At 35.6% G+C, this 72,089-nt stretch overlaps 4 protein-coding genes across 4 annotated transcripts; 1 reads left to right on the top strand and 3 right to left on the bottom strand.

Annotated features, from left to right (window-relative positions):
- Positions 1-14,337: 14,337 nt before the first annotated feature.
- On the bottom strand, positions 14,338-16,326 carry LOC116146117 (F-box protein SKIP23-like). Its single transcript, XM_031431532.1, has 2 exons — positions 15,057-16,326; positions 14,338-14,592 (listed from the first exon to the last, which is right to left on the bottom strand). The coding sequence occupies exons 1-2, from the start codon at positions 16,295-16,297 to the stop codon at positions 14,586-14,588; spliced, it is 1,248 nt and encodes a 415-aa protein (XP_031287392.1). The 5' UTR covers positions 16,298-16,326; the 3' UTR covers positions 14,338-14,585.
- Positions 16,327-25,848: 9,522 nt separating this feature from the next.
- LOC116146092 (F-box protein SKIP23-like) lies at positions 25,849-27,000 on the bottom strand. The gene has a single exon (XM_031431505.1). It carries the CDS (start codon positions 26,998-27,000, stop codon positions 25,849-25,851), a length of 1,152 nt encoding a protein of 383 aa, XP_031287365.1.
- Positions 27,001-34,452: 7,452 nt separating this feature from the next.
- On the bottom strand, positions 34,453-37,716 carry LOC116146076 (F-box protein SKIP23-like). Its single transcript, XM_031431488.1, has 2 exons — positions 36,828-37,716; positions 34,453-34,653 (listed from the first exon to the last, which is right to left on the bottom strand). Exon 1 carries the CDS (start codon positions 37,464-37,466, stop codon positions 36,831-36,833), a length of 636 nt encoding a protein of 211 aa, XP_031287348.1. The 5' UTR covers positions 37,467-37,716; the 3' UTR covers positions 34,453-34,653; positions 36,828-36,830.
- A 12,451-nt stretch (positions 37,717-50,167) lies between these two features.
- LOC116146091 (F-box protein SKIP23-like) lies at positions 50,168-51,322 on the top strand. The gene has a single exon (XM_031431504.1). The coding sequence runs from the start codon at positions 50,168-50,170 to the stop codon at positions 51,320-51,322; it is 1,155 nt and encodes a 384-aa protein (XP_031287364.1).
- Positions 51,323-72,089: the final 20,767 nt, after the last annotated feature.

Here is a 72,089-nt window from a genome sequence, read left to right as displayed (position 1 = left end):
ATGTAACAAGGGGCAAAATCTGGAGGTTTATTTGAAAGAAATGCTGATGTGGTAGGGGTTAGCGGGATTACCTGTAATCTAGGGGCAGAAGCATAAATTTAGAAAGACTAAAAATATAAATATGAAGAAGAAGAAAGATGAGAGAAGAAACCCGAAAGAAGAAAGGAAAAAGGAGAAGAGAAGGAGAAACGGGTTTCAGCCGAGAAGAAGAGTGAAAGAGTGAAGAAAATAAAAAAAAAAAAAAAAAAAACAAAATGGAAGAGAGAGAGAGAAATAGGCGCCGACTAAGCGAAGAAGAAAGGAGATCACTCAATTTTTGTAAGATTGGTGAAAAGGAAGGAGGAAATCCGTGAGGAAGTGCTGGGCTTTTGGGTGGAGCACCGAAATTGTGGAGTGGAATAGTATTGCATAAAAATTCATGTGAAATGGTTTGATTATGAATTGTGCTTGGGTAAATGGTTTGATTACGAATTGTGCTTGGTTGACTTATTGATGATATTTTAGTTTATGAGGATTTATCTATTTTTTACATAATTATTTAACATGCAATGAGTGATATGAAGGCTTTGATTTTCGGCCAAATAAGGGTGATATATATTGGGTAATTTGTAGAGTGTATTGATGTATGTGTAGAATCCTTTTGCTTGAATAGGGAAACCAAATTGTGAGTGGTGAAATTGATTTTCTTCAGTTGTAGTGTCGGCAGTCATGTGGTTTTTCTTTTAATTTTGGTTAATACTTCATTTTCATGCATGTTATATGATGATTATATGTGCTATGCATGGGTTTTGTGAAATAATTTGTTGGTGAGATGGTAAGGCGAAAAGCTTTGTGTTGACTCTAAAATAATAAGTTTCATCTCCTTTGCATGGTACAATTATATAAAAAGAAAATGGCTTTATATTTATATGAAATGTGGGTTGCTAGATTTGGGAACAATTCATTATGGGGTGTTGTTGAGCTCGGCCAATGGAAGATAAAGGAGGGAGAAGATTAAAAATGGGTCCAGACTTTGGTAATGGGAAGTGGTAGTTGGGTGATATATTGGATTGGTCACAACTTTGTTCGTTTGGATGTTAACTGATGCATGCATGTGAAGATATATGTTATGAGAAAGAGCATAAGTTTTATAAGATTACAATGCTTACCATTTACATTGCATAAAATATTTTGATTTTAAGGATATTCTTTATAAAGAGAAAAGCATAAGTTTTATGAGAAAAATGATTAAGATTAGTATAGAGATAAAAGTAATTTTTAATCTGGGTTAAATGTCAGTTTTAAAACACGTTTGGAAATTTTCAGTTTCACCCTGGATGTAATTTTTGAATATTTTGTCATATATGCATGATTTATAAGCACATATGTGGTATGTTCTTGACTTATACATGTTACTTGAGATTATGCATGAGATTGTTATGGTGCTAAAACCACCTACAAAGTACCCATCCCCCAGAGATACAGATTTTTGCTCTGTCCGCGCGATGATAGATCTTGCGGTATGACAGTTTATGGCTCTACCTGGGCGTTGAGTGGTCCGCCAGGTATGACAGATTTTATTGGCTCTGCCTGGGCGGTGAGTGGTCCGCCAGGTATGACAGATTTTATTGGCTCTGCCTGGGCGTTGAGTGGTCCGGCAGGTATGACAGATTTTATTGGCTCTGCCTGGGCGTTGAGTGGTCCGCCAGGTATGACAGATTTTATTGGCTCTGCTGGGCGTTGAGTGGTCCGCCAGGTATGACAGATTTTATTGGCTCTGCCTGGGCGTGAGTGGTCGCAGGTATGACAGATTTATTGGCTCTGCCTGGGCGTTGAGTGGTCACGAAGTATGACAGATTTTATTGGCTCTGCCTGGGCGTTGAGTGGTCCGCCAGGGATGACAGATTTTATGGCTCTGCCTGGGCGTTGAGTGGTCCGCAGGTATGACAGATTTATTGGCTCGCTGGGCGTTGAGTGGTCCGCCAGGTATGACAGTTTCAGTAGCTCTGCCGCGCGATGATAGATCTTGCAGAGTATGACAGGTACATCCCTTGCTTGCTTGCGTGCGGGAAGCCCACCAGGTAAGACAGATTTCCCCGAGGGTATTAGTTGCGGTGAGAGTTTTTGTTTATTACATCATAATCAGTTTTAGAATGTTCAAAATCACATTCAGCTTTTAGTATCAACTATGAGTGATAGTCTCAATATGGGTTTTCAGAATATTTATTAAGAGAGCTTGAGTATTAGCAAACAGTTTCGAAATAAGATATCAACTTATAATTTTCAGTATCAGTAAAAGCTACAGTATCCAATTTAAAGTTCAGTTATCAGCATAAAGTTTACAGTATTCCCAAAACAGTTATCAGTGCATAGTTTCAGAAAAATCAGTTTTCAATTTTATATCATCACAGCAGTTATAAATTTAGTACCAGATTTTGTTTTGTGAACCATGAGTGTTCATTGAATGATGGTTTGGATGTTTGCAGCATGATTAGTAGAGTTATTATTTTCATGATCATATGCATTCTTGAGGGATGACATAGATGGTTGCAGCATGCCTTGCAGGAAATATTGTTCCCGGAAGCATAAGCACTTATAGTTATAATTTAAGTTTCCAGAAAAAGATTTTAAGCATTCAATGATGAGCTATAATTCAGAATTTGTTTTCAGCTTGAATGATGAGATTACAGTACTTAGAACAATTTTAGAAAAAGAGTTATACATGCTACAGGAATGATTTAGTTACTTCCATAACACGTTCATAGAATCATGTTGTTTTCTGGATTTCATAAGAAAACTAGCATGCCATGACTATTGTTGAAGAATGTTTTGCAAACTCTCACCAATCCCCCACTCACTGAGTATTTCAGCTCACCCCTTTTTAGACCTTTTCCCCAGGTTCACAGGAGAGAGTGTGCTGAGGAGTGATTCCTTCGAGGTTGGGCCTTATGTCATCGACTCATCAGTGTGTTAAAAATATCATGCTGTTATCGCTACCGAATATGTTTTATCCTTATGTTTATCCCCTGTGTTGATTATAAAAGATATGAATATCTGATACCATCCGTTTTGGATTTTATGAACGTACAAGTTAGCTTTCAGATTTTCAAATGTATACACAATATATATCTTATGTGTTTATGCTTTCAAATGAATCCAAGTGAATGTTTTTATGAAAAACGTATTTAGAATACAGTGTTTTAGATTCCCACACGGTACGTCTCGGCCGCCCGAGTCTCATAGGTGCGCCTGGCGTTAGGGGTAAGGAGGGTTGAGGCGGGTCGTGTCATTAAAACCCACATTACTATGAATTGGTAAACAAAATATAGCGTTTTGTACCTTGAGACTGAAAACAAATCCAAAGTTATCTATGAAGACTGAAGATGTTTCTATAATCTTTGCGATTCTTTAAGCTTTCATTGCTTGTGGATAAGTAAATTCATAAAATGGAATTACTTTTGAGAAAACCAATGAAAAACTATCCAAGTAAGACAACTTCAGATTCTTAAGCAAACACACATTTGCTTTTGCGGTCACTTTTAGAGATACACAGATAGAGAACACAATAAGCGCTAATTTTTTGAGATACAAAGATAGAGAACACAATAAGGCATGAAATGGCCTTGTGGCCGGACGACAAAACTTTAGTCGTCTTGAGTGAGTTACCCACAAGTCTTTGTGTTCGAGTCCACAAAGTAACCATCTATCACACATGTGACTTACTTGACTAATTGGACTAATTGGGGTTATAAGATGTTTAATGGATTCCAGGATAACAATCCATTTACTGAACCCTATACTACTATTTTGAGGTAACACTTTGTAGTTGATCAAATAATCCATGGAGATTTTGTTCCTAAAATTTGTAAAAGAGTATGTAATGAAAGTGCTGAGATGACTTTCTAATTGCAAAATTTGAACAACTCAGTAGTAGAGAAAACACTTGCACACAGAAAAAACTAGCCGATCGAGCTCCAATTAAGGGTACTCAACCAAGTTGGTGGAGGCCAAAACATCCGGAAACGTCAGGAAAAGCAAAACCTTCACCCAAGTAAACCAGCTTAGCATTCATCCAGGATGATTTTCACTACTGCACAGATCACATCGTCACTGAAATAAATACAATTACCCTTACATCCAGAGAACTCTCCAGCAGGAACAGAGAACGAACAATTCTCACCTACAAACAACACTATCTTCCAATCCCTTCTTCACCCGAACCCACTCATGTTTCCTTCATCAAGCTTGAAAACGTTGAAATAACCCGCTCAACTTCGTAACCATGATTATTTTGGTATGTTCGGTATTTATAAATCAAAAACAAATCCTGAAATGACTTTAACAAGTACCGAAGCCCAAATTCCAATTTGTAACTCTGGTGGACCTGCAACTTCAATAGTATTGTTCAAAGACGTAGAATCTACACTTATAACAGCCCGTGGAGACCAAAACATAGAATTTATTATTATGATAAATAATCAGCAATACTTTGATAAGTAATGTTACATAAGTCCATTTCTTATACATTTCTCACATAACGAGCTTCCAAAGCATACAACACCAAAATCGCGAACTCTTCATCGGTCTCATCATAGCACGTCGAAAACAACCAATTTTCTGAAAAACGTCCTTCGACTATCGTCTGAAAAGAGAAGCTACGCTTACGAGGAGAAAATAATTCAAGTTGGTAGGCTTTAGCAATTTCCTTGACCCGATAAGCAAGCAAGTTCAAAGAATTGGTGAACTTGTCAGACAAGTCTTAAAAGGAGATTGCATAGCGGATCCTGAACCTGGAGTTTGCCACAAGTCAGTGTCTGCAACCTCAATAACCATGTTTTTGTGGTTGGATCAGAATTGGAGATTTGAGAAAGGGGCTGGATTGCATAAACAATAGACTCAGTGAGTACACATCGGCCACGGGAGCGTGGAAGTGGGTTAGTAGGTAAAGAGATTTTGAGATCAGAGCTTGGAGATAAGGGTTTTGTTGGAGGGATAGACGACCGAAATGACTTACAAACAGCGCGGAAACGATGGTAGTCATTTGGCGAGTGGAGATGTGTTGCAATCAAAGCCAGTAAGTGTCCTGGAAGTCTGCACCAATCGATTATAATTGTGTCCATGATTTAAAAGAAAGAAGAAGACGACTTGGGGAAAGAGTTGAAGTTAGAGACTTGTGTTGGCAATGGCGAAGTTGATAGAATACAGATTACAGAAAATAAATAGGGGTTTTAGAATCAAAAGTGTTTGGGATCAAAATGGCATCAAACAAGACATCAATTCCTCATTTCAAACGACTTGTTTATGGGTACAATTAATAGTCAAAAAGATGAATAATGATAATATTTTTTTTTCACAAGTTTAATTATGTGTGAAGAAGTAAAAGATTACTTTAAAGACGAGTTAATAATTCCATCTAAGATAATTTTTCTAGAGAAATACGATCAGAACGATTTGAATATCATTTCTAACAACTACTTCTCACATAATTCTATATATTTCTATAATATGGAAATTATAATTTTATTTATTTCATTTTAAACATAATTTGATATATATAAGGATCCAGTTTTTAGCTTAACTCGGGGATGACCCAACTCATAGAGTAAGTAGTTCCCAATGTACTCTAAGCGTGGGCTCAATTAGGATTGGGCCAAGACTCTAGGTCATCACATATTAATTTCCATATATATAGAGTTGGACTTCATCTTTTCTTGCGCTAGCTTTTTGGAGTGGGTTTTACCACACTCATTTATCATATTTTGAGAGATCACCTGTCAAATTGGTAGGCCATTATATATATAGTAAAATCTCTCTATAGTGATACTCTATATATGAATAAACTCTACACAGTCATAAAAAATTTTATGTCCAATTTAGGATAGTTATAAATAAGAATGAACTTTACATTGTACTAAGTTATAATTTTTCTAATTCTCATCTTAAGGAAAGTTGTCTTTACATAGTAATAATTATCTGTATATTGCAAAAAAATATATGATATGTTACATTAAAGGTTTAAGATGAAATAAAATATTTATCTAAAGTTATTTGGGATAATAATTTATGCTTTGGAGTTATTATTATATCTTTTAAATTGCGGGTGAGGGTGTTTGGTTCCGGATACCTTGCATTTTTTGAAGGAAAAGGAACTGGAACTGGGACCAAAACCGACAATTCCTTAAAATTTGGAACCGGAACTAGAACCGACGGTTCCGGTTCCGGTTCCTAAGTACCCAGAACCAGAACTTGTTACAATGGTTTCGGATACCCTATAAAATTATTTTTACCCCACAAAAGTTTATAAAATGACAAAAAATCCTTAAAAACTACAAATACACCCCCCCTAACACTTGTTAACAAAAAATAAAATTACAAAAACCTAATTTCATTAATTTTACTTTTCCATTTGGCACCACTACGTTTGCTTTCCTGGCCTTTTTACTATGTAAATATTTTCTACTTTTTAAACCATTACCACCAAATACAATCACTTTTCTATCTAACAATGAACAATATCAATGACATAAAAATTGGTGCAAACTATCCTTTTTAATTAATAAGTGGTGGACCATTGGGGCCCTAATATAGTAATGTCTTAACTTTGTGGCTTTGTGCCCCAAGCCCCCAAAAGGCCAACACAACCAAGAATCTCTCAACTATATTTGTCTCTTACGCAACCACCAAGTCAAATTTAGTTGCAAGTCTCATTTTGTGGGTCCAATTGTGTTATTCTCTTCTTTATCTGTTTTGTTTTTCGAATTTAATTTGATAATAAAGATCTGTCAACACTTAACAGGATGGGGAAGTAAGTCAACATAGTGGGAAGTAGTAAGCACATGGGTCTTGCATTTCACAACTTTCAAACGTAAGAATGATGCCTATAAAGTGTTTGTGAAAAAATTCACTTCACATCGTCAACACAACAAGGTCTTAGAAGAACAGAGTTTAAGTGGGTCTTAGAAAGAAAAACGAAAACACGATACCTGGAGCTGAAGGAATCCCACTTGAGCTGAGGGAGAAGTAACAATCCTTAACCAAACAGGGCTCTCTTGTTATCTAACAATGAACAATATCAATGACATACAAATTGGTGCAAGCTATCCTTTTTAATTAATAAGTGGTGGACCATTGGGGCCCTAATGCAGTAATGCCTTAACTTTGTGGCTTTGTGCCCCAAGCCCCCAACAGGCCAACACAACCAAGAATCTCTCAACTATATTTGTCACTTATGCAACCACCAAGTCAAATTTAGTTGCAAGTCTCATTTTGTGGGTCCAATTGTGTTATTCTCTTCTCTATCTGTTTTGCTTTTCGAATTTAATTTGATAATAAAGATCTGTCAACACTTAACAGGATGGGGAAGTAAGTCAACATAGTGGGAAGCAGTAAGCACATGGGTCTTGCATTTCACAACTTTTAAACACAAGAATGATGCTTATAAAGTGTTTGTGAAAAAACTCACTTCACATCATCAACACAACAAGGTCTTAGAAGAACAGAGTTCAAGTAGGTCTTAGAAAGAGAAACGAAAACAAGATACCTGGAGCTAAAGAAATCCCATTTGAGCTGAGGGAGAAATAACAATCCTTAACCAAATAGGGCTCTCTTGTTATCTAACAATGAACAATATCAATGACATAAAAATTGGTGCAAGCTATCCTTTTTAATTAATAAGTGGTGGACCATTGGGGCCCTAATGCAGTAATGCCTTAACTTTGTGGCTTTGTGCCCTAAGGCCCCAACAGGCCAACACAACCAAAAATCTCTCAACTATATTTGTCTCTTACGTAACCACCAAGTCAAATTTAGTTGCAAGTCTCATTTTGTGGGTCTAATTGTGTTATTCTCTTCTCTATCTGTTTTGTTTTTCGAATTTAATTTTATAATAAAGATCTGTCAATACTTAACAAGATAGGGAAGTAAGTCAACATACTAGGAAGCAGTAAGCACATGGGTCTTGCATTTCACAACTTTTAAACACAAGAATGATGCCTATAAATTATTTGTGAAAAAATTCACTTCACATCGTCAACACAACAAGGTCTTAGAAGAACAGAGTTCAAGTGGGTCTTAGAAAGAGAAACGAAAACAAGATACATAGAGCTGAAGGAATCCCACTTGAGCTGAAGGAGAAGTAACAATCATTAACCAAACAGGGCTCTCTTGTTATCTAACAATGAACAATATCAATGACATAAAAATTAGTGCAAGCTATCCTTTTTAATTTATATGTGGTAGACCATTGGGGCCCTAATGCAGTAATGCCTTAACTTTGTAGCTTTGTGCCCCAAGCCCCCAACAAGCCAACACAACCAAGCATCTCTCAACTATATTTGTCTCTTATGCAACCACCAAGTCAAATTTAGTTGCAAGTCTCATTTTGTGGGTCCAATTGTGTTATTCTCTTCTCTAGCTGTTTTGTTTTTCGAATTTAATTTTATAATAAAGATCTATCAACACTTAACAGGATGGGGAAGTAAGTCAACATAGTGGGAAGCAGTAAGCACCTGGGTCTTACATTTCACAACTTTTAAACATAAGAATGATGCCAATAAAGTGTTTGTGAAAAAACTCACTTCACATCGTCAACACAACAAGGTCTTAAAAGAACAAAGTTTAAGTGGGTCTTAGAAAGAGAAACGAAAACAAGATACCTGGAGCTGAAGAAATCCCACTTGAGCTGAGGTAGAAGTAACAATCCTTAACCAAATAGGGCTCTCTTGTTGTTGTGATGAAAAACCAAAGCAAAGTGTGAATGGATTTTTTTCAATTTGGTGTTTAGGGTTAAAGAGTCGAATTGGGAATTTTAGTTTGCATTAATTTAAAATTTAAGTGTAAAATATCATAAAAGCCCAAAATTTATATATAATTTAATTTAAGTCCCCGTTCCCGGGTACCCATCGGTTCCTACCTGGTGGAACCAGAATCGGAACCACACAACGTTGGTTCTAGTTTTTCAGAACCAGAACCTACCCTGTCACAACCGGTTTCGGGTAGGAATCGGAATTGGAACCAAACCCTGGGTACCCATCGGTTTAGGTTCCGGTTGGATCTTTTGTACACCCCTACTTGCGGGTACATTACTCATAGCATAAATATTTTCTTGTTAAAACCAAAACATTTTTAGCTTTTCAAGCATGTTTAGAGCTTTTTGACATGAAACTTTTTGTATTTCCGTACTATCATCCTCGTAATTATTTCCTTTCTCTTCTTGTTTAATTGTAGAAATGATTTCTTCTTTTGTTAAAGCATACATGACTTGTTACTCATTTGGATGATTAAGAAAGACATTAATATTTATTCAATTAGTATAGTGAAATTATCGAATCTGATCACTCAATTCTACAATAACTCTTTGATTTTCCTCATCCACTTAATTTGTAACTTACAATTCATTGACATCAGGGGTCTTAATTTTGTAATACTTAAAACAATTAGTAATTGTTTGTGGCTTCACACCAGTTGTCATACAGCAACTACATTTACAACTCCATCAATGATAATTATCTTTGTTGGTTTTAAAAGACGATATTCTATCTTTTCAAAAGTAGACAATTGAAGCGCTGAATTGAAACCCTAATATTATTAAAACATGAATTGAAATCCTAATATTACACTACTAAAACATGAATTATGAACTAATAAATTTTTTTAATTACACATTTATTAAGTTATAATTTCCTTATAATAATAAAATTAGTTAGTTTCACTATTATAATTATAGAGAGGTTTTACTATATATATGAACTTCCTCTTTCATTGCACTAGCTTTTTGGAGTTGGTTTTACGACACCCGACCACCCGTTTATCATATTTTGAGAGATCGTCTATATCTAGAGAGTTTTGAATATATTAAGAAAATTTTGTCCAGTAGAACTACTAATTAATTAATTATGTTCTAGAAGCACAAAATTAAAATACATGACCAACAAAATTTTCACATTTCTCTTAGATTTGAAAACACAAAAACGTTTCACGATGAGAATTTTTTTCTCGTGGAAGCATTTCCTTTAAAATTATTATTTTATATGAAAGTAATTCATATTTTATTATACTTTATTGGACCAAATTATATTAATATATTATATTATATATGTATATCTTTAAGGTTTTAGTCATGTCACATGTGATGTTACGTGAAAATCATTCATGAAAATTACAAACTAAAATAATTTAATAAAGAAAATTCCTTTGACCACAAAAAAAAAAAAAAAAAAAAAAAAAAAAAAAAAAAATTTACGACACTTTAACCCTGAACTAAAAGTAAGAGAATATCATAATTTATTCATATAAGTATAAGAAAATGGTCCAAACAGTCCAAAATAATTCTTTAGCTTTCTTTTATTATCTTACACTTTCTCATTCTTTATTTAATTTTTCTCGTAATAAAGATTGACTCACAACTTAATTTTACAAGTTTTTTCTTACAACCTCAACGTGACAGCATTATATAGGTACGTTCGTAATTGGGTAGACATGATCCATTGTTGAGCAAGTGGGACCCTTTATGAGCTGACAAATTATAAGCTACCGTATCAGATTATGAGAGAAAATTTATAAGATTGAGTTATAAGTATAATATTATCATTTTTCTAGCAATCAAACACTTCACAAATTTTCCTCACACATGTTGGAGACTCATATATGGGCCAAGAGAGGTTTTCAGGCTCACTGTCGATTACAAAGAACCCAAATCTATATGGGCTTCTTTAAATGGAAAAGTCAAGCAAAAGATTGTAATAAATAGGTATAGAGAGTTAATGATTTTTTATTTATAATATTAAATAAATACAAGAATATCATTATTGACATTGATAAAAAAAGAAAAAAGGTGACATTGATAAAAAAAGAAAAAAAGGTATTAAAGGAAATAAATAATAAACAACACATTATCATGAATGTAAATCTTTAAAAAGTCAAGAGAACTGAAATCAGGAGATGATCCTAATTCGAAATGAAATAGATAGTGAAAAAGATAAGTTCTAGGACCCTTAAAATAAAAAATGAGAAAGAGAAGCTAGAAATGATAATAAAAGAAAAGTTTAGGGAAGAAAAAAAGAAAAGAAAATTCCAAGGATGAGATGGGAAAGCTTCATAGTTGATAGCATACATGCACCAATGGTGGTTACACTGGTTAGAGAAAGGAGGGGCCATCACCCGTATCTAGATTTATTGTACGAGAAGGAGGGCCACTTCCTGAAAGCTCAATAGCACTTCCTATATTTTTCAGCAATTGTGTTTGGGGTGGGGGCAGCATTTGCTTCAAAATTCAGTCATTTCCAAGTGTCAACCTGGGGTCACTTACCAAGTTTTAAGCAAACCACTTACATGTACTTCACCGCCCAAATATAAAAGAAGAAATGACGCAAGGACTAACATAGATGGATAGACATTAGAAACCAACCTTAGGTGGTTGGATGAGACGATAGAAATTCTTGGGTATATTACTCAAGAGATCTTAAGTTTAATTATCCTCCGTTGCTAATAAAGGTAGCTACTAAAGGGTTTATCCAGTCTTTAATTTCAAGGTTTTCAGAAATTAATTGATGTACGTATAAGCTGGCTCGAACACCCCCTGGTCACAAAAAAAAATTATATAAATAAAATAAAAGATACAAAATACATTCTAGTGTTGTGGGTCGAATTCACGAACATGTTTGAATTCACAAATAATAACTTTCGAATCTAAAAGAAAGCTTTCTGAATTCACAAGAAAACCCTCAAGAAAACAAATCAAATCCATAACAAAAACGGCTTCTGTAACTGTAATCCACAAGAAAACAAGTCAAATTTATGACAGCAACCTAAAGCTTGTTTCTAAATAACTATACTCCTTATTCAACTTAGACAAACAATGGGAAAGCTAATGAACTTGTAAAAGTTGTCCTACATCATCAAGTATGTAAATACCCTTTTGTTCTTTTAAAAGTAGATGAACATTAGAAGGACTAAATTGTTAGAAATAAAATGTCATGTGAAAACTAGACCCACAAAAATGTTATTGATTTGCAGGAGTAGACAATCAAGCCCTATGGCCCCCACTGCTTTCAGAATTCAGACTGCACTAGACAGATTTCATCAGCTGCAGGAGATGAGAACAAGAGCTTTGGCCCCCACACGGGAACTGAAGAAAATTCAGCCATGGAAGAAGGAGCGCAAACAACGGTTTCAGTCCCCCACATTGAGTAGAGAAAATTCAACAATGGAAGAGAAGTGCAAACAACAGCTTCCAATGTTATATATGTATATACATAGTTTATATCTTATCTTTATATCTCAATCCACGTCACAGTTGATTTTATAAATTTATTTATTTATGTATCATTTTACAATTAAAGATAGATTTAATTACATATATCTCTAATGAGGTTTCAACATTTCACAGCGTAGAAAATATTATTAAGTTAACACAGACACTCCACTCTTTTAAGGTTATTAATTAACACCTCCTTCAACAAAAAAAATTGACAACTTGCCCCCTATAAGTGAACGAAATAGAGACAGCAGCGAGAACAAAATAACAAAAAAATAAATCACAGACAATAAACAAAGAAAAAATAACATGTATGATTTACCCTAGTTCACCTAATATGAGCTACATCCAGCCGATTCAATATTATTATAATATTACCCAATATGAGCTTCTCTCGTTCACAATGAATAAATTGTCCTATGATTGTTAATTATCACACTCATAATAAGAGAAAAATATGTTTATATACTAAGTTTAAAGTGGCAAAACCTAGTTTTACAAGGATTCTTATTTCTAAGTCCAAACTCAATAAGAAATTAATGACTTAAAGAAATTCTATAAGGGTTATACATGGAAAATGTCCATCAATGTTAAAGTAGTCGACAACTCTAACAATAAGTAACCACTTATACCTCCTACCATCAAGTTTTTATGTTAAATTAATTGAGAGAAAGGCACAAACTTGAAAATAAAAATTCTATTTTATCTTTCCCTCAATTAAATTTAACAAAAAAAAAGGGACAACAAAGGGTGTAAGAGCTAATTATGGGAAAACTATCGGTTTTTAATGTTAGAAGGGGTGTAATTTAAATAACCCTAACATAGTCCTAACGGAGGTTAAAGAAATGGAGTGTTTGCGTTAACTTGATAATCTTTTTTGTCCATCAATTAAAGGTATGAAACCTGAGGAGAAGTCTATTAACTCTTAAAAATATGTTACCAAATTAATTTTTGTGTAGGTTGGGTTACAAATCGCTCAATTTTATATATGTAATATTGTTAAAAGAAAATTGAGCGTTGGAAGAGCTTTGAGTTGAACCGCGCAAGTTTGTTTGAGACAGGACTAAACGAACATAGTGCAGAAACAAAAGCTTTGGGCCCCCGGGCTTCGGATAGCACTAAGAAAATTTGAGTGGGAGCAGTGCCATTTCCATTCTCCGAATACGCCAAAGCTAATTTAATAGTGTCACCACATTTTGGGTACAGCCGACGCCAATGTTCCCAATTGAAACGATGATTAGTGACTTTAGTCAATATATCTATAAATGCCAATATGATGGAAGATCTGATGGACGATCACTTGCCAACAGATACTATCAAAGTTTTAATGCTGATAATGATAGACAGAAATTAGGTGAAGAAGTAGTGTAAACTTATGATTCCTCTTAAGTATAGTGCAATTATAGTGCAATTATTCATCACCTAGTGTCGGTTTAACCCTGAGACAATTAAGGTAGTTGTCAACTTCAAGTTCTCTCTCACGACTATTGACGACTGACCTCCATAGATAGAATTTCCGACGAGTCGGGTGGTCTCAGAACAAGACTCTCTAACCGATCTACACTTCCAAATAACAAAATGTATCTTCTGGTTGTAGAAGGGAAAAACGATTACCGTTTAAATGTATCATTTTTTTTCCGGTTATACTCGTACAACTAGATAGATCATTGCAATAGCTTCACATTCATATTCACAATGTAATTGGAAATTCCCGATACCGACAATAGGCTGCTGACACATGATCGATAACTCCACTCCCTTCTTATAAGCTTCTAAAGCTCGGTAAATGAACCTTCATGAATCTAAAAACATTTTACGTGAAGGGATTGTGAACTGCAAACGTTAGAAAAAATTGCATGACTACATACTGGGATACATTTGTGACTTACGTGGTCCATTGGGCTTACAGAGTGTTCAATAGATCCCATAAATTAGTCAAACTACACACAAACTGACTGGATATCCCGGTCACCAAAAAAAAAAAAAAAAAATATATATATATATATATTGGGGTACATTAAAAATAACATCAATCAGAAACCATCAACAAGATTAAAAGGTGTAGCAAAGAGAATTAGGAAGTAAACTTAGCATTATTACATTAACAAAACTTCTCAATCATCCATATTCAGTACACGCTTAATAGTTTAAACCAACACCTCAACCATCTATAGTTGAAACACTACTCATAATACTCCTATGACACACTTAAACTGGTACATATACACAAATACTAAGAACAAGGCTTCTGCAGCAACTTAGAGTAGTTAGAACTATAAACTACAAACTTTACGATGTTGGAGACTTGACCCGCCTGCGAATTGCCCTGAAGCAGCTATAGATTCTGTTTTGATCATCCGCTGAAAGAGGAAAAGAAAGTGGAAATAAATAGGTTAGTTGCAATCAACCGCATATGTTAAAGTTCTCCTGCAATCAGTTAAATAGCCTCAATATACAGAAAAATGGAAAAACTGAAGCAGTGATCATATAACCAGAAACTGAAAGAAAAGTTTGCTACAGCAATAAAATCTAGTATCAAGTTTCTGTACTAGCAACCTTTAGTTCACAATGCAAGTTACTCATAAGACAATATGCTGAATAATTTTTGCCAGTATACAAAACACAGAGTGTTTAAAAAGAACACAGCTTGGAGATTCATTATGGTATGGTATTTCAGAGCTATCAACACAGAGAAAAATAATCAAATTCATGTACTAGGGGACTTAAATATTCTTTCATTTTCCGGATATATTAAAAAAGAGAACATTTTTAGTAAATAAGGGGCATAAGAATAAAGATATAGAAAGTGCTGAGAAGCATTTACATTTGGTCACGAGGAACTGACATAGAATGGTGCTCCAACCATGGAGGAGGAGAAAAGATCTCCGGAAATCCTTCAACAACAGCACCTTCAGTCAAGTCATAAACGCTAATTTTCTTGCTGGGTTGAACATTTTTAGTAATAACAAAGCTTGAGCATTTAAAATGATGGAAATAAATACAATTCCCTCGACAACCATGGAACTCCTTGGCAGAAACAGAGTAGGAACAATCATCACCCAGAAACAGGATTCGATCTTCCAAACCACTCTCCATTCGAATCCAACTTAGCCTTCTCATATCCAGCCTGTAAACCTTGAAAGACAACCCGTCATAAGTACCAAGCTCGAACCAGCTTTGGTATTTCACAACTAAAAGCAAGTCATTCAGCGATCCGACCAAGTGTAAAATCCCTTTATTACCAAATTGGGCTGGCTGAGTAATTTTATAGAAGGTCAACGTCTCTGCATCTATTCTTGTGACGATGCCCGACATGGTCAAAGCATAGAAAGTTTGATTGTGGTAAAGAATATCCACAAACACATCATGACGTTCAAACTTATCAGGATCCCTTTCGATAATAATCCAGTCCTTGTCAACGTTTCTCCAAAGAGCAAGTTTATAATTAAACAGCGCCAGAATGGTGAATTTATCATCATCCTGGCTATAACAAGTAGTCACAGCCACCTTCTTAAAAGATATAGGTTCCGTATTGCTAACAGGAAGGATTTTACCTTCAATTCCAGAAAAGTGCTGGAGTCTGTACTTTTTATCAACTTCCACTACTCGAAGATCAAGCAAATTCAGAGCGTTGGGTAAGTTGTCGGCGAACGGTGGAGGAAGAAACCTAGAGAGCGGGTGCTCCACTTGGACTCTGTCAGTATGGGACTCTTGAACTTTAACCATCCAGGTCCGAGTGGTTTCGTCAGCATTGTGAGGCTCAATGGCATAAATTTTGGACTCGACGAGTACATAGAACTCATCAGGGAAACTTGTTGATGGATATTCAACAGGAAAGGGATATGGAAGATCCAATCGTGGGTTTGGGGGTCTTGGAGGATTCGGAATTGAGAATTTAAAATGGTGACAGACGGCGCGAACCTGACGGGTATAGTGCACTGAATACAATTTTTTAGAGATCAAGGGAAGTACATCTTTGGGGAGACTCCCCCAGTCGCGTGCTGGAACGCTACCCGTTGAAGAAGAAGAAGAGGGGATAGAGGAGGAAAGTTCGATTCTGCTCATGGCTCTAGCTCTATCAAATGAAACCGAGGGCCTACTCTCCGAACAACGATGAGTTCTACATTTATATAGAATGGGAAAGGGGTTAATTCCTAAATCCTTAGCAATGAGTAATCCCCATATCTTAAAAAATAACAAATAGTTCCATCAAAAAGTAAAAAAATCAAAATTTAATTATTCTCTTCTTTTTTAATTCAAAAATCTTTTTTACGCACTTGTTTAGCACAGAATTGGAAAATAAAAAATAAAATAATGACCTTTAATGCACTTGTTTGGCATGCACGAATTTTTAAAAATAAAAAATAAAATAATAACTTGGGAGAAGGGACCAACGACATATATACATTATAACAACTTACTAAATTTGTATATATATATATATCATAACAGTCAATTAAATCGGGATATAAAAGAAATTACAACTTCTAACATTTATGAACGGTTTAAACTATGGGTGTGCAAAAATTTAGGATAGAACTGAAACTGGTGAGTACTTGGGGTTCCAATTCCGATTCCTACCTTACACTAGCCCTTACAAGGTCGGTTCTGAACGAAATAGAGAAGCAACAGGAACAAAATAATAATAGTTAAACAAAACAAACAGTAAACAAAGAAAGTAATACGCGCGATTTACCCTGGTTCACCCAATGTAGGCTACGTCCAGCTGAGTCAATATTATTACAATATGCCTCACTTCTCTCGTTTACAATGAATGAATTGTTCTCACACCCATAACAAGAGAAAAGAATGTTTATATACTAGGTTTAAGGGATTAAACCTAGTTTTACAAGAATTCCTATTCCTAAGCCCAATCCAAAAAGGAATTAAACTTAAAAGGAATCCTACAGCGGTTATACATGGAAAAGCCCAAAACCGCCTACGGGCTCAGGGGCGCTGCCCCCGCGACCCCCGCTCGCTCACCGGGGAGCAGGGCACCAGCCCGCTGACCGGGCAGCGGGACCCCCGAGTGCGTCTCCGTTACCCATTAATGCTGAAGTAGTCGACAACTCCAACAGGTTCATGTTCTAAAAAAGCGGATCCTCTACGCTGAGCAGCCCGCAGCTCAGCTCCGTGACTCTAACTAGCCACGTTTTAGTGGTTTTGTGAGTGTAGATGATTTTGTGAAGAGGTTTAATAGCATAAACTGTTGAGTAGGACAGTATAAAGTTAGATCGAGACATACGGAGTGGACCAATGATGGGGCGAGAGATGGAGAGTTTCGAGGTTGGAAAAGGGATTTTTGGAGGAGAGGGGACTGCGAAAATAAACGAGAGACAAGACGACACGAAAATGCAGAATGCCAGTTCTTGTTGGGAGGTGTTTAGTTATGGATAAGAGAAGGTTAAAAGGGAAATCCGTCCAATCTGGGTTGCCAACCCTGGCCTTAACATTATGGGAAGAAGAAGAAGACAACCAGGGTGGAGGAGACGAAAAGTTGTTCATGGCTTCAAGGATTTGAATTTGATCGAGTAAGTGAGAGAGTGGTTCCAACTTCCAAGTGTGAAATTCACGCTTTCCACTTAGGAGATAATGTATGTATTCTCCCATGCGTTTGATTTGCAGAATATCTGGTACTGTTTCAGAATCAATACTATTTATTAACAGGGATTACTACTAATCAAACGGTGGTCCAGAAGTTTAAAGAAAATCACGTTTGAAGGATATACCAAGAACCAATTGAAAGGGTGATGTTGGATGATGATCCAACGGTGAAGGAGAAAGGGAAAAAGAGTTGGGTGAAGAAGAAATAATTGTTTATATAAAATGTGTCAGCTTTAACTTTTGAAGTGGTGAAAAATAGTGAAGCTACAGTACAATTATGGCAGGCCCTGGATCAGAGATTCCCAGTCCCAGGAGTCAAGGACCTCTCCATTCTACCCTTGATCTTCACAAATTCCCAGACGTTTACTTGCTCTGTGTAAAACAAATTCTTACAGGTACCACTGAAGTTGAGTTGAGCTTTACAAATGAGTTGAAACTTGAAAAGATTGGTAGCAAAATTTCTCATCCTCGGTGACACCTGTATAACAATATAGTTGTTGATTTTGTCTTTTGTATACACACTTATGCAAGAAGAGGAAGAGTGGCAACATGAGGGTATACCAAAAAACCGCATCAGCTTGGATGGTTGAATGGTTGGATGAGGACTCATAAATATATTATTCAAAATGTTATGAGTTAAAGTCATCTTAATTACTAATAGAGATGATTAATAGAGGTTATATCAGACCCTTAACTTCAGCGCTAGGGAATTAGTCCTGAATACGAATGCAAGAAAAGGAAGAGGGGCAACGGGAGGTGTGTTGGCTTGGGTGGTTGAATGGTTGGATAAGGACTCGTAAATATATTATTCAAGAGGTTTTGAGTTCGAGTCACTTCAATTGCTAATAGGGATGACTAATGGAAGTTATATCAGACCCTTAACTTTAGGCCGGGGGATTAGTCATGAATACGTATGCAAGAAGAGGAAGAGTGGCAACGGGAGGGCATACCAAGAAAAATGTGTCAGCTTAGGTGGTTGAATGGTTGGCTAAGGACTCGTAGATATATTATTCAAGAGGTCTTGAGTTCGAGTCACCTCAATTACTAATAGGGATGGCTACTGGAAGTTATATCAGACCCTTAACTTTAGGGCCGGGGGATTAGTCCTGAATACGTATGCAAGAAGAGGAAGAGTGGCAACAGGAGGGTATACCGAGGAAAATATATCAACTTAGATGGTTGAATGGTTGGATAAGAATTCGTAGATATATTATTCAAAAGGTATTGAATTCGAGTCACCTCAATTGCTGATAGAGATGACTACTGGAGGGCATATTAGACCCTTATAACTTCAGGGCTAGGGGGATTAATCCTGAACTTCAAGTAATATGACTATATTAATTGGAAAAATTTATAGAGTGATGTTACGTTTCTGTGTTGAGTCTGTTGACATGTCGCGAATCGATATTAATTAAATTTAATTTTATATACTATCCTTAAAGTTATTCTAACTCTATATGCTCTTCTTTAAGGTTGATTGTTGTTAGGAATCCAATTCTAGAGGCTCACATTCAAATTCGATTGTCCTCCGGAATCCAATTCTAGATGCCCTTCTGCAAAGTTTGATTTGTCCAATCTCGCTGAGTTCTACCATCTCAAACAAATATTTGAGTTCCTACTTTTTCTCAAAACCCCCAAACAAGTTTTATATTCGAATAGCCTTGTATTTATAAATTTATAACAAGTATAATAATTAATTATGAAAAATAATATATTAAATTTGTGTAAAAAAAAATATTTTAAAAGAAAATTATAATTTTGCTTTATAATTGTTATGTCTAAAAAATCGGGGCTGACGTTAGCTTATGTGTAACGTCCCACTTGAGGTACGTAGTTAAGATTTGCTGTATTGCTTAAAGGTTCATTGATTCAGTTTTAATTGAGTTTGTATGTTGAGTTGGTTGAGTGTTTGCCCTAAAACTTTTGAAGACTTGGCGAAATGTTGTGTTACAGGCTTCGCCGAGGCGAAGAATAATCTTCGCCGCGGCGAAGAGGTGCTGCAGCCCATGGGGTAGCTGCTGGAGTGTTTTGCCGTGGCGACGGATTTGTATTCGCCGCGGCGAGGGGTCGGCTGAAAAGTTTTGTTAAGTTTTAGACATTTTTCCTTAAGGACAATTTGACCATTCTACCCTTAATTAGCAGGAAAAGTGGGGAGTAAAATGTAATAAAATTTCATAGAGAATATGTTAGTATGGGGGTGTGTTTGTAGGGAATCAAAGGATATGGATGGAATTTCTAAGAAATAGTAAGGGCAAAATGGGGATGTTTGTGTATAAGTTGAGCTAAAAAGGGTTAAGTGTAGAGAACCCTTCATTTCATCCATTTCCACCGCCTCTTCCATTCTCTACTTCTTTTCAAATTTCCTTCAATCTTCCCAGGATTTCTAAGGACTTTTTAAGTAGTTTTTAGTAGAGTTTTAATCTAAAGCATCCTAAGGTAAGGATTCTTGCTTTAGATGAGAGTTTTATGATGTTTTGGTTAAAGTCTTATGTTGTGGTTGTTATTTAAAGTTGTAGAGAGAAATCAAGCTACCAAAGGAAAGGAGAAGTATTAGAGAAACTATTTCCTCACAAGGTAAGTAAATCCAACCAAGTTGAGATTCAATAATCTTTTGAGTATAGATTTATGTATGTGTAAGTATGTTGTTGCTTATACTTAAATATGAGAAGTGTTGAGATTGCTTGATGTTGGGTTGAGTTTAATTGAAGTGGAAGGAAGTTTTGAGCAAATTTATAGAAGTATTTTCCTTTGACAGGGAAATTAAAAAGTATAAGGGAGCCTTTCTCCCATTTTGGATGATTAGAGAAAAGAGAAAAGTTATTGTTTAAGTAGAGCTTTATATGCACATAAGTTGTATGATGAAATGCTCAAGAGAAGCATGAGTAAGAGTAGAAAGCCTTAATTTGTGCTACATAGCATAATTGCATCTCATAAGTGCATTAACGAACATGAGTCATATATGTGCATTAATCATGTATTAATTATGCATTAGAAAAAGAGAGTAGAAGAGAGTAGAGAAATTGAGCTTAAACTACTCTAAGAGTAGAGAGAAAGAGAGAATGAGCACTAGAGAATAAAGACAAAGTAGTGCTAGACAAGAGAATAGAGTAGGTTATACGATGGGGAACCTGTGAGTATGGGTAGAGTATCCCCGCATGTACACCCTATTGAGAGAGCGGCATGAGTATGAAAGAGAAGTGGTGTAGCCCGTGAGAGTGCATGCGGATGAGGGCTATACCCGAGTTTACCCAAGAGAGTTTTATACACTCACATGGCCAAGAGTTCTGAATCCATGCATAACCAAGTTCGATTGGCTAGAATGAGTAAAAGTCACGGAGAGTGGGAGTGAGTCCCAACCGTGCCTCCAGTCAGATGGGGCCGTGACCAGTGGCGGACCCAGGATTTTTGTCCAGGGGAGGCCCCCTCGCTCTGCCACTGCTTGCCAATCAACTAGTGAAAACAAAGAAAATAACCTTACAAAGAAACACAAGAAAATTGTTACGTGGAAAAACCTCTTCAATGTGAAGAGATAAAAACATCATGAGAATCTAACGATCCACTTAAATCCAATATAATTAAATGAGTCTACTGATGCGTATTTTTGACAAACATGCAAATGTAGCAAGTGCACTAGTCGCAAAAAGTAATAAAGTGATAAATAGAGTATCGTTCCCACGAGGATACTGTTACTAAGTACCGATTTCTCTAGTTTAAGTCCTAATTAAAGCAACAATAAATTGGATTGATGGAAAATTAACGAACTAAATACAATTTAAGAAAATATAAATGAATTAGAATGAAATTAAAGCAATACCCAACAACATAACTAATTAAACAAAATGCTAAAAAAAATGTTAGGGTGTTGATTTCACCTAGATACGCTAACCCAAATCATAGAATCTATTATCCAAGTTATAATTCCTTGATTGAAAACCGAATTCCCTAAGTTGTAAAACATATCTTCTCAGGCTATATTTTCCTACTTATCCCTATTCAGCTTCCGCACCCAAGAAAATGAAGATTAATAGTTCAAAGTTTTTTAAGCTTTATGGAATTCTATCTAGATTTCATAAATCGGTAAACCTATTTCTAGCGTTTGCTTAATCTACGGTATTTATCCCAAGAGGCACAATCAATCACTTCTTAGTCCCATTGTCAACAATACACATTTGAATGGTGATCAAGCATCCAAAAGTCATTAAGCAAAGAGATAAACACTCAATCATGAAATTAAAACTCAAAGTAAATCAATTCATATAAATTTGAATCATTGTATCAATGTTACATCAAACCCTAGCTAAACAACTCAATTCATACTCAAAAACAAAATAAAATAACAAAAACAAACTGAATCAAGATTCATCATTGAAAAACAAGCAAAAGATGGAGAAATCTTCTCTAATTTGAAGATCAAATCTTCAATAATCTTCTCCTTCCAAGAGCTGCCTTCCAAATGACGAACCAAGACCCTTTTTCTTTCATTTTCATGCTAATTTATACCTCTTTCACTTAAGGACGAAGCCCTAGCAAGCCAAAACGCTTCATTTTATTTTTCACATCTGACGCAGTTTTGCCGCGGCGAAGCTTTTTCCTTATAGCAGCGAGAATCTTTCGGGCCACATTTGAGCATTAAAGAGTCTGAATCTGGAAAAGTGTTAAACACATTAATTATAGCCCTTTAAATTATCTTTCTACTTGTTCAAGAATCAGCACAATCCGAGGTCTAAAGCTCAAGTTATGGCAGAAATACTAAAGCACATCCAAAGACATTTTTCTTCCGTTTCCAACATTCTGTTCACGACTTCAAGCCAAGTTTTCACCCTTGTCCAGTCAGAATTAGGAAAAACCCAAAACATGAAAGTTGTAGCTCTGGTTCTTAGCTTTCCAAATCTTCTAAAATCAGGTCATTCTGTGTTTCCAAGCTCAAGTTACGCAATTTACAGTCAAAACTGTCATTTATGCTCAAAATCATCGTTTAGGCTTGCAAAGACAAATTAATAGAATTAGGTAACAATTAAGGCCCAAATTGTATGAGAAATATCCTAAATCCTATCGAAATTTAATGCAAAATCATAGGAAAAAATATGATTACCATTTACAACAACCACAAATCTACCAAAAATATTCTATATAAATTTAGAGCTCAATCACAACTCTAACAAAAATAAAATACACAAAGGTTTACTAAAAGATGGATTACAATCACTCCAAATTCAGATCTGCATGTAAGAGGAAAGTTGGGAATTGGGAAAGAAAAACTTGAATATAAAAAAGATAAAACCTAACTTTTTAATTTTTTAACTTTTAATTTTTAATTTTTCTTTTTTACCTTTTAATAAAATTTTTCAATTTTTCTTTTAAAGTTGAGGGCAGGCCTGAGCCTACCCTCAAGGGGCCTGGGTCCGCCCCTGGCCGTGACTAGTTAGAGAGAGAGTTAATAGAAAAGAGAAACAGAGAGAGAGAGAGAAAGTAAAGAGAGTAATGGGAGTTGTAAGGAAATAATTAGAGAGAGAGTTATGGGGATAGCTGAGTAGAGGATTTACTTACTGAGCATTGTTTTGTGCTCACCCCGTTGTTTCCTACGTTTTTGCAGGATCTAGGTGAGGACACGGTCGGATGGATGTCGACAAGCGAGGGGAAATGGCTACACTGTCCACTTTATTGTTCATAGTTTTGTATATGACATGAGTTTTGTACAAAGAATATATATGTTTAATAAAAGAAAAATTTGGGCCCAACTATTTATGTTAGTTTACATGTGTTTTCACTATGTATATTTTATGAGTATATGCATAAAAGGGAGTTATTACATTATGTCAGCAATCACCAATCAAAATTCTGAAAGGTTTTGCGTTGTCCATGAGCTGCCACATCACTCTATAACAGGAAGAATATGGCTGTTATCAACTTGGCTGATTCATGTTTTGTCTATAAGTGATAGAGGGTCACACACTTGTCCAAACCCTGGGTAATTTGAGGATATTTCCTAAGTTATCAGCTAATGGGAGGCAAGGAAGAACTTGCATGACATCTACCCACTTACAGATTTGTAATCATTACCTTAAATTCTTCTACTATAAATAGAGGACTTCTTATCTTATATTTGAGATTTTGATCTTGAAACATCATTCTAATTGTAATATTTATTTTCAGAGCAAAAACAACCTACGAGAAAGAGACTAACCTGATATTCTCTCTGAATATTAAGCTATTGTACCTCTGCTCACTGTTCGTTATATGCAGCCTCTTGTAATCTCTCATATAAAAGAAATAGTGGACATAGGATTCACTTTAAGCATTCGAACCACTTTAAAAATCATCTCTCATTTATTATTTAGTCTTTGCATTCGATTATCTCAATCATTCATATTTAATTTCTAGGAACAATTTAGCACTTTACACGTGCGAGTTGTCGGTGTTAAAGTCAAGCATCAACAACAATAAAGAGAGAAAAGAGGATACTTTATTGAATTGAATTTTGTGCCTGCTCCAATGGGCTCCTTCATTTTTGTGTCCTATATAACTGACCTTGGAAGGCTGGGTTGTTGGGGTCTACAGTGATGGGTTTTGGTGAAGGAGAAGGATAAGCCGTAATAAATTTTTTTAGCTTCCAATCCATAACACTAAAAATTTATTAATGAGATATATATGACTTACTCTCAAATTGTAAAATAAATTATTAAAAATTATCTTTTTTTGATTTTTTCGTGACCGGAGGTGTCCAAACCAGCTTGCGCGTATCTTGACTAACCCTCAAGACCCTGAAGTTATCCTATTAGCAACCGAGGTGACTCGAACTCAGGATCTCTTGAGTATTACACACAAGAGTCCTAATTCAACTATTCGACCACCGAAGGGTGGTTAAATACATTTTAGTGACTTCACGATCACAGTGGAAGTCGAACATTTTTTTTTCATCACCAGGGGTGTTCGGGCTAGCTTGCATATATCTCAACTAATCCCCCGAGGTCTTAAAAGTCCGTCCAGATAATCTTCCAGTGGCCACCCCTATTAGAGCCTGGAAGGACTCGAACACAGGAGCTTGAGACCCAATGGTGGTTGGAGTCGAACATTTTATTCCTTCTTTTTTTCTATATCCTTCATAGTCTATGAAATACTAAAAATTAAATTTATATACGAGATATACATGACTTAAAATGTTGTAATATTAGAAGGAAAACTTATAACAAATGCTTGTAAGTGTAAATATAAAGCTTATTGAATACCATATATGATACATTTGGCTACTTGAAGATGATCTTTATTTTATGCCAAAGAGAATTTAGATTTAATAATATTACGAATTTTTGTTCTTTACCTTGTTTCAATCTGATCTCTCATTCAATGTGAATAAATTGGAGTTATGTTACAGACTACAGCTGGGATGGCTACTAGCTAATTAATGAAGAATCAAGTATGAAGGATGATCAGATTACAGTGGTCAAAACAGAGCTACTGTGAAGCTCAATTTTCAAATCTTTAAATGCACATCAACCTTAAAATGGAAGTTTTCAGCTGCACATTCTCAAAACATCTTTAGCTTACTTTCTCCTTACATTCATTTCCGAATGAATCCCCCACTCCCCACTCCAACACAAACTTATATATAACCATGTTGCCAGCAACCCATATAAATGATCATCAGAAATTTCTTGTTACTTAATTAAAACAGTACACACTTTACAGAGTTTTTAAAAAAAATTAAAAAATTGTTAAAACAGTACCCAGAATCCATAACAAAACTAAACTGATGAAAGCAAAGACTACTAACTGTTGTTTTGATCTGTACCTACGAGTGGTTAGAACTGTAAAACAAAAATTTCTTGACCGGATGTAAGGCTTGAGAAGGAAGATTGAACATAGCTCGATCTCCGATCCGAGCAGAAAACCTGAAATGCTAATAAAAAAAAATGTAAGAAGTTTCTCATGCAATCTTATTATGAAGCAGTAATCACAGGGAAAGTGCATAATACAATTACCATTCAGTTGGCCGTAGAAGCAGAGGCGGAGCTCTACTTAAGCCATGTGGGAGGTGGCCAAAATAATTTAGAATAACCTGGGAAAGCACCGAGTGGCGCAGCTATTTGAGTCTCCAGGTCAAAAAGGCCAGTATTGACACCAGGATGATGCCTATTAACCCTGTAAAACTCATCATCCGCGAAGTAAACACAGTTGGGTTTAACCCCAGCGAAGTCCTTCGTGGAAACAGAGAACGTGCAATCCTCACCCACAAACAGCGCCCGATCCCTCAACTCGTTTCGCAAAGGCAGCCACTCGCGCCTCTGCTCGTCGAGTTTGAACACAATTAAACGGATTGGACAGTCTTCTTCATCAATATCCATATGGCAAGCACAACATTCTTCCACCCAGAACTTATCAACCAGGTACATTCCATCAGAGGAATCCACAAGATATTTGAACCCGCTACTCCATCTCTGAAGCGGGCCCGCAACTTCAAAAATATCCAAAGTTTCTGGATCCACAGTCATGGTCACACCCCGAGTGCCCATGGCGTAGAATTTGTTATCATGATAAGAAATATCTTCAAAACGAAAACCATTTTCAACAACGGCAATGTTGAGCCAATTGCGGGTTGAAAATCTCCATATCCCCACCCTCCCGCCACTAACGAGAGCCATGACGCAGAAGCCACCAAGCGGAGAGACAACAACTTTTTCAAAGTACAATATGTGCCTTGCAATGGATGGCGAAACCAATTCAAGGCGGAAAGATTTAGCTATCTCCTTGGCGCGATATTCGAGAAGGTTTAGTGTTTTTGGCAACTTCCTGGTCACTTGGTTAACGTAAATTCTCGAAAGAGGGTCTTCGAGAATGACTTTTCCTGGCTCGATCTCTTCCACTCTGACCAACCAAGTCTTGGTGGTCAGATGGGTATTGGAGATTTTGTTTATGGGCTCCAACGCGTATATTGTCGATTCTGCAAGAACAAACTCTTCCCAACGGTCAAGGGCGACACACAAGGGGTAGTAAACTTTGATTTTCTTATGGGGAGATATGGGTATTCTCGGACGTTCGGCTGAATCAAAAAAAGAATTACAAACTGCGCGGAAATGGTGTGTGTCAAACCGATCGTCGAGGTATTCAGCGATCACACTTAGTAAGTGATTGGGAAGCTCAGAGTAGTCTGGTAAGGTTAAGTCCATTGTTAGCAAAGACAAATGAGATGCTAAACGTAGAGAGAATGAAAAAGAAGGTGATTTTTTTGAAGATGAAGGAGGCTTTGTAGTGGACGAAGAGGAAGATGAAGGGTTTTTATAGGCCAGGCCGCCAGGACTTCTGCCCTTAAGAGTGAAATGGCCATTTTAGCCTTGGTGATTATAGTATCTAAAACACCCAAATAGTTTGAAAAACATCTATATGATCCCTCTCTTATTAGGGTCATGTATGCATTATTTTTTCTTTTCTTAGTCTTAGACACCAACGTCATTGGTATATTTGAAATGATTATTTACAAGAACATATATATTTTTATTGATTTAATGTATAGATGATTTGGTGTACAAATTCTTCGATTCAATATCGAGAGTTTGTTAATATTCAAATAATGGATAAATTGATAATTATATGTATCTAATTTTTTTTTTAGGTCTTTTTATAGCAATCAACATTAAAAGTAGGTTGTTTCCCAACCTAGCTTTAATGGAAAATTAAAATCCCAGTATTGTCTCACGAAAGTTGTACAAATATTTTCTATATTCAAATAATCAACTCATCTCACTTTCTTAACACTTTTGTCATTAATTCTCTCATGTTTTTTTTGCTAAAAACTTTTCCTTCTTCCCAAGATTGACGAATTGTTACCCCCTTTAATTTTCTTTCATTTTCTAGGGAAAATTCTTTGTTATTATCCAAGCAAAGACCCCATCAAAATATCACTTTATTTCACATTTTACATTAAACGTCACAAAAAGTCCAAGAGCATTTGTGACAAATCAAAATTCTCTTTTGAAATCGATTTTATAAATGCTATAACAAGTTCATGATAATAGCTACCAAAATATCTTTTTCGTTGTGTCAAGTTAAGGTAACAAATTCAATTTCTCAAATAAATACAAAGTGGGTGGGTGGTAAACCAATCTAAGCATTGTATTAGTATTATCATTATCATAGTTATTGTTATACCAATTCGTGATCAATCAGCCGCTAATTACACACAAACTAATATATCAACACACACAAGATAAAGAATACAATAATAACCAAATTTACCGTGGTTCACCTTTAAAAATAACCGGAAAGACTACGTCCACGTTGAGCTCCAAGAATTTGGGGTTCACGGCACTAGGAATAAAGAGTTCTTTACAGATTACAACGATTATCAAAGGCACGCACAACTCTCAATCTTGAACAAACCACCCAAACCACCCAAATCGTTAATCTATAGAGAAACCTGGACCAGCCTCTCTAATCCTGAAGGAAATACTATCCTCACAGTACAATTGCAAAGATTGTAACACCGATTACACAGATTTGAGATAAGATTGAAGAACCCTAACCAAAGCACCAAGAATCCTAATTCGAACACACAAGAGAGAGCTACTATAATCTACAAAAAAGCTTGCTTATATAGGGTTGACTTGTTGGATAAATTCTAGCCATTGGATGTTGATTGCTTCAACGGCTAGGATTGTCTCATATGAGTATAAAAAACAGCAACGTGTTGATAAGTATTGTATGCAGAAACGTCAACGTTTTGGGCTTCACACAATTAACCGTTATCAACTTCAACATCACATGAATCAACAAAAACGATATGCTTTTTGCCTTTACAAATTTCAATTCGTACATAAGTACTCTCTCTAATCCCATCTTTCTCCCGACTTTGTTTGTCCTCATTCCTTGAATATTATCCCCACGACTCTTAACTCAAATTATCAATTGATTAAAAGAGGAGAAGTCTTTGAGAAAGATACAAAGATATTTTACTCTAATAACATTTACCGTAGCATTAATGAGATGTTAGATACATTCTATGGACAATTATATATATTGAACTAGGGAATTATTCTATAGAAGAGATTATAGATAGTTTTATAACTATCCAGGTGTCTTTAAAATTTGCATCCGAGATGGGTAAAGGGCAATTTGGGTGATCACAATTGTTTGAAATTTACAATGAATAAATATATGGAAATGAACATGAATTTTACTAAGGAGTTACGACAAACTCTGTCAGACGAAAGCATTTTACAGAATTCTAAATATACAAGAAGACATTTATATCTTAATTACATCAAATAATAAAATTATTTATTGTAATTTTCTGTAATATAAGATCATAAAGCTCTTCTTTTTACTGTAATATAGAGAACCCTTTTGTTCAATATCTTGTCACATATAATAGAGAGAGCATAGCCCGTAGTGGAAGGACAAAATAATTAAGGGAAATTTTTTTATTTTTATAGATTTTGGGAAAGGATAAATACATCAAAATTATCATTTGAGAAAGTAATTTCTATTTATATGAAAAATGAGTTGTGATATGACTCTTCTTGCTTTTCTCTTTTATCATATTTTGGGCTGTGCATGCATTGCATTGTTTCTGGTTTTTTATGAATCAAGAACACGAAAATCAAACTAATAGATGCAGGCCTATTTATTGCCATAATGAGCAAAAGTTGACGACCCTCAAGACTTTGTAATCCGAAAGCATAATTCTTTTACACTCAAATTTTTCTTCTCCATTGCAAGCTGGGAATCTTTCTTTTTTTCTTCTTTATTTTCTGGTTTTCTCTTTTATCGTGATTCTGGGTTCGGCATGTTTCTGGTTTATGAGGAATCAAGAACAGCGAAATCAGAGGAGAAACACAGGGCTATTCTTTTCCTTAAATTGGGAAAAGTAGATTAGGATGAGGACTTTATCAACCGAAAGCAGAATTCCTTTTGACAAAATTTTATTCAAATTTCAAAAAAAAAAAAAAAAAAAAAAAATTGTCTTGTTTATTGTAAGATCACCATTCTGGTTTCGAGGCAACTGGGTTTGGAAACATTTGGTTAAGCTGGGAATCTTTCTCTTCAGTTTTTCTTTTTTTGGCTAGAAAATATTTCATTTATTGTTATATGCTCCATTCAATGAAAATAATTCGCCGTTTTTGAAACATGGATGTTTTAGGTCATGTTTATGCTTCAATAATTGGAAAAAATGGAAGCATATGTATTACTTAATAATGGAAGACAAATATAAAATATCCCCCATTTAAATCCAATACATTATTCATAATAAAATTAAAAAAAAAGTATCAATAATATTGAAAGTATATATAAAAAATATTATGTTGATATAGCAATTCATTTTGATTATGTGAATTGTGATGTGAAACAACATAGATATATTGTTACACTATTTTGGGAGCAAAGGAGTCTAAATGGGAAATTAAGAGGTTGGGAAAAAATTAAAACAGAAACCAGCAATGTTAACCACCCGAGTGGTCGAATAGGATGATAGAGACTCTTAGGTGTATTACACAAGAGATATTGAGTTCAATTTTTCTCAGTTGCTAATAGGGGTGTTCACTGAAATGTTTATCTGATCGTTAACTTTAGGGCTTCGGGAGATTAGTCGAAGTGTATGCAAATCAGCCCGGACAGCCCCGATCATCAGAAAAAAAATAAAAAAGTTTTTTGGCTTGGCAAAACCATTGATTAAGTAGAGAAGATGAAATATTCTAGTAAATCCTACATAAATTGTAATGTTTCAACACAAAATCAGTCATCCGAAGCACCCATAATAAGCAGTAAATTACAAGGTATTCACTCCAAAAATATGTGGGTTTAAATTATTAAGAGATTTATTTTGTTATAATAGACTCTTCTTGCTTTCTCTTTTGTCATAATATTGGGGTCTGAATTGTTGCTGGCTTTTGACGAATCAAGAACACCAAAATCAGAGGGTAGATGCAGGCCTATTTATTGCCTTTAATGGGGAAAAGTAGATTAGACAGAAGACTCTGTGAACCGAAAGCAAAACTCTTTTTGCAATCTATAACATTCAAATTCATTTCTATTGCTTATTGTAAAGTCATATAGATCAAGATACATTCATAATAAGTAACATGGATTGAAAGAACTTAAGATTCCATAGCCAGTTATTGGGAGTATATTAAATTAATAAAGTATTTCACTTTGTTTATGAGACATGTGATGTGATAAAAGATTGTTACTTTGTTACATTATATTGGCAACAAAGAGGGCCAAATACACAGAGTTATTTCATGCTTAAAATGTGAAAATAAGTTAGGTTTGTTTGGTATACAAAAAAAGCTAAAGAATTCTTTTATCCTTTCACTACAATTTACTCAAACAAGTTTTATCAATAAGGGCCTTGATTAGATTCAATTATAAACACCGCCATTGCTGGTTTCAAGCTTATCAGTATGAGGTTAAAGATCCATTGCAGCTTTCGGAGCCGCTTCCTTTACTTTCCCTCCTGGTAAAGTTCAGGTTTCTCAGCCAGGCAAACTTTATGATTAAGTCGAGAAAATGAAATTCTTGTAAACCCAATATAAAATGTAGTGTTTTTAACACAAAACCAGTCAGCTCGAGCAAACATTTTTGTGTCCACGAATTTATAGAACAAAGTTAACACACATACGTTAACAAGAGCACCCATATAATTAATTAATTACCATATATCGACTCCAAAAATATATGGTTTTAAATCAAAATAATGTTCAATTAGCCTTAGTAGTTTATCCACCCCTCGACTAGTCCTTAGGGCATCACGGCCCCCCACTTACTTATCCTCAGGGTGCCACATCCTTCCACTTAAATTGTGGATGTTTAGATTGTGAATTGAACTTAATACCGACCAATCTATACTATTCCTAATTTGCCCTAACTATCTGGACTATCTATGGATGGGTTTACATTTTACAAGTTTCACATTATGAATTTATTAAGTTGTGTTATTATAGTGCTGTAATTTACCAAAATCCTATCTTTTATTACCTTGTGTTTAAAATTGTATTTGTCACTTGTTGATGTATAAAAAATAGTGAATATCTTGACATAAACCAAGTGAAAATGTTAAAACAAATAGCATGATGATAGTAGCAAGGAGTGGCTGGCTTCATATGACATTTTTCTTTAATTATTCTAGTAACCACGAGAATAAAGATGAAAGACAGCTTCATGCCCAAAATAGGCAAATTTTAATTTAATTGGGTGGAGGGGGAAGAATAACCTTCTCTTTACGCCTAAATTTGACGTTTTCTTACTAAGATTTTTTCAATCTTTTTATCGTGTCTTCATAGATTTATCTCAACATCTTCTTTAATATGTTTTGTAAGAAAAATCATTTTTTAAGGGTTAGTAGTATCTATACGTTCCATAGCCGATTTTTGTCTCTAAAACCTGCATTCAGTTAATCAACATTTAGCGGTTTAAGTACAAAACCCAATTCAGCATTTTCAAGAGCTAGCCGAGTGCAAGAAATATAGTCCAAATGATTAGAACGAATTAGAAATATTATGGATAAATGCACTTTTTCATTTTGGATTCTCTATCTGAGCATCCGCGGTTTAAGTGGAAGATCGTTGTAATGGGTTACTATAGATATCTCCTCCGAAGATTAATCAAGGTATGCGTAAGCCAGTACGAATACCTTGATTTATATATATAGGATCCATGGATAATCATCATCAGTCATAACTAGTGAATAATGGTTGAAGTGAAGGTCGTTCATAAATATCAAAGTGTGTAAAACTATAATGAGGCATGTAAATTTTTTTCATTATTTTGGTAATAAATTAGAAAAGTTACTTAATCCCTAAAATAGGCAAAGTGAGTTAGGCCGTGGGTGCAAAAACTGAATTGCTTTTGTCTTTTGACTCAGCCTGCAATCCATCCACTACTTCAAGACGACAGTAATATTCCATTTGAATGTAGACCTCGCATGAACTTTCAATTACTTACTCTACCTTTCTTGGTTCTAATTCAGTACGTTCACCACTCAAGGTTAGAGAAACAGTTTTTTCTTCATATTTTGATCTCTTTATCGATCTATAATTCCCGCATATACTTACTTCAATCTCTTGTTTAATATAGTTTAAATGGTTCTTCAGAGGTAGTTTATCGACAAATTTTCAATTATCCTTATATGTTTCACACAATCAAACCAATATATTAAATACGAACACATAACTCAGATTACCTTTGTTGGTTTTAAGTCCAGATTATACTTTGCAAAACAGTTAAATAAGCACATATTTTTTTAGAAGGCGCGTAGAAGTTGTCATGATGATGCACAAAAGGGTATTCAATTAGCTAACCTACAAATGTTCAACCTAATATTTAACTAACGTACGCACACTTTAACTAATCTTCATAATGAGTTATCTCACAACAACCCACCGTCATGATTTTCCAAGTAAATCATGAACAATATAATCGAACCTGAGACTATAGGTTCTACCAATTTGCAACTCTCTTAGTTCGCCTTTACCATTGGCTATCCATGGGTGGGTGACATTGTTATTTTCTTTCACTGTTGTAGAAAGAATGATGCTAAAGATGAAGGCTATTTACGGGCCTAAAATAGGCAACTAAATCAAGTTCTGAAACAAAGTAATAATTTGTCAATTGGATGTGGACCATTCAAACGCAATTTAAATTTTATTTGGGAGGATAATTATCTTTAGACATTTTATCACAACTTCTATATAGATATGCTCCACTTTTCAGAACCTTTTTTTTTTTTTTTTTTTTTGTATCTATTTATATATCTCTAATTCCTTAATATCTTCTTCAATACAAAGAAAAAGCATTCATGAGAGAGATTTATGGACAAATACGTACCACACAATCAAACATGTATACTAAATAAGATCAAATAATTTAATTATGGGGTAAAATATATCCAATATAAACCAAGATACTTTCATAATAATTAAAAAAAAAAAAAGAGCCTATCAAACCAGAATTTTCTGAGCGATGGCATGTCTAGGCTGCACAGGCATCACACTATGCCCGGAATTACCCTCTGCATAATCAGTTTTGTCTTTAAAACCTCCATTCAGGTCACTGATATTTTAGTCAAGAATTCATAGCCACAAAATATTAGACAAAAATGAACCAAAACTATGCCATTGCATCGTCATTTTACAAGTTTGAGAGTGAAACCGTGTAGATAAGATATTAAGCAAAGTAAACAGAAACCAAATGCAAGAATATAACTTTCATCGCTTTGTACTAGTCAACAATGGCTGAAGGTGGACCATTAATTTTATCACCCTGTAATTTTTTTTCATTAATTTGGTAATAAATTGAAAGAGTTATTTAATGCCTAAAATAGACAAAGTAACTTAGGCTGTAAAAGCAAAATCTGAATTGTTTGTCTTTTGACCCAGCCTGCAATCCACTAAATGAAAGACAATAATTATATGCCATTTAAATGTGGACCGTTAACTTTCAATTACAAACTCTACCTTCCTTGGTTCTTAGTTCACCACTCTAGGTTTGGGAGAGAATCTAAAAATCGATGATTTAGATAATAATCGATTAAAAAAAAAAAAGAATTAAAAAGGGAAATGTATAATAAGGAGAATTAAAAAACACTATTATATCAACGTAAGTACCCATAGTTCACATATATGATATATGCATGCTTAGTAGGTTAAACCAACACAAGGGCCGGTGGCTAAAAACAGTGTGCATATCCCCTATATTATATACTCAAAATACCATATAACTTGGGAAAACAAAAACTAAGAACCACAAGTGGTACCAAAGACTGAGTCAAATCTATTCAGGCTTTTTAAGTCTTCACATTGATGCAAAACAGCCTTTAAGAAACTAACCTGCAATGATCAAGTCCAAAAGCAAAATCATTTCCAAGATAAATAAAATATTCTGGTATGCAAAACATCCCAAGGCAATGCAAAACTCTTTGTAAAAAAAATCAAACATAATTAACAAAACCAATTGAAAATGATAATGTGAATAAAAAATAAGTCATAAAAGGAGAGTTTTCAAATTAGAGAAAACAGTAAAAACTTCAAGAGATACAAACCATGACACATAGGTTTGTTAGTTCATTCTCATTTTTCAGAGTACTACGTAAAGAGAAAGCAAAGTATAAGCAACATGAACTCCACGAATAAGGATCACTCACTGCAAGTGAATAATAGTTGAAGGTAGCACATGAATTTTGAAAACTATTCCTAAAATTGTATAGTCCGAGAGCTAAATGCATTCCAACCAGACATATTTGAATTTTATTCGTAATTTTAACCATCCAGCAAACAGACATGAATCATACGAAAGAAGATTCTCATGCACAAATGACTAAAACAAAAAATATTGAAAAAACGAGCATTGTGAGGTACTGCAACAAGAGTAAACAATAAGGAAAAGCAAAGTAAATCTAAACCTACTAAAAACATAAAATGAAAGACAAAATCAATTTGTTTATCAAAAGGTTCTATTGTTTTGTCAATACCATGTTAAAAATAAAGTAATTCCTATGCTTATTTAATGGTCTCCAATTTACACATCAATAACTAAACTAACAATAAAGCTTTGCTTTAAGAATAAGGGAGAAAGACCATAAATTATACCTTAGGGTTTTATTCATTGAGCCAAATCCTAAGTAGAATATGGAAAATAAATAACTAGACAATAAAATCAATTTATAGAAATAAATAAAAATCTCTTCTACCGAACAGGCAAGAAGAACAATCCAAATAAAGAGGTCTTCTCTCTTATTCAACCTAGGGGAAAGATAAAAATAAATACTAGAGAAATTACATTAAATCCCTAAATTCTCTAGGCTGTCCTGTATCACCTATACCATGCTTTTGCCATGTAAACTTACCTATAAACTTGATTGAAAATAAGAATTTTAGTTTATGACTTCTTTTAATTAGAAAAATGTATAGCAGCATTTTGATGGACCCTGAAGTACTTATTAAGATCAATTTCTTGTCCCTCAAAGGGCCAAAAAGCTGCAAATTGTGTTTTTATATTCTTCCATGTATGTTGATCAACTTGCATTAAAAAGAAAGACAAGAAAATAAACTCAACAAAACCTCACCTTAACCATGTTTCGAATTACAAATTTTCATCTTCTATTCTAGTTTTACAAATGGCCATGTTGTTTAGAATCATTGACCACATTATCATTTTTGCTGACTTGTGCCACGCTAATTTTCATCTTCCTTATCATGACATGTTAAAGTTGCACCATGACTATTAGCATGATAAGTGGTATTGTAGCTGAAAAATAAAGAGAAATCATTTTGGATTATATTCTCATCTTCTCTTTTGTTGGTGCTATCCTTAAAATAATTCTCTAAACTTTTTGTCTTGTTTCCTGACTCCTCTACATTAATCCTTAGCATATGTTCATTTTTTAATCATGTTCGCTTTTATGATTAATTGCTTCCATAAGACAATTTCTACTGGTTAATTCTTTATTGATTTTTGAGCAGTCTGAAATTACTCTCGCATTCATCCATCATGTGACCATAGATGAATAAGGTTTCCTAGACATAATAGTCCAATATCATAAAACATTGGCACAACCCAAGTGCAGAAGATTTATTTATCTGCATTTAGGCTATTTGAGCAGTGTCATTATTCATCTACATTTATTATTTTGAGCAAAGATACTAAATGTTTTTCTCATCATGGTAAATAAAACTTGTTAGACCTCATACTTGCTCCTCGGTTCCTATCCCTTAAACCCCTCCAGGGCGATTGAAATCCTCACTCTTATGCCGAGGTCTCAATTTTGAGTCCACCCTCTCATGCCTGGGATGTTTCACCAACAATCCCATCAGAAAATCAGAATATGCTATGCATATTTCATTGTTACAATTTCTTTTTCCCTTTTAATTAGTCCTACCATTCTTCTAAATTTTAATAGAAAACACAAATATACTAGGTAATTTCAACTTTTCAGATTATAGAGAATATAATAATAATACAATTAATATTTAAAATAATTAGAAGAGAAAAGAAAAACACTTACTAATTACTTAGTCGGCTTAAGCCACACGGGAGGTGGCCAAAATATCTTAGAATATTCAGGGAAATCTGAGAGTGCCCCAACAGTATCATCCTCCAAGTCGTATATCCCAGCATCCCATCCAGGGTGATCATCACGACCTTTATCAAAGGAATCGTCAGTAAAATAAACACAATTCTTTTTACACCCTGCAAACTCTTTAGCTGAAATAGAGAACGAACAATCCGAACTACAGAACAACACTCTGTCCTCCAAGTCATTCATCACCGGAAACCACACATGGTTCTCCTCGTCGAGCTTAAACACATTCAAACTAACTGGATAAGACCTTTCATCAGAATCGTCCTCAAAGCCACACTGGATGAAGTCCTCAAAAAAGGGTTTATCAATAAAAAACAGTTCCTTACAAGACGGCACCAAGTACTTATAATTCCCATTACCCATTGGACCAGAAACTTCACTAACTTTCAGAGACTTCAAATCCACGGTTATAGCATGACCCATGGACGTCAAAGCGTAAAATTTATCATTATGATAAACTACATCTTCGAAGAAAATCCTATCAGAACCAAAATTAATCGTAGTCCACTCCTCATCTCCCTTCCTCCACACCCCCAGTTTCCCGCCAGTATAAATCCCCATAACCGTAAACCCATCTTTAATATCGTCAAGAGATGAAGAAACAACCACTTTCTTGAAAAAAGGACAGTGAATTCCAATTAACTCTTTACCTTTCTCAACATCAACTAACACAAGTCCGAAAAACTTTGGTCAATTCCTTGACCCGATAACCAGCAAACCAAGGACTTGGGTAACTTGTTGGACAAGTTTTTGAAAGGAAACCTAATAAACGGGTCAAGGACTTGAACTTTTTCAGAGCTTGACTCCTTGACTCGGACTACCCATGTTTTGGTGGTTTTGTAAGCGTTGGAGATTTTGGTAAGGGGTGTGATGGCGTAAGGTGGACGGGAGCATAAATTTGGTGTTGAGGTTAGGGTTTGGGTTGATAGAGCTTGGGCGACACTGGGGGGAGGGGAAGCTCGAGACCGTAAGTGGAGAAATGGGTTTTGGAGGGGATGGGACTGAGCGCAGAAATGAGTGGCAAACGGCGCGAAAACAGAGGAGATCGATTCGCGTGGGGAGGCATTTGGCGATTAAGAGGAGTACGAGGTCTGGGAGACTTGACCATTGACCGTGGCGGTGGTGGTGGTGGTGTCCATAGTTGGGAAAGAAATGAAACCCTACCCCTAAATCCAAGGTGTCAACTGAAGAAGGCGAAGAAGTTTTAGAAACCGAAATTGGTGAGTGGTTTTATTTAACATCGAAACCGAAAATCTCCAGATTTTATCTCGGTCAAAGCCGTAGGGGCCCAATGTGGGGTCGGGCTGTCTTCCTAATTGGCCCCAATTAGAAAATATTGACCACAAAGTTGTTGGCTGACAAGCAATTAACATCTGAAACGGATCCAAGTTTACTTTTTTTGACCCAATAGAATAGATTTGCTGAAATGCCGATTTAGAATCAAATTTGTCGGCTGAAAGTTGTATTTTCTTTTCTACTAGTTATAGATTGTCTTTAGTTTATCATTCTATGAATAATCAAATGTCCTCTTAAGTACGGGTGTACATTATTTGACTTTAGTTAAACATATCTTAATCCTTTTTTACCACGTTATCTTTCGTATAATATAAATTGTGAAGTTGTGCTGTTAATGTTTATCAACTTTGAAGGAATACAGGATTCAATTAGAATTTCCTACTCTTTGTCATCAAAACTTGCTAATTTAATTACCATAGCCAGGATAATCTCTGAACATCTACGCACAATCGCAGAATCTCTCAATACACGGATCGAAACCCTTATTGGGCTGTTTGTAACTCATTTCGTTCCCAGTTCCTCCTCCACCCCGCCACTCTCGCATTACAAGATTCCCTTCCGCAGGGTGAAAGACGACGGCCACTTGAATCAAGAATCCACTGTTTACGCCATTCAACCCTGGACAAATCCACCGAAACATGGTTGGTTAAAGTAGAAGAGTCAAACTCTGGCAAAATCCAGGTCATGGATCCCTGTTTAAACTTCGTACAAGAAACTCTTCCGAGATGTTGCCCGAGTCTTTTAACTTGCTGGATTATCGCGCAAGGAAGTTGCTAAATCGTCGACTCGAGATGGTATCAAATTCTAATCCTTTTTACGTTGAAAAGGCTATCGTCTGTTCAGTGATGATAAAGCTGGTGAGTTCGTACTAATGGCGTTGATTAGTGAAGGCCGAGTGGGCGTGTGGCGAAGCAAAGACGAGAGATGGGCGATTATAGATTTTGGTTATGAAAGTTTTTACTGTAAAGATATCATTTATCACAACAAGAAACTCTACGCTATGGGATTCGACGGCATCACTGGGGCAGTGGATCCCAAGTCTCTAAACGTCACTGAAGCTGCCGCAGCTCTGGAAAATCCCAATCACATCTTATGATGCACTCTCTGGTAAAATCAAGGGATGATTTGTTTCTGATCAACAAGTTGGTTATAAAAATACTCACAACATGGTCCTCTTTGGGTCGGATTCGTTTGGATGTTTTCAAGCTTGACGAAGAGAAATGCGAGTGGATTGAAGAGATGGATTAAAAGATCAAGTGTTGTTTTTAGGTGAAGATGGTTCGTTCATGCTTTCAGCGAAAGAACTCCCTGCGTGTGAAAGGGAATTGCGGTTACTTGATGTATATGGATTTGGGTGGAGCTGATTTTAAATTTTATCACCCCACAGAGGCTGTTGCGTATTTTGACTTGGAGGATCCGTCGCGAGATCTCAACCGGCGGCTCTTTCAAAATACAGAGGCATTTGGCCTCCACCCACTTGTCTCAGACAGAAGCAGAATTCCTGCTGAATGAATGTAAAGTTTATTTTTTTATTTTTTTTAATTTTATTTGATTGTAACCGCCTCATCCACGGAGAAGTAGAATTTGAAGCTGGCATGGTTGAAAAATCAGATCCATGATGTATAAGTTTGATTTTCTTTCAATGTCAAATGTTTACAGGTTATTTAATCAGTAGTCAAATTCAATCCAAATTAGTACTGTAATAACAAATGGTTTTCTAATATGTGTTTATGTAGAATTAAGAATAGAAATATAATTGAATAGGAATTAAAAATAAAATTTATAAATTTTGAGTCCTATTAAAAATAGTATCTCATTATTATCTATAAAAAATGAGTTAAATCCTCAAGTTAAAAAATTCAAAAAAATAGAAAGAAAAACCAAACGGAGGTTCAGAAAAACATAGCTAATATGTGAGGCTTGTAAGAGACTCTTTCAATTTTTCCTTTTTCTTCGTAGTGAAATTTGCCTTATATTAGTTTATTTATTTGCTATTGATTCGCTTATCTTCGTTTCCAGATTTAGGGTTTGTTAGCATCCAATTAAGTCTGACAACATTTTCAGGTTAAAATACTAAAATTATATTCAAGTTCCAAAGTGATGATAATAACATAGCGATTTATAGTTCCCAAACGTCATGATCTCCCATCCCTAGGCTATGAGCCATTACATTTGTCTTTTCATCTTTTAATTATTTATTTTCTTCCTTATCTCATCGACGTGGTGAAGACTCGTACATTTATGTGATGAAGTTTACGCAAATCTCTAATTGATTCAAAGCGTAACTTATAAGAGAAAATAATTCTTCTGTTTACTTCTATTTCATTTAGCTAACGGGATTAATTAGATTAATTAAAATATTATATGCATGGGACACAAAAGAATTATGGTGTTTATTTGTTGTACGATCAATCCTCAAAACGCTTATTCACGTGTTATTCTGTCTTAAGTTAATTTTATTTACAAATTTGTTATAAATTTATTTTTCACCTAGATTAAGGATTGATTTTTGATGCAAACCACACTTGTACATGAAAAACAAACACAAAAAAACAATAAAAGACAATAAACATAGAATTTGTATATAGCATCCGAACTACTTTAAAAATTTCTTGTTATTTTTTTTATTTTATTTTTTTTGTCGTTTGTGTTTTTTATTCATTGATCCAACATCGCATTGCAGATTTCATACAATTTGTTACACATGTTTCATCACGGAATCTAGTATTTTTTATTGGTGCAAATCACAATATTTTTTTTTAATTATTATTATTATGATAATATATTGCCAATTATCCTAATAATTTGCATTCCAAAAAAAAAAAAGACTACATTATATTAGTGATTTATTTGTTTTTAAATTCAGTAACTTATGTTAATTCATAGTTAATAACTAAATATTTGTCAAAAATTGGATTCTCATTTCTTTAATTTAAAATAACAGGGGAGAGATAAATAAGTATACTCTCTTTTTCTTTTCTTAATTTCTACGTTTTCTAAATATACTTCTTCTTCCACTTTTCTTAGTTTCTAATCAAACTAAAGACGAAAACTAAGTTGGTGGGTGGACATGCAGCCGAAAAAAAGATTGAATATTTATAGAGTGAATGACAATTTCCCACGCAAGGTTTGCGTAATTATATTTTTCCACCTATAAATTTTGAGAAAAACAAATTATCACCCATAATCGTCAATCTCTGTCAATGAAATATGTTGTGATAAAGTTGTAAAAAGACTATAATACCGTAACGATTTGACTTTATAATTTTTAACGAGACTGAATAACATTTTTCCACCCAAACTTTGTTAAATGTATTTTTCGCACTTGGTTGGGTGTGATTTTGGGCTAATCGCACTTGATCGGTGCAAATCCTACCGAATTGCACCTGATCGGGTGTGAATTAGTCGGAATTGTTGGGTGCGATTCTGGCCACCAAATTAATATAAACCAAACTAAGGCTGAAAAATGTATTTAATAAAGTTTGGATAGGAAAATGTTATTCAATATCATTGAAAAATATAGGTAAATAATTTTTTAGTAGCTTTATCCCTGTTATTAATAGATTCCATGGATCAAGATTGAAGATGGGTGCGAAATTGTTTTTCTCAAAGTTTATGGGTGGAAAATGTAATTACGGCAAACCTTGCATGGGATTCTTTTTCTTTATTCTCTTCAGTAGGCTTTCACGAGGATCAAGTTATCTTTATCGATCCTTTCGTGTTAATATAAATTACAATGCTAATTTTACAAAAATAAATACAAAAAGGCATACAAAATCAATTGTAATCTTTGATTTTTATGATTTTTCTCTCTTTTTCTTTTTCTGTATTTATTTATTTTTTTTTTTTTTTACTATATCATTTTGTAACCCTCTTTGTATTAGAATCACATTTTTCTAATATAAATTATGATGTTAAAGCATATCAACCTTGAAGGAATAATATAGGATTCAATTGTAATTTCCTACTTTCTTCTTCCTCTTGTGATCAAAACTTGCTAATTTAATTGCCATTGCCATGGACAATCTCCCTGAACATCTACTCGCTACAATCGCAGAATACCTCAACACACGAATCGAAACTCTCTGTTTTCGCGCTGCTTGTAACTCATTTCGTTCCTCAGTCCCTCCTCCACTCCTGCCACTCTCGCATTTCAAGATTCCCTTCCCGCCAGGCATGACAGACGACGGCCACCTTGAACTCACCGAATCAACTGTTTACGCCATTCAACCCCTGGACAAATCCACCGAAACATGGTTCGTTAAAGTAGAAGAGTCAAAAAAAAAACAACACAACTTGGCAAAATCCAGGTTATGGTCCCCTGTTTAAAACTTCGTATCAAAACTCTTCCAAGATGTTGCCCGAGTCTTTCAACTTGCTGGATTATCGCGTCAAGGAAGTTGCTAAACCTTTCGACTCGAGAAGGTATCAATCTCTCCCTTTTACGTTGAAAAGGCTTTCGTCTCTTCCGATGATGATAAGCTGGTGAGTTCGTACTAATGCGTTGATTAGTGAAGGCCAGAGTGGGCGTGTGGCGAAGCAAAGACGAGAGAGGGCGATCATAGATTTTGGTTATGAAAGTTTTTACTGTAAAGATATCATTTATCAAACAAGAAACTCTACGCTATGGATTCGTAGGCGTTACTGGCGTGTGATACCCAGATCTCTGAACGTCACTGAAGCTGCCGCGGCTCCTGAAAATCCCAATCACATCTCTGATTGCACTCTCTGGTAAAATCAAGGGATGGATCTGTTTCTGATCAAAACGTATTGGTTATACAAATACTACCAACATGGTCCTCTCTGGGTCGGATTCATTGGATGTCTTCAAGCTTGACAAACAGAAATGCGAGGATTGAAAATGGATTGAAACGATCAAGTGTTGTTTTTTAGGTGAAGATTGGTTTCTTTCATGCTTTCAGCCAAAAGTCTACTGCGTGTAAAGGGAATTGCGGTTACTTGATGTTATGGATTTGCGCGGAGTTGAGTTTTGATTTTTATCCTCCCACAGAGGATGTGCGTATTTTGACTTAGAGGATCCGTCGGTGGGATCTCAACCGGGGGCTCTTTCAAAATATGGGAGGCTTTCTGGCCTCCGCCCACTTGGCTCAGGCAGAAGAGAATTCCCGCTGAATGAATGTAACTTTTTTTTTCCTTAATTTTATTTTGATTGTAACTGCCTATCATTCGCGAGAGAACTTGAAATTTACATGGTGTAAAGCATCATGTGCAATGTTTACGATTATTTATTTATCTTGCAGGTCTTATTTAGTAATTGTCGATCCCTATGTTCCGAAAGATTTAATTTTAAAACGTAGTCATGAAGAATATTAAAGTTCCGAAGTGATGGATTATAATTTATAACATTATTTTCTTATCTTAATTTATACTTTTATTAATTGGTCATTAATAAATATACCTCTTTTCCAGTTTTCTTAATTTCTATAAACTAAAGATGAAGACAATACAATATCCGAGACTTGAATCACCATTACGTAACTTAAATTACGAATGTTGACTCCATATGCCAGCAAGCCATGCAAGGACTCTGCAATGCTCATTTTTAATATATTCTTCATTATTAATATCAGGCCTGCAAGGACTCTGTAATATTTTCTTCATTAAATTAATATCAGCCCTGCAATGACTCTGTATTTTATATTTTGTATATAGTTCTTGTCAGTTTGTGGAGAATTTTCCTTCACATTGTTGATTCATTTTTCATTCTTTTTTAGTATCTATTCATTGATGTATGTTACTTAATAAAATAACATCTTTTTTAATCACTTATAAGTTGTACGTTATCTACTATATATTAAATACTTTTAAACTCCTTCGTAAGTACTTGTATATATTTTACTTAATTTGATATAATACTCTTATAAATAAAAAATGTTATACGGAAAGTTATATTTCTCCAATAAAAGTTCATACTAGAATTTTGAAAAAAAAAATCTTTTCTGTTTCAAGTCATCAATTGAATTTACTTAAAAACATTTAATCATAGCCCCTCACCCATATTTTTTAAACATTTTTTATATCTTTTCTTTCATTTTAAAATGAAATAAAATCTATCAAAATCATTTTTTTTTTCCACAATTTACAAACATTAATCCCATTTTCCACAGTTTATGTCGCAAATTCATACGGATTAGTCTTCTTATAAGTGGTCTTCAAATGAGTAATTATTTCATTTACAATGGCTTCAATTGTTTTGGTATTACTTAGAAGGAGTTAAAAGTATATATAGATATATATATATAATATATATATATATAATATAATATATATGGGTAATTTTGAAATTAATTTAGATTATTCTGAACGAGGGATAGTTAGAGAATTATGAAGTGCCATGGCAATGGCAGTCACTTTAAATAAGTCTATTGTCTCTATATTATTGTTAAATGTGGAAGCCTGAAAACAGCGTCGCTTAAGTAACTCTATACGGCGTCGTTTGGCGTATTAACTGGGCAAATGCAGACCACAGGATTCGTTTCAGATTGACGGCCAGGATCACTCACAGAGTAACCCATATATAAGCGCATGATACAGTCAGTCTGAGAGAGAAAACAAAGGAGGCTAGGGTTATTGTTTGAGTCGGCTATGTCTCTGGTTAGGGTTCAAATCAATTCCGATTGTGAGTATCAGTCGAGTGATTAGGGGCTTTAATCATTCAGGTGAGAGTGTTGTTCTCTCGGGTTTGGGATATTCTTAGAGTATCTTGTAAGGCTGAGGCTGTTGTGTAAAACGGGTGATCTTGGAGTGGAATCTGTGTAATCTTGACTGGTTGCGGGTAATCGAAGTGCAGCGAGCTCATACCTTTCTTGAGCTCAACGTGGATGTAGCTTATCCATAAAAGGATAAGTGAACCACGGTAAATTGTGGCGTGTTCTGTGTGCTTGATATCTGTGGTATTTCTTGTGTTTCTTGATTTGATTGTGTTGTGTGATAAATCAGTTCTTGCTACTTAGGCATAACATATATATATATATATATATAGGTAATTTTAAAATTAATTTAGATTTATTCTGAACGAGGGATAGTTAGAGAATTATTGAAGTGCATATGGCAATGGCATAACTAGGGCTGTTCAACGAGGCGAGCCGCTCGCGAGCCGGCTCGGCTCGGCTCGAGTACGGCTTGTTAACGGCTCGCCTTGTCTGGTATCGAGCCGACTCGGCTCGATTCGTTAGAGAGAACGAGCCGAGTTCGAGCCTGCCTCAACTCGGCTCGATAGGCTCGCGAGCCGAGTCAGGCTCGAATTATTAGGGGGGTTTTAGGTATTTTTGTAAAGTATGGGGATTAAACTGAAATTTTCAAAACTAAAAGTTTGCAAAAATAACAAAAAAAACCCCGATATTAAAATCCCTAAAACGCGACTGAACCCATTCGCTAGCGAATCCAAACCAAATCAGACTGAAAACAAGAAGAAGAAGATGGGAGGAAGGGGAGAAAATTCAAAACCAAACAAATCAAGCAAAGTGTTGTTCAAATATGGTAAACAAGTCAAGATGCCGTTGGGGTTTGGTGTGTTGCCATTTTGCTTCTCTGTGAGGTTACTCTTTTCTCTTCTCACTAGGGAACCTTGTTAATGGTTGGTGCTGGTGATGGCATTGTTTTTGGGTGGGCTGTGTGATTTGTTTTTGGTTTTTTCTTTTTTGTTGGTGGTTGGAAGGTGGGACATGCGGCTTTGTTGGTGAGTGCTCTGGGATTATGTTTTTTTTGTTGGTTGTGTCATGTGGTGGTGTGGTTCTCTTCAAGGAAGAAGGAGGCAAGGCTTGGAGGCTACTGGACTTTTTGTTCTTGGAGTGTCTGCTGATGGATCCCGATTTTCGTTCAGCTGGTGTGGCTGTGAGAGTGTTTCATGTGGTCTCTCAGAGGGGGTTTTGAGATGCTGGGGGGTTGGGTTCTCTGCTTTGGGTTTTAATTTAAAAAAAAAAAATTAAACTGCATATTTTAAACCCCAGTAAAAGTGAACAGATGGCAAGCGGCGATGCGGCTCCTTCCGTCCTTGTGCCATGTATTTTGTTTCTTACTAACGTTTTTTTTTTTTTTTAAACTGTCTCATCCTCTTTCTTTACTCTTTCTTTTGTTGGGGCCTCATTTTCTCTCTCTTTCTCTACATCTGTGTATTTTGTTTCTTACCATTTTTTTTGAAACTGTCTCGTCCTCTTTTTCTTTCTTTACTCTTCTTTTATTTGAAACAGTAAAAATTTTGAGAATTAAACAATTACAGCTTCACATCACAACTTAGAAGGAAAGGAAAATTTAGTGAAAAAATCACAGTTTAAAGGAAAATAAGAAAAGGGCAGACGCCAAAAAAAGAAAAAAGAAAGAAAAACAAAAAAAAATTGCAGTTTAGACAAAAATTACTGTTTAGAAGAAAGAAAAAAAAATTGAAGGGAAATAAGAAAAAGGGCAGGCGCCTTGCGAAATTTTGTAAAAAAAATTGAAAAAAAAAAATTATTTAGAGATGGCTCGCGAGCCGGCTCGAATTCAGCTCGGTAAGCCGGCTCGCGAGCCGGTTCGAAATATACTAAATTTACTATTGAGCAGAGTCAAGTCATATAATTTATGGCTCGGCTCGGCTCGATAACACCCCTAGGCATAACTTTAAATAAGTCTATTTGTCTTCAGGTGAACACTTTTAACTATACCCCATTTCAACTTAAGGCTATGACCTCAACTCAACTGCCTGGGATAAATTTGTTTTGTTTTAATGATTTTTATGTATTTAGTTATCCTTTAAAAAAAATAGTGTTGATGCTTGATTTTGACACTAACGACTTGCACGTGCAAATTACTAAGTTGTTCTTAAAAATTACACGTGAATGATTATGATAATCGAATACAAAGACTAAATAATAAATGAGAGATAGTTTTTAAAGTGGTTCGGATGCTTAAAGCGAATCCTACATCGCGCGACTGTTATTTTATATACGAGAGATTACAAGAGGTCGCATATAGCGAACAACGAACAGATGTACAATAACTAAGTATTCAAATAGAATATCAAGTCAGTCTTTTTCTTGCAGGTTATCTTTGCTCTGAAAGTTAAAGATTATAATCAGAATGTGGGTTCAGTATCAGCATCCCGAAAATGAGAGGGGAAGTTCTCCATTTATAGTAGAGGAATTCAAGGTAATGATTACAAATATGCAAGTGGGTAGGTATCGTGCAAGTCATTCCTTGCCTCTCATTGGCTGATAACTTATGAGATATCCTCAAATTACCTGGGGCTTGGACAAGTGTGCGGCTCTCATTCATTCATAGACAAAACCAAAATCTGTCAAGTTGGTGACAACCATATTCTTCCTGTCTTGGGGCGACGTGGCAACTCCTGGATGGCGCAAAACCTTCCTGAACTCTAATTTGTGCTTATTGACGTGGGCTGGCATTAGCCCTGATTTTTTAGGCATAACAAATAGTAATAAGTGAATGGTTAATGGTTAATAGATTAATAATATTACGTCGTCTTTAGGCAATTTAAACTAGTATATAATTACATATATGTAATATGTGTCCTCTTCATGTTTCAAATGTAAGAGAGTTGGAGGAAAGAAAATGATAAACAAGTTTCTCCGTTTGTATTAATTGTAAGAAATAAACAATTATAGATTTTTTTTTTTTAATCAAAGTGGCTACCATTGGAATGATGTCCTTCTAAGTTTCATCCATAAAAGTAGCGATAGTATGACGTTTTGGTGGTTTTCTAAGTGTCAAAGATTTTGGTAAGGGGTTGGATGGTGCAAACAGTGCACTGGGTGAGCATAAATTTGGTGTTGAGGCTAGGGTTTGGGCTGATAGGGCTTGGGCGACATGGGGGAGGGGAAGCTTAAGACCAGTAAGTGGAGAAATGGGTTTTGAAGGGGATGGGACTGAGCGCATAAATAAGTGGCAAACAGCGCAAAAATAAAGGAGGTCAATTTGTGTTGGGAGGCTTTTGGCCATTAGAGGAGTACGAGGTTTGGAAGATTTTCCCAATTCACAGTGGTCGTGTCCATAGTTAGGAAATAAATAAAACCCTACCCTTAAATCCAAGGTGTCTAATTAAAGAAGACAAAGAGGTTTTATGAGAAATTGAATTCGGTGAGTGGTTTTACATTCTGAAACTGAAAATCTCAAGATTTTTGCTTGACATTGTGTCTTGGTCAAAGCCATAATAGGCCCAGTGTGGGGTGGGGCATTGTTCCCAGTGGGTCCTCTATTTTAAAACCCAGACCGGATAAGTCAAATTGGGAACTGGGCCCCTAATATGGTCCACTAAAACCTTAAAACCCATTTTAGCCATTGGACTGGATTGACTCGTGGTTGAACAAGCAGGAACAGTGTCAAACCGTGGATCAACCGCTAGGTCAAAGAATTGGTGGCTAAATCAATCTACTAAACTGCAATTTCATTTTCAATTTCACATGAAATCCCTAATTCCATTTCTAAATTCTGATTTCTCAGTTCAGCTATTCCTTCCCTAATCTTTTAATTGAATCATGCATTCGATCGAATCGACTCAACGAAACGACGACGTCAACTCAATGATTGACTCCTTGACAGCCTAATCCATGACTCCAAACCGAATGACGCCGCCACATCTCCTCTTCGCAACAACTCCCTTGGTTTGTGGTGGGTTTTGCTGTGGCGAATGGTGGTGTTTTTTAGTGGCTTAAGGTTTTTGTGGTGGTCTGGTGGTGGTTTGTCCGGTGATGGGTTGATCTGGGGTGGATTGCAGTTGCGGTGGCTAGGGTTTCTAGGCCATATCCCAAGGTGTGTTTGCTAGATTTCAAACTTGTAGAGACTGATGATAATTTTCAAGGATATATCTATTAAGTTTCATACTAGAGTTTCCTGCTGATATCACCAATCCGACCCGCTAGCTAGACCACCCAACTAGAGGACCAGCCCCTTGATCAGGTCAAGGCCCGATCTGGGTATAAAAACATTGAATGGGCCCCCAATTAGAAAAGATATACCCACTAAGTTGTTAGCTTACATTCACACGGCCGCAATGCAAATTTTTTTAGAATCAGATTTGACAGTTGAAATGTTTCATTTTTTTCACTAGTTAAAACTTCACCCTAATTGACGCACTGATTGCAGTGAAATGCAAGGTATAATCTTGTTAGGTAGTAGTTTGTATTGAATTATCTCCATGTTAAAAAGTATATTGTTTTTGACATGCTTATTTCTAGGTGACAGGAACTCAATGAAGAAGAGAAGCAAGTGTGAAATGCTAAGGCAGCTGAAGCAATGGAAGCATACAAGAAGGAATTGGAAGAGTACAAGAAGTATGTGTAAGATTAATAGCATAAATTTAAATATGAATTTATTCATGCAATTTCAGTCATTGAATCACAAAAAAACAATATATATAGTCTCAATTCAATGATAACCCGGCATATACATATTAGTTTATAAAATACTGAATAAATAAAATTAGGGATTAGACAAACCTATTTGAGCCATTGTTGGATGCACAAGATCTTTCAAATTGAATTGATTGATTGTCGATCAATAGGCTTGTCTTACTTTTTAGATACGCATAAATATGACGATATTTTAATGGGAATAATCCATCGTGCGTTTTGGAAAGAGGACCTAGCATTTTAATAACAATTTACTAGGGCCTCCCGTTACGGGCTCAATAAATTCCCGTTACCGCATGCTATGTTCTCAAAATTTCGTGTGAGCAACGCCCACAGTGCATCAGATAAAAAGTTAGTGAGTGAAATGTAAGGGATAATCAAATGTGAACGCAGATTTATGAGTGGGGCAACCTTACGTGGGAAATTGTGATCCACTCTTAAACAAGTCTCACACTCCACGAGGACCAGATTATCTTAAACGCACGTGTGAAAGCTGTGACGTTAAAGAGTATCAACTTTGAAGGAATATAAGATTCAATTATAATTTCCTACTTTCTTCTTCCTCTTGTGATCAAAACTTGCTATAATTCAATTGCCATTGCCATGGACAATCTACCTCAACATCTACTCGCTGCAATCGCAGAATTCCTCAACACACGAATCGAAACCCTCTGTTTCCGGGCTGTTTGTAACTCATCTCGTTCTTCAGTCCCTCCTCCACTCCCGCCACTCTCGCATTTCAAGATTCCCTTCCCGCCAGGCATGACAGACGACGGCCACCTTGAACTCACCGAATCAACTGTTTACGCCATTCAACCCTGGGACAAATCCACCGAAACATGGTTGGTTAAAGTAGAAGAGTCAAGCTCTGGCAAAATCCAGGTCATGGATCCCCTGTTTAAACTTCGTATAAAAAACTCTTCCGAGATGCTGCCTGAGTCTTTCAACTTGCTGGATTATCGCGTCAAGGAAATTGCTAAATCCTTTCGACTCGAGATGGTATCAAATTCTCATCCTTTTTACGTTGAAAAGGCTGTCGCCTCTTCAGATGATGATAATGCTGGTGAGTTCGTACTAATGGCGTTGATTAGTGAAGGCCGAGTGGGCGTGTGGCGAAGCAAAGACAAGAGATGGGCGATCATAGATTTTGGTTATGAAAGTTTTTACTGTAAAGACATCATTTATCACAACAAGAAACTCTACGCTATGGGATTCGACGGCGTTACTATGGAAGTGGATCCCAAGTCTCTGAATGTCACTCAAGCTGCCGCGGCTCCTGGAAAATCCCAATCACATCTTATGATGCACTCTCTGGTAAAATCAAGGGATGATCTGTTTCTGATCAACACGTATTGGTTATACAAATATTACCAACATGGTCCTCTCTTGGGTCGGATTCGTTTGGATGTTTTCAAGCTTGACGAAGAGAAATGCGAGTGGATTGAAGAAGATGGATTGAAAGATCAAGTGTTGTTTTTAGGTGAAGATGGTTCGTTCATGCTTTCAGCGAAAGAATTTCCTGCGTGTAAAGGGAATAGCGGTTACTTGATGTATATGGATTTGTGTGGAGTTGATTTTGATTTTTATCCTCCCACAGAGGATGTTGCGTATTTTGACTTGGAGGATTCGTCGCCGGGATCTCAACCGGGGGCTCTTTCAAAATATTGGGAGGATTTCTGGCCTCTACCCACTTGGTTCAGGCAGAAGACGAATTTGAAGTTGAGCATGGTTGAAAAGATCACGCATGCAGATGCATAAGTTTGAATTTTCTTTTCAATAATGTAAAATGTTAAATAAGGAGTAGTCCACTAAATGTCTTTTTAATCCCCATTATTTACTTTTCTTGTATTTAATTTGACAATAATACTCTTATAAATAAAAAAATATATTATATTTCTCCTAATTAAAATTTCGTACTAGAATTTTGAAAAAAATTCTTTTCTGTTTCGAGTCAATTGAATACATTGAAATCATAGCCCTCACCCAACATTTTTTATAATCTTTTCTTTCATCTTAAAATGAAATAAAATCTATCAAAATAATTGTTTTTCCACAGTACAAATATTTAATCCCATTTTCTTCAATTCATGTCACAACTTTCATATGCATGTGTCTTCTTATGAGTTGTATGTTCATCGAATGAGTAATTCATTTACATTAGTCTTAATTGGTTTTGGTATTACTTATGAAAGACTTAAAAAGCGATATTATATATATACAAGAGTAATTTTAAAATTAATTTAGACTTATTTTGATCAGAGGGATAGGTAGAGAATTATTGAAGTGCATATTGCATCACTCTAAATAAATCTACTTGTATTGAGGTGAACACTTTTGACTTTAACCATTTCAACTTAAGGTTATGACCTCAACTCAACTATCTGGGATGACTCTCGAAAACCATAATTAAACTTGTTATGTTTTAATGGTTATTATTCATTAAAAAATAATAATAAGTGAATGGTTATATATATATATATATATGTTCTTTCTCCATATTTCAAATGTAAATGATTCAAAGAGAGAAAAAGATAAACAAACTTCTTCATTTTGTATTAATTATAAGAAATAGTCCTAGTTACAACTAGTTATAGAAAGCAAAAAAAAAAAAACATTAACACCCTCTGATGTTACCCAAACCTAGGTTTTCATCCAAAGTAAAAGATTAATACACAGTAATGCGGCTGACCCTTAATTAAAGAGCCATTACATTAGGCTACATACTTAATGTTGAGATTTATTGAAAGTTTGAAACCCACTGGCACGTCCATGCATGGCGCCTCTATAAGTTTTGAGTTGCTGAGTTTTATTTCGTAAATGTTTTAGGGTGTGTTTGTTTTGTTATTTTAGATAGGATTTTGGGAATAATATTGGATAGTTGAATAGGATGAGTATTACGAGGTAAAATTTAAAATTTAACAAAAACCCCATAGGTTTGCTAATTTAACTAAACACCCCAATATATAAAAATTTTGTAAAATGACAAAAACACCCCCACCCACCCACAGTGCTAGATTCTGGCCACCACCGCCAGAATCTGGTTGGAAAATGGTGTTACGACGCAGATCGGTCGGATCTGGCCGGTCGTGCGTTGACATGACCTTTTTTGCCCAGATCCACTACGAATTTGGTCGAAAAAGGCCAGATCTACGGTCAGATCTAGTCATCGACGACCGCAAAAGGCCAGATTTGACCTTCAGCGACCGCCAAAGATATGACCGTCGTTGACTGTCAACGGTAGCTGACTGCCAAATCTAGCCTTTTCCGATAGATTCACTGTGGATCTAACAGAAGAGGCCAGATCGATGAATTACTGGCCAGTTCTAGTCGTTTCTATGTCGTTGTGATAGATTCAGTGGTTGCCAGAATTTGACAACTATGGTTGGTTGGGGTGTTTTTTTTAAATTTAAATTTTTTTTCTATGAATGTTTAATTAAATTAATAAACTTAAGGGATTTAAAAATAATTAAAAAAATAGAATAATATTTCTCAAATAATTAAATAAACACTTATTTTGAGAAATGGGTATGAAATATTAAAAGAAACACACCCTTGCTTAAGTATTTACTTACGCGTTGACTGACTGATTATGAAGTAAATATACTATTTAAAACTAAGAAATACTGAAAATGACAACTTATTAGCTGATGGATGCGTCATGCATATATTATATTATATTATATTATATGAATAATACTAAACATTAATCATTTTTTATATAATATTATGTGATAAAATATAATTGGGTAAAAGTTTAATTTTAACTTTAAATTAGTCAACCATATCTTGTTACCTAATATTGCATAAAAAATTTTATATGAAAATAATGTATGTGTAGTATTATTCATATTATATGTAGAATAATACTTTTCGTACTAACAGATTTTACTAATCAGTATACTAATCTTTGTTAAAATCACATATAATATTCATATTACACGTATTATACTTATATTATGTTTTAAGTTAGTACACTGATTAATAAAATCAGAATGCATTACATTACCCTTATATGTATTGTCCTTCTGAAATGGTTTCCTTTGAAAAGTAACAGATTACAGATTAAATAAAGTATCACTTTTACATAAAACAAGAATTTTTTTCTAGTCTTTTATAGTCATTTCAACTTAATTGACGCAGCGACCTCAACTCAACGACCTGCGATGATTCATCGCCAGCTGTCTATTTCAACCCAACTACAACATATATAGTTAGTCAAAATCCAAAAGTTCTACCCCGAATGGCATTGATATTGACTAATACTGCTAATTATAAATGAGTTTAGTTGATTTATATATACATATATATATTGATGTTGTTACGTACTTTTTTGGTAGCGGCGTGGTGTGACGGAAATTCCTAACCAATCCTAAATGAGGCAGCGGTGGTGGTGCGAAGAGTCACATAGGCAGTCGCGTGATTGGTAACCCAATCACGCAGTGAGGGCACTGCAAAGAGGGCGTAGGTCACGCGATCGAGCTCGCAATCTATCACGATTGATGGCATGGTTGTGGGACAGGATCGTGGCATAGAGGTAAATTGTCTACATGGCTAATTGTAGTTCGTAGTGGTGTGGAGTGAGCGAATCTGGCAGAAACTGAGGGTGGGCGTAGAATTCAAGCACAGAGTAAGTAAGGAAGAAAGTAAAGGGGTTTTAAGTTTTTTTTTTTTTTGAAGTAACATAGAGGATAAATGACATAATTACCCTTTAATTGTTTTGAATTTACATTCTATCCTTCTTCAATTAACGGAAATGGGTGGGAAGGTATCGTTTTGAGACTGACGGGTGGGAAAGTGTCATTTTGCCAAAACCTGGGTGGAAAAATGTTGTTCTCGCCTAGTTTTTTATTCTATTGATTAATTAAATGTCCCGTACGGATGTAATGCCGCCTGGAATGCAGAATTGTTTTTTAATCAAATGGGTTTGCTTTCTTTTTGAATAGTCAAATGTATCTGTCTCTTTCTTTAATCTTTCACAGTTGGCTTTCAAGAGGATCAGGTTTTATCTTTGTGTTGTGATGTTAAAGTTATCAACTTTTAAGGAATATGGATTCAATTAGAATTCCTACTCTTCTTCCTCGGTGATCAAAAACTTGCTAATCAATTGCCGTTATGGTTAAACTGGCTATGGGATTCGACGGCGTTACTGTGGCAGTGGATCCAAGTCTCTAAACGTCACTGAAGCTGCCGTGGCTCCTGGAAAATCCCAACACATCTTATAAGGCACTCTCTGGTAAAATCAAGATGGATGATCTGTTTCTGATCAACCGTATTGGTTATACAAATTACTACCAACATGGTCCTCTCTTGGGTCGGAATCGTTTCGATGTTTTCAAGCTTGACAAAAAGAAGTGCGAATGGATTGAAGAAGATGGATTGAAAGATTCAAGTGTGTTTTTTAGGTGAAGATGTTCGTTCATGCTTTCAGCGAAAGAACTCCCTGCGTGTAAAGGGAATTGCGGTTACTTGATGTATAGGATTTGGGGGATTGATGATTTTAATTTTATCACCCACAAAGGCTGTTGCGTATTTTGACTTTAAATTCCTGCTGAATGAATGTAAGTTTATTTTGATTGTAACGCCTCATCCATGGAGAAGTAGAATTTGAAGCTGGCATGGATTGAAAAAGATGAACTTTATAGAGTGACTGACCATTTCCCACGCAAGGTTTGCGTAATATATTATTTTTCACCTATAAATTTTGAGAAAAACAAGTATCACCCATGTCAATCTCTTGCAATGAAATATGTTACCTGATAGTGGTAAAGTTGTTAAAAGCTATATACCCGTAACAATTTGACTTTATAATTTGTAACGAGACTGAATAACTTTTTCCACACAAACTTTGTTAAATGTATTTTTGCACTTGGTTGGGTGTGATTTTGGCCTAACCGCACTTGATCGGTGCGAAATTGCTCGGTGCGATTCTAGACCACGGCCAACTATTTTTTTTTAAGTTTTTTAAAATTTTAAAATTTTTTAACTTATTACTGACTTTATTTTTAATTTATTAACCCTCAAATTATATAATAAAACCAAACTAGGCTGAAAATAAATTTAATAAGTTGGATAGGAAAATGGTATTCAAATAATTGAAAAATATAAAGTCAAATAGTCAAATAGTGATTCATGGATCAAGATTGAAGATGGGTGGGAAATTGTTTTTCTGAAAGTTTATGGGTGAAAAAATGTAATTACGGCAAACCTTGCATGGGAAATTGCTCATCACTCTTTAAAACTCCTTTTCTTTTATTCTTTTCAGTAGGCTTCCAAGTTATCTTTATCCTTTCGTTTAATATAAATTACAATAATGATTGAGTTAACGATAACTACGATTTGACATACTAATTGAATTAAATTTGAGATTTGAGTAATTGGGCAAGTGGATTGATATGTAAAAATCGGTAGCTTAATCGGTAAGGTAGTATTCTGTATAAATTATGATGTTAAGCTTATAACTTTGAAGGAATAATACAGGATTCAATTAGAATTTCATACTTTTCTTCTTCCTCTTGTGATCAAACTTGCTAATTCAATTGCCACTGCCATGGATAATCTCCTGAAACATCTACTCGCTACAATCGCAGAATATCTGTTTTCGGGCTGTTTGTAACTCATTTCGTTCTCAGTCCCTCCTCCACTCCGCCATCTCGCATTTCAAGATTCCCTTTCCGCCAGGCATGACAGACGACGGCCACCTTGAACTCACCGAATCAACTGTTTACGCCATTCAACCCCGGACAATCCACCGAAACATGGTGGGTTAAAGTAGAAGAGTCAAACTCTGGCAAAATCCAGGTCATGGATCCCCTGTTTAAACTTCGTATCAAAAACTCTTCCGAGATGTTGCCCGAGTCTTTCAACTTGCTGGATTATCGCGTCAAGGAAGTTGCTAAATCCTGTCGACTCGAGTGGTATCAAATTCTAATCCCTTTTACCTTGAAAGGCTGTCGTCTCTTCAGATGATGATAATGCTGGTGAGTTCGTACTAATGGCGTTGATTAGTGACGGCCGAGTGGGCGTGTGGGGAAGCAAAGACGAGAGATGGGCGATCATAGATTTTGGTTATGAAAGTTTTTACAGTAAAGATATCATTTATAACAACAAGAAACTCTACGCTATGGATTCGACGGAGTTACTTGTGGCAGTGGATCCCAAGTCTCTGAACGTCACTGAAGCTGCCGCGGCTCCTGAAAAATCCCAATCACATCTTATGATTCACTCTTTGGTAAAATCAAGGGATGATCTGTTTCTGATAACACGTATTGGCTATACAATACTACCAACATGGTCCTCTCTCGGGTCGGATTCATTTGGATGTCTTCAAGCTTGACAAACAGCAAATGAAGTGGATTGAAAGATCAAGCGTTGTTTTTAGGTGAAGATGGTTCTTTCATGCTTTCAGCCAAAGAATTTACTGCGTTAAAGGAATTGCGGGTACTTGATGTATATGGATTTGCGCGGAGTTGAGTTGATTTGTTTTATATCCTCCCACAGAGGATGTTGGTATTTTGACTTAGAGGATCCGTCGGTGGATCTCAACCGGGGGCTCTTTCAAAATATTGGGAGGCTTTCTGGCCTCCACCCACTTGGCTCAGGCAGAAGACGAATTCCCGCCTGAATGAATGTAAACTTTTTTTTTTTTTCCCTTTTTTTATTTTGATGTAACTGCCTAATCAATCGGAGAAGATGAACGTAAATTTAACATGGTTGAAAAGATCATGCATGCAGATGTTTACAGGATTATTTAGTTATCTTGCAGGGTCTTATTAGTAATTGTCGTTCCCTATGTTCCGAAAGATTTAATTAAAGTAGTCATGAAGAATTTATTCAAGTTCAAAGTGATGGATGATAAAATTATTTTCTTATTAATTTAACTTTTATTAATTGGTCATTAATAAATATACTCTCTTTTCCAGTTTTCTTAATTTCTATAAACTAAAGATGAAGACAATACAATATCCGAGACTCGAATCAACCATATAGTAACTTAAATTAATCTCATTACGAATGATTGATCACAATGCCATGCAGGACTCGGTAATAATTCTTCATTAAATTAATATCAGGCCTTGCAACGACTCTCGTATTTTATATTTATGTATATTAGTTCTTGTCAGTTTTGTGGAGAATTTTCCTTCACATTGTTGATTCATTTTTCAACTCTTTTTTAGTTCTCTATTCATTGATGTCTGTATAATAAAAAATAACGTCTTTTTAATCACTTATAAGTTGTATATAAATATATAATATGTTGTTTCCGAGTTACATAGAGAATAATGCTAAGTAGCGTCCACTAAATGTCTTTCAATCAATCCCATATTATATTTTACTAAATTTGATAATAATACTCTTATAAATAAAAAATGTTATACGGAAGTATATTTTCTCCTAAACAAAAGTTCATACAAAATTTTGAAAAAAAATTCTCTTCTGTTTCAAGTCATCAATGAATTTTACTTAAATCATTTAATCTAGCCCCTCACCATATTTTTTGCAAAAATTTTTTATAATCTCTTCTTTCATTTTAAAATGAATAAAATATATCAAAATCAATTTTTCCACTATACAAACATTTAATCCCATTTTCCAAAGTTTATGTCGCAAATTCATACGGATTAGTCTTCTTATAAGTGGTATTTCACAATGAGTAATTATTCATTACAATCATTGGTTGGATTACTTACGAAGGAGTTAAAAGTAATATATATATATATCTAGCTTCAATTGGTTGGTATTACTTACGAAGGAGTTAAAAAGTAATTATATATATATATATATATATATGGGTAATTTTGAATTAATTTAGATTTATTTGAACGAGGGATAGTTAGAGAATTATTGAAGTGCATATGGCAATGGCATCACTTTAAATAGTCTATTGTCTTCAGGTGAACATTTTAACTGTACCCCATTTCAACTTAAGGCTATGTACCTCAACTCAACTGCCTGGGATAACTATGAAAGAACAATTAAATTGTTTTGTTTTAGTGATTTTTATGTATTTAGTTATCCTTTAAAAAATAGTGTTGATGCTTGATTTGACAAAAGACTCGCATATGTAAAGTACTAAGTTGTTCTTAAAAATTACAAGTAATGATTACGATAACGAATGCAAAGACTAAATAATAAATGAGAGAGAATTTTTAAAGTGGTTCGGATGCTTAAAAAGAATCCTACATTGACTGTTATTTATATATGAGAGATTAAAGAGGTCGCATATAGCGAAAAACGAACAGATATACAATAACTAAGTATTCAAATAGAATATCAAGTCAGTCTTTTTCTTGCAGGTTATCTTGCTCTGAAAGTTAAAGATTACAATCAGAATGTAGGTTCAGTATCAGCATTCCGAAAATGAGAGGGGGGTGTTTTCTATTATAGTAGAGGAATCAAGGTAATGATTACAAATCTGAAGTGGGTAGGTGTGTGCAAGTCATTCATTGCCTCCCTTTGGTGATAATTTAGGAGATATCTCAAATTATCTGGGCTGGACAAGGTGCGGCTCTCATTCACTCATAGACAAAACCAAATCTGCCAAGTGGTGACAACCATATTCTTTCTGTCTTGGGGCGAGTGTGGAACTCTGGACGGCGCAAAAAACTTCCGAACTCTAATTGGTGCTTATGAGTGGGCTGACATTAGCCCTTATTTTTTAGGCATAACAAATAGAATAAGTGAATGGTTAATGGTTAATAGATAATAAATATAGTGTCTTTAGGTAATTAAAATAGTATATAAGTAAATATGCTCCTCTTCATGTTTCAAAGTAAGTGAGTTGGGGGAAGAAATGTTAACAAGTTTCCGTTTGTATTAATTGTAGAAATAACAAATATAGATTTTTTTTTTTTTTTTAATCAAAGTGGCTCCATTGGTATGATGTCTTCTAATTTCATCCATAAAAAGAGCGAAGTATGACGTTTTGGTGGTTTTCTAAGTGTCAAAGATTTTGGTAAGGGGTTGGATGGTGCAAACAGTGAGCTGGGTGAGCATAAATTGGTGTTAAGGTTAGGGTTTGGGCTGATAGGGCTTGGGACATGGGGGAGGGGAAGCTTGAGAACATAAGTGGAGAAATGGGTTTTGAAGGGGATGGGATGCGTGATAAATGAGTGGCAAACACGGCGCAAAAAAAAAAGGAGGTCGATTGTGTTGGGAGGCTTTTGGCATTAGAGGAGTAAGAGGTTTGGAAGATTTGCCAATTCACAGTGGTCGTGTCCATAGTTAGGAAAGAAAATAAAACCCTACCCTTAAATCCAAGGTGTCTAATAAAGAGACAAGAGGTTTTATGAGAAATTGATTCGGTGAGTGGTTTTACATTCTGAAACTGAAAATCTCAAGATTTTGCTTGACATTGTGTCTGGTCAAAGCCATAATAGGCCCGTGTGGGGTGGGGCATTGTTCCCAATGGGTCTATTTTAAAACCTAGACCGGATCAGTCAGATTGGGAACTGGGCCCTAAATGGTCCACTGAAACCTTAAACCCATTTTAGCCATTGGACTGGAGACTCCTGGTTGAACAAGCGGAATAGTGTCGAACCGTGGATCAGCCAAGGGTCAAGAATTGGTGGCTAAACACAATCTGCTAAACTGCAATTTCATTTTCAATTTCACATGAAATTCCTAATTTCATTTCTAAATTCTGATTTCCAGTTCGGCTATTCTTCCCTAATCTTAATTGAATCATGCATTCGATTGGATCAACTCAACGAAACGATGACTTCAACTCGATGATTGACTCCGGATAGCCTAATCCATGACTCCAAACGAATGACGGCCACATTCCTCTTCGCAACAACTCCCTTGGTTGTGGTGGGTTTGCTGTGGCGAATGTGGTGTTTTTTAGTGGCTTAAGGTTTTGTGGTGGCCTGGTGGTGGTTTGTCCGGTGATGGGTTGATTAGGGTGGATTGCAGTGCGATGGCTAGGGTTTTTGGCCATATCCAGGGGGTGTTTGCTAGATTTCAAACTTTGAGGGAACTGATGATAATTTTCAAGGATAATCATTAAGTTTCATACTAGAGTTTCTGCTGATATCACCGAATCCGACCCGCTAGCTGGACCAGCCCTTGATCAGGTCAGGCCGATCGGGTATAAAAACATTGAATGGGCCGCCAATTAGAAAAGGTGACCCACTAAGTTGTTAGCTTACATTCCAACGGGCCAATGCAAATTTTTTAGAATCAATTTGACAGTTGAAAGTTGCATTTTTTTTACTAGTTAAAACTTTACCCTAATTAACGCATGATTGCAGTGAATGCAAGGTATAATTTGTATATCCCTTGTTAGGTAGTAGTTTGTATTGAATTATCTCCATGTAAAAAGTATATTGTTTTTGACATGCTTATTTTAGGTGACAGACTCAACAAGAAGAGAAGCAAGTGTGAAATGCTAAGGCAGCTGAAGCAATGGAAGCATACAGAAGGACTGGAAGAGTACAACAAGTATGTGTAAGATTAATAGCTATATTTAAATATGAATTTATTCAGCAATTCAATGATTGAATCACAAAAAAAAAACAATATATATAGTCTCAATTCAATGATTACATATTAGTTATAAAATACTGAATAATAAAATTAGGGATGAGACAACTATTGAGCCATTGTTGGATGCACAAGATCTTCCAAATTGAATTGATTGTTGTCGATCAATAGGCTTGTCTTCTTTCAGATCATGCAAATATGATGTATTTTAATGGGAATAATCCATTGTGTGTTGGAAAGAGGGACCTGCATAATAACCTTGAAATGATTTGAGGCATAGGCTAGTGTCTATGCTATCTAACTTTGTTTGATGCAATTTGATGAATGATGATCAACTTTGTAATGAAATTGGGGGACAAAAAATTCTAGTATTAATATTATTGGTAGGATGTGCACCAACTTAAAGAAACTAATGTCGCCTAAACACGGCACGCTTGTTCTCAAAATTTCGTATGAGCAAAGCCCACAGTGAGTCAATAAAAAGTTAGTGAAATGTAAGGGATAATCAAATGTGAACGCAGATTTAGAGTGGAAAAATGTTATTGCGGCAACCTTAGGGGGAAATGTGATCCATTTAAACAAGTCTATCCTATTTTTTATGTTCTTCGGTTGCTCTCACGGGGACCAGATTATCTTTGTATTAAATAAGATATCAACTTTGAAGGAAATATAGATCAATTATAGTTTCCTACTTTCTTCTTCCTTTGTGATCAAAACTTGCTGTAATTCAATTGCCATTGCCATGGACAATCTCTGAACATCTACTCGCTACAATCGCAGAATTCCTCAACACACGAATCGAAACCCTCTGTTTCCGGGCTGTTTGTAAACTCATTTCGTTCCTCAGTTCCTCCTCCACTCCCGCCACTCTCGCATTTCAAATTCCCTTCCCGCCCAGGCATGACAGATGACGGACCTTGAGCTCACCGAATCAACTGTTTACGCATTCAACCCCTGGGACAAATCCACCGAAACTTGGTTGGTCAAAGTAGAAGAGTCAAACTCTGGCAAAATCCAAGTCATGGATCCTGTTTAAACTTCGTATAAAAAACTCTTCCGAGATGTTGCCGAGTCTTCTAACTGCTGGATTATCGTGTCAAGGAAATTGCTAAATCTTTCGAATCGAGATGGTATCAAATCTCATCCTTTTACGTTGAAAAGGCTGTCGTCTCTTTCAGATGATGATAAGCTGGTGAGTTCGTACTAATGGCGTTGATTAGTGAAGGCCGAGGGGCGGTGGGGAAGCAAAGAAGAGAGATGGGGGATCATAGATTTTGGTTATGAAAGTTTTTACGTAAAGATATCATTTATCACAAGAAGAAAATCTACGCTATGGGATTCGACGGCTTTACTGTTGCAGTGGATCCCAAGTCTCTGAACGTCACTGAAGCTGCCACGGCTCTGGAAAATCCCAATCACATCTTATGATGCACTCTCTGGTAAAATCAAGGGATGATCGTTTCTGATCAACACGTATGGTATACAAAATATACCAACATGGTCCTCTCTTGGGTCGGATTCGTTTGGATGTTTTCAAGCTTGACGAAGAGAAATGCGAGTGGATTGAAGAAGATGGATTTGAAAGATCAAGTGTTGTTTAGGTGAAGATGGTTCGTTCATGCTTTCAGCGAAAAGAATTTCTTGCGTGTAAAGGGAATAGCGGTTACTTGATGTATATGGATTGTGTGGAGTTGATTTTTGATTATCCTCCCACAGAGGTGTTGCGTATTTTGACTTGGAGGATTCGTCCGCCGGGATCTCAACCGGGGGCTCTTTCAAAATATTGGGAGGATTTCTGGCCTCTACCCACTTGGTTTCAGGCAGAAGACGAATTTGAAGTTGAGCATGGTTGAAAAGATCACGCATGCAGATGCATAAGTTTGAATTTTCTTTTCAATAATGTAAAAATGTGTAAATAAGGAGTAGTCACTAAATGTCTTTTAATCATCTGAAAATAGGATCCAAGTTTACATTTTTTGACTTTGCTGAAATGCAGATTTTTTCAGAATCAGATTTGACGACTGAAATGTTGCATTTTTTACTAGTTAAAACACTACCCTTAACGAATTGATTGCAGTGAAATGGAAGGTATAATTTTGTATGTCCCTCTTGCCAGGTAGCAGTTTGTATTGATTTATCTCCATGTTAAAAAGTATATTGCCTTTGACATGCTTATTTTTGGGTGACAGGAACTCAATGAAGAAGAGAAGGAATTGGCAGAGTACAACAAGTCTGTTGTTGCATCCATGGATGACAAAGCACAGCAATGAACAGACATGTGGCAGTAGTTGGCTATCTAACTTTGTATTTGATTGCAATTTGAGTGATTAACTTTGTTATGAAATTTGGACGACCAAAAATTATAATATTATTGTAATGAAAACACGGCACGCTGTCGCTATGTTCTCAAAATTTCAAAACTTGTTATTGGATTCAAAAAATCCCATTTACTAGTTATTGGATTCAGTTGGCTGTAATGTTGTATTTTTTACTAGTTCCTAGGGAGCACGGCATTTTCCCACCCAAGGTTTGGCGAAACGACACTTTCTCACCTGTCAAGTTTTAAAACGACATTTTCTCACCTACTGTTAAGATTCGTTAGTAAAATTTATTAGCTAACATGATATAATCAATGTAAAGATAAAATATCCTTTACTAAAAAACTGGGAAAAAAAAAAAATAGTTGACTAGAATAACACTTGGCCAGATGCAAATCAGTTGAAATCTCACCCGGCCTTCTACACTAATCAAAACACAAAATCTCCACCCTTATCTAAATCAACACACAACATCAACACTCTAATACAAATCAACTGACGACAACATCATTCGCACTCGGAGAAGCTGTGGCAACGGAGCAAGAGCCCAAATAATTAAGCTGCGACATTTGGCCAATTGGATGCGAAACCAACAATTTTTGTTTTTGGTTTGTCATCCGCGGCTGTAGCCACTCTGCAAAGTGCGACAATAGGACTGCAAAGCTGAAATTGTGCAATTGTGAGAGAGGTAGCGGCGTGGTGACTGGAAATTCCTAACCCAATCCTACAATGAAGGCAGCGGTGGTGGTGCGAAGAGTCACTATAGGCAAGTCGCGTGATTGGTAACCCAATCACGCAGTGAGGGCACTGCAAAGACGGGCGTAGGTCACGCGATCGAGCTCGCAATACATGCAATATCTGTCAAAGAAATAGTTACCTGATAGTGGTAAAGTTGTAAAAAGACTATAATACCCGTAACAATTTGATTTATAATTTTAACGAGACTGAATAACATTTTTCACACAAACTTTGTATATGTATTTTCGTACTTGGTTGGGTGCGATTTTGGCCTAATCGCACTTGATTGGTGCGAAATTGCTGGGTGCGATTCTAGCCACTGGCCAACTATTTTGTTTTAAGTTTTTTTAAAAATTTTTTAACTTTAATTACTGACTTTATTTTAATTTATAACCCTTAAATTAATATAAACCAAACAACGCTGAAAAATAAATTTAATAAAGTTTGGATAGGAAAATGTTATTCAATATCATTGAAAAAATATAAAGTCAAATAGTGAAGGGTAAATAATTTTTTAATAGGTTTACCCCTGTATTGATAGATTCCATGGATCAAGATGAAGATGGGTGGGAAATTGTTTTTCTAAAAGTTTATGGGTGAAAAAAAATGTAATACGGAAACCTTGCATGGGAAATTGTCATTCACTCTAAACTCCTTTCTTTATTTCTACTCAGTAGGCTTCCAAGTTACCTTATCCTTCGTATTATATAAATTATGATGTTAAAGCTTATCAACTTTGAAGGATCAATTAGAATTTCCTACTTCTTCTTCTCTTGTAACCAAAATTGCTAATTCAATTGCCATTGCCATGGATAATCTCCCTGAACATTACTCGTACAATGCAGAATACCTCAACACACGAATCGAAACACTCTGTTTTCGCGCTGTTTGTAATCATTTCGTTCCTCAGTCCTCCTCCACGCCCGCCACTCTCGCATTTCAAGATTCCCTTCCGCCAGGCATGACAGACGACGGCCACCTTGAACTCACGAATACAACTGTTTACGCCATTCAACCCTGGACAAATCCACCGAAACATGGTTGGTTAAAGTAGAAGAGTCAAACTCTGGCAAAATCCAGGTTATGGATCCCCTGTTTAAACTTCGTATCAAAAACTCTTCCGAGATGTTGCCCGAGTCTTTCAACTTGCTGGATTATCGCGTCAAGGAAGTTGCTAAATCCTTTCGACTCGAGAAGGTATCAAATTCTAATCCTTTTACGTTGAAAAGGCTTTGTTCTTTCAGATGATGATAATGCTGGTGAGTTCGTACTAATGGCGTTGATTGTGAAGGCCGAGGGGGCGTGTGGCGAAGCAAAGACGAGAGATGGGCGATCATAAATTTTGGTTATGAAAGTTTTTACTGTAAAGATATCATTATCAAACAAGAAACTCTACGCTATGGGATTCGACGGCGTTACTTTGGCAGTGGATCCCAAGTCTGAACGTCACTGAAGCTGCCGCGGCTCCTGAAAAATCCCAATCACATCTTATGATGCACTCTTTGGTAAAATCAAGGGATGATCTGTTTCTGATCAAACACGGATTGGTTATACAAATACTACCAACATGGTCTTCTCTCGGGTCGGATTCATTTGGATGTCTCAAGCTTGACAAACAGAAATGCGAGTGGATTGAGAAGATGGATTGAAAGATCAAGTGTTTTTAGGTGAAGATGGTTCTTTCATGCTTTCAGCCAAGAATTTACTGCGTGTAAAGGGAATTGCGGTACTTGATGTATAGGATTTGCGCGGAGTTGAGTTTGATTTTTATCCTCCCACAGAGGATGTTGCGTATTTTGACTTAAGAGACCGTCGGTGGGATCTCAACCGGGGGCTCTTTCAAAATATGGGAGGCTTTCTGGCCTCCACCCACTTGGCTCAGGCAGAAGCAGAATCCCGCTGAATGAATGTAAACTTTTTTTTTTTTTTTTAATTTTTTTTGATTGTAACTGCCTACTCAATCGGAGAAGATGAACTTGAAATTAACATGGTTGAAAAGATCATGCATGCAGATGTTTACAGGATTATTTATGTTACTTGCAGGGTCTATTTATTAATTGTCGATCCCTATGTTCCGAAAGATTTAAATTAAACGTAGTCATGAAGAATTATATTCAAGTTCGAAAGTGATGGATTATAATTATAACATATTCTTATCTTAATTTATACTTTTATTAATTGGTCATTAATAAATATACTCTCTTTCCAGTTTCTTAATTTCTATAAACTAAAGATGAAGACAATACAATATCCGAGACTCGAATCAACCATTACGTAACTCAAATTACGAATGATTGACTCCATATGCCATGCAAGGACTCTGTAATGCTCATTTTAATATATTCTTCATTAATTAATATCAGGCCTGCAAGGACTCGTAATATTCTTCATTAAATTAATATCAGGCCTGCAATGACTCTGTATTTTATATTATGTATATTAGTTCTGTCAGTTTTGTGGAGAATTTTCCTTCACATTGTTGATTCATTTTCAACATCTTTTTAGTTATCTATTCATTGATGTATCTTACTAATAAAATAACATCTTTTTTAATCACTTATAAGTTGTACTGTATATACTATATAATAATTACTTTTAACTCCTTCGTAAGTACTTGTATATATTTACTTAAATTTGATAATAAACTTTATAAATAAAAAAATGTTATACGGAAAGATATTTCTCCTAAATAAAGTTCATACTAGAATTTTGAAAAAAAAAACCTTTTCTGTTTCAAGTCATCAATTGAATTTTACTTAAAACATTTAAATCATAGCCCTCACCCATATTTTTTGCAACATTTTTTTATAATCTTTCTTTCATTTAAAATGAAATAAAATCTATCAAAATCATTTTTTTTTCCACAATACAAACATTTAATCCCATTTTCACCGTTTATGTCGCAAAATTCATACGGATTAGTCTTCTTATAAGTGGTATCTTCATCAAATGAGTAATTAATTCATTTACAATGGCTTCAATTGGTTTGGTATTACTTACGAAGGAGTTAAAAAGTAATTATAATATGGGTAATTTTAAATTAATTAGATTTATCTGAACGAGGGATAGTTAGGAATTATTGAAGTGCATATGGCAATGGCATCACTTTAAATAAGTCTATTTGTCTTCAGGTGAACACTTTTAATGTACCCCATTTCAACTTAAGGCTATGACCTCAACTCAACTGCCTGGGATAACTATGAAAGAACATAATTAAATTGTTTTGTTTTAGCGATTTTTTATGTAATTAGTTATCCTTTAAAAAAATAGTTTGATGCTTGATTTGACACTAAGACTCGCATGTGTAAAGTACTAAGTTGTTCTTAAAAAATACACGTGAATGATTACGATAACGAATATAAAGACTAAATAATAAATGAGATATAGTTTTAAAGTGGTTGGATGCTTAAAACGAATCCTACATCGACGTTATTTATATATGAGAGATTACAAGAGGTTGCATTAGCGAACAACAAACAGAGGTACAAATAATAAGTATTCAGATAGAATATTAAGTCAGTCTCTTTTTGCAGGTTATCTTTGCTCTGAAAGTAAGATTACAATCAGAATGTAGGTTCAGTATCAGCATCCCGGAAATGAGAGGAGGGAGTTCCTATTATAGTAGAGGAATCAAGGTAATGATTACAAATATGCAAGTGGGTAGATGTCGTGCAAGTCATTCCTTGCCTCCAATTGGCTGATAACTTAGGAGATATCCTCAAATTATCTGGGGCTTGGACAAGTGTGCGGCTCTCATTCACTATAGACAAAACCAAAATCTGCTAAGTGGTGACAACCATATTCTTCCTGTCTTGGGGCGACGTGGAAACCTGGATGGCGCAAAACCTTCCTGAACTCTAATGGTGTTTACTAACGTGGGCTGACATTAGCCTAATTTTTTAGGCATAACAAATAGTAATAAGTGAATGGTTATGGTTAATAGATTAATAATATTACGTAGTCTTTAGGTAATTTAAACTAGTATATATATGTAATAGTCTCTCTTCATGTTTCAAATGTACGTGAGTTGGGGGAAAGAAAATGATAAACAAGTTTCTCCGTTTGTATTGATTGTAAGAAATAAACAAATTATAATTTTTTTTTTTTTAATCAAAGGGGCTGCCATTGGTATGATGTCCTTCTAAGTTTCATCCATAAAAGTACGAGTAGTATGACGTTTTGGTGGTTTTCTAAGTGTCAAAGATTTGGTAAGGGGTTGGATGGTGCAAACAGTGGACTGGGTGAGCATAAATTTGGGTTTAAGGTTAGGGTTTGGGCTGACAGGGCTTGGGCGACATGGGCGGAGGGGAAGCTTGGGACCAGTAAGTGGAGAAATGGGTTTGAGGGGATGGGATTGAGCGCACAAATGAGATTTGTGTTAGGAGGCTTTTGGCGATTAGAGGAGTACGAGGCTTGGAAGATTTGCCCAATTCACAGTGGTTGGTCCATAGTTAGGAAAGAAAATAAACCCTACCCTTAAATCCAAGGTGTCTAACTAAGAAGACAAAGAGGTTTTATGAGAAATTGAATTCGGTGAGTGGTTTTACATTCTGAAACTGAAAATCTCAAGATTTTTGCTTGACATTGTGTCTTGGTCAAAGCCATAATAGGCCCGGGGGTGGGGGGGTGGGGTGGGCCTCTATTTTAAAACCTAGACCAGATCAGTCAGATTGGGAACTGGGCCCTAATATGGTCCACTGAAACCTTAAAACCCATTTTAGCCATTAGACTGGTAAATCGTGGTTGAACAAGTGGGAACAATGTCGAACCGTGGATCAACACTAGGTCAAAGAATTGGAGCTAAAACAATCTACTAAACTGCAATTTCATTTTCAATTTCACATGAAATTCCAATTCCATTTCTAAATTCTGATTTCTCAGTTCGGCTATTCCTTCCCTAATCTCTTAATTGAATCATGCATTCGATCGGATCAACTCAACGAAACGACGACTTCAACTCAATGATTGACTCCGTGATAGCCTAATCCATGACTCCAAACCGAATGACGCCGCCAAACTCTCCTTCGCAACAACTCCCTTGGTTTGTGTGGGTGGGTTTGCTTGGCGAATGGTGGTGTTTTTAGTGGCTTAAGGTTTTCGTGGGGCCTGGTGGTGGTTTCCGGCCCTATCCCAAGGGGTGTTTGCTAGATTTCAAATATGTAGGGACTGATGTAATTTTCAAGGATATATCTATTAAGTTTCATACTAGAGTTTCCTGCTGATGTCACCGATCCGACCCGCTAGCTGGACCAACCCCTTGATCAGGTCAAGGCCGATCTGGGTATAAAAACATTGAATGGGCCCCCAATTAGAAAAGATTGACCCACTAAGTTGTTAGCTTACATTCACACGGCCGCAATGCAGAATTTTTTAGAAATCATATTGAAGCTGAAATGTTGCATTTTTTTTACTAGTTAAAACTTTACCCTAATTAACGCACTGATTGCAGTGAAATGCAAGGTATAATTTGTATATCCCTCTGGTTAGGTAGCGTTTGTATGAATTATCTCCATGTAAAAAGTATATGTTTTGACATGCTTATTTCTAGGTGACAGGAACTCAATGAAGAAGAGAAGCAAGTGTGAAATGCTAAGGCAGCTGAAGCAATGGAAGCATACAAGAAGGAATGGAAGAGTACAACAAGTATGTGTAAGATTAATAGCATTATTTAAATATGAATTTATTCATGCAATTTCAATCATTGAATCACAAAAAAAACAATATATAAGTCTCAATTCAATGATAACCCGGGATATACATATTAGTTTATAAAATACTGAATAAATAAAATAGGGATTAGACAAACCTATTTGAGCTATTGTTGGATGCACAAGATCTTCCAAATTGAATTGATGATTGTCGATCAATAGGCTTGTCTTCCTTTAGAAACACGAAATATGACGATATTTTAATGGGAAATCCATTGTGTGTTTGGAAAGAGGAGACATTTGATGAGTTTGATGGCATAGGCTAGTGTCTATTGCTATCTAATTTGTATTTGATTGCAATTTGAATGAATGATCAACTTTGTAATGAAATTTGGGAGACAAAAATTCTAGTATTATATTATTGTAGGACGTGCAACGACTTTAAAGAAACTAATGTCGCCTGGACACGGCACGCTATGTTCTCAAAATTTCGTTAGAGCAACGCCCACAGTGCGTCAGATAAAAAGTTAGTGAAAGTAAGGGATAATCAAATGTGAATGCAGATTATAAGTGGGAAATGTTATTGCGGCAAACTTACGTGGAAATTGTGATCCACTCTTAAACAAGTCTACTCCTATTTTTTTATGTTCTTCGGTTGGCTTCCACGGGGACAATATCTTTCGTATTAATATAAATTGTGAAAGTTGTGATGTAAAGATTATCAACTTTGAAGGAATATAAGATTCAATTAAATTTCCTACTTTTCTTCCTCTTGTGATCAAAACTTGCTATAATTCAATTGACATTGCCATGGACAACTCCCTGAACATCTACTCGCTACAATCGCAGAATTCCTCAACACACGAATCGAAACCCTCTGTTTCCGGGCTTGTTGGAACATTTCGTTCCTCAGTTCCTCCACTCCCGCACTCTCGCATTTCAAGATTCCCTCCCGCCAGGCATGACAGATGACGGCCACCTTGAACTCACCGAATCAACTGTTTACGCCATTCAACCCCTGGACAAATCCACCGAAACTGGTTGGTCAAAGTAGAAGAGTCAAACTCTGGCAAAATCCAAGTCATGGATCCCCTGTTTAAACTTGTATAAAAAACTCTTCCGAGATGTTGCCCGAGTCTTTAACTTGCTGGATTATCGCGTCAAGGAATTGCCAAATCCTTTCGACTCGAGATGGTATCAAATTCTATCCTTTTTACGTTGAAAAGGCGTCTCTCTTCAGATGATGATATGCTGGTGAGTTCGTACTAATGGCGTTGATTAGTGAAGGCCGAGTGGGCGTGTGGGGAAGCAAAGACGAGAGATGGGCGATCATAGAATTTGGTTATGAAAGTTTTTACTGTAAAGATATCATTTATCACAACAAGAAGAAACTCTACGCTAGGGATTCGACGGCTTACTGTGCAGTGGATCCCAAGTCCTGAACGTCACTGAAGCTGCCACGGCTCCTGGAAAATCCCAATCACATCTTATGATGCACCTCTGGTAAAATCAAGGGATGATCTGTTTGATCAACACGTATTGGTATACAAATACTACCAACATGGTTCTCTCTTGGGTCGGATTCGTTGGATGTTTCACAACTTGACGACGAGAAATGCGAGTGGATTGAAGAAGATGGATTGAAAGATCAAGTGTTGTTTTTAGGTGAAGATGTTTCGTTCATGCTTTCAGCGAAAGAATTTCCTGCGTGTAAAGGGAATAGCGGTTACTTGATGTATATGGATTGTGTGGAGTTGAGTTTGATTTTTTATCTTCCACAGAGGATGTTGCGTATTTTGACTTGGAGGATTCGTCGCCGGGATCTCAACCGGGGGCTCTTCAAAATATTGGGAGGATTTCTGGCCTCTACCCACTTGGTTCGGGGCAGAAGACGAATTTGAAGTTGAGCATGGTTGAAAAGATCACGCATGCAGATGCATAAGTTTGAATTTTCTTTCATAGGTAAAATGTCAAACTAAAGATGAAGACATGCAGCGAGAACAAGATTGTACTTATACGAATTTTGTCGATCCTTTCCACATTATAATATATTTAATTAAGTTGTATAAAATGTTGTTCCAAGTTAAATAAAGAGTAATCCACTAAATGTCTTTCCAATCCCATTAATTACTTTTCTTTTATTTAATTTGACAAATAATACTCTTATAAATAAAAAAATATATTATATTTCCCTAATTAAAATTCGTACTAGAATTTAAAAAAAAAAAATCTTTTCTGTGTTCGAGTCAATTGAATACATTTTAAATCATAGCCTCACCCAACATTTTTTATAATCTTTTTTCATTTTAAAATGAAAAAAAATCTATCAAAATCATTGTT

Source organism: Pistacia vera, unplaced genomic scaffold, assembly GCF_008641045.1.
Source record: "Pistacia vera cultivar Batoury unplaced genomic scaffold, PisVer_v2 Contig471, whole genome shotgun sequence".
Taxonomy (NCBI): domain Eukaryota; kingdom Viridiplantae; phylum Streptophyta; class Magnoliopsida; order Sapindales; family Anacardiaceae; genus Pistacia; species Pistacia vera.
Note: the sequence above shows the minus strand (reverse complement) of the source record. Positions and strands in the feature narration are given on the sequence as shown.

Coding starts and splice junctions, on each gene's coding strand:
- LOC116146117 (XM_031431532.1), bottom strand. CDS start 16,297: ATGAGCAGAATCGAACTTTCCTCCTCTATCCCCTCTTCTTCTTCTTCA.
- LOC116146092 (XM_031431505.1), bottom strand. CDS start 27,000: ATGGACTTAACCTTACCAGACTACTCTGAGCTTCCCAATCACTTACTA.
- LOC116146076 (XM_031431488.1), bottom strand. CDS start 37,466: ATGGGGATTTATACTGGCGGGAAACTGGGGGTGTGGAGGAAGGGAGAT.
- LOC116146091 (XM_031431504.1), top strand. CDS start 50,168: ATGGACAATCTACCTCAACATCTACTCGCTGCAATCGCAGAATTCCTC.